Genomic DNA, 72089 nt, shown 5'->3' with positions numbered 1-72089 from the left:
AAACCCTTCCTATTGGAGGTTGATGCCTCCTCAGTGGGAGCTGGAGCTGTTCTTCTACAAAAAAATTCTTCCGGGCATGCTGTCACTTGTGGTTTTTTCTCTAGGACCTTCTCTCCAGCGGAGAGGAACTACTCCATCGGGGATCGAGAGCTTCTAGCCATTAAATTAGCACTTGAGGAATGGAGGCATCTGCTGGAGGGATCAAGATTTCCTGTTATTATCTACACCGACCACAAGAACCTCTCCTACCTCCAGTCTGCCCAACGGCTGAATCCTCGCCAGGCCCGGTGGTCTCTGTTCTTTGCCCGATTTAATTTTGAGATTCACTTTCGTCCTGCCGATAAGAACATTAGGGCCGATGCTCTCTCTCGTTCCTCGGATGCCTCAGAAGTTGATCTCCCTCCGCAACACATCATTCCACCTGACTGCCTGATCTCCACTTCTCCTGCCTCCATCAGGCAGACTCCTCCAGGAAAGACCTTTGTTTCTCCACGCCAACGCCTCGGAATCCTCAAATGGGGTCACTCCTCCCATCTCGCAGGTCATGCGGGCATCAAGAAATCTGTGCAACTCATCTCCCGCTTCTATTGGTGGCCGACTCTGGAGACGGATGTTGGGGACTTTGTGCGAGCCTGCACTATCTGTGCCCGGGATAAGACTCCTCGCCAGAAGCCCGCTGGTTTTCTTCATCCTCTGCCTGTCCCCGAACAGCCTTGGTCTCTGATTGGTATGGATTTTATTACTGATTTACCCCCTTCCCGTGGCAACACTGTTATTTGGGTGGTCGTTGATCGATTCTCCAAAATGGCACATTTCATCCCTCTTCCTGGTCTTCCTTCTGCGCCTCAGTTGGCTAAACAATTTTTTGTACACATTTTTCGTCTTCACGGGTTGCCTACGCAGATTGTCTCGGATAGAGGTGTCCAATTCGTGTCTAAATTCTGGAGGGCTCTCTGTAAACAACTCAAGATTAAATTAAATTTTTCCTCTGCATATCATCCCCAGTCCAATGGACAAGTAGAAAGAATTAACCAGATCTTGGGTGATTATTTGCGACATTTTGTTTCCTCCCGCCAGGATGACTGGGCAGATCTCCTTCCATGGGCCGAATTCTCGTATAACTTCAGGGTCTCTGAATCTTCCTCCAAATCCCCATTTTTCGTGGTGTACGGCCGTCACCCTCTTCCCCCCCTCCCTACCCCCTTGCCCTCTGGTCTGCCCGCTGTGGATGAAATTTCTCGTGACCTTTCCATTATATGGAGAGAGACCCAAAATTCTCTCTTACAGGCTTCTTCACGCATGAAGAGGTTCGCGGATAAGAAAAGAAGAGCTCCCCCCGTTTTTTCCCCTGGAGACAAGGTATGGCTCTCCGCTAAATATGTCCGCTTCCGTGTCCCTAGCTACAAGTTGGGACCACGCTATCTTGGTCCTTTCAAAATTTTGTGTCAAATTAATCCTGTCTCTTATAAACTTCTTCTTCCTCCTTCTCTTCGTATCCCTAATGCCTTTCACGTCTCTCTTCTCAAACCACTCATCCTCAACCGTTTTTCTCCCAAATCTGTTCCTCCCACTCCTGTTTCCGGCTCCTCGGACGTCTTCTCGGTCAAGGAAATTTTGGCTGCCAAAAAGGTCAGAGGGAAAAATTTTTTTTTAGTAGACTGGGAGGGTTGTGGTCCTGAAGAGAGATCCTGGGAACCTGAGGACAACATCCTTGACAAAAGTCTGCTCCTCAGGTTCTCAGGCTCCAAGAAGAGGGGGAGACCCAAGGGGGGGGGTACTGTTACGCCGAGCGCTCCGGGTCCCCGCTCCTCCCCGGAGCGCTCGCTTCACTCTCTCCGCTGCAGCGCTCCGGTCACGTCCTCTGACCCGGGGCGCTGCGATCCCGCTGCCAGCCGGGATGCGATTCGCGATGCGGGTAGCGCCCGCTCGCGATGCGCACCCCGGCTCCCCTACCTGACTCGCTCCCCGTCTGTTCTGTCCCGGCGCGCGCGGCCCCGCTCCCTAGGGCGCGCGCGCGCCGGGTCTCTGCGATTTAAAGGGCCACTGCGCCGCTGATTGGCGCAGTGGTTCCAATTAGGGTAATCACCTGTGCACTTCCCTATATTACCTCACTTCCCTTGCACTCCCTTGCCGGATCTTGTTGCCTTAGTGCCAGTGAAAGCGTTCCTTGTGTGTTCCTTGCCTGTGTTTCCAGACCTTCTGCCGTTGCCCCTGACTACGATCCTTGCTGCCTGCCCCGACCTTCTGCTACGTCCGACCTTGCTTCTGCCTACTCCCTTGTACCGCGCCTATCTTCAGCAGCCAGAGAGGTGAGCCGTTGCTAGTGGATACGACCTGGTCACTACCGCCGCAGCAAGACCATCCCGCTTTGCGGCGGGCTCTGGTGAAAACCAGTAGTGGCTTAGAACCGGTCCACTAGCACGGTCCACGCCAATCCCTCTCTGGCACAGAGGATCCACTACCTGCCAGCCGGCATCGTGACAGTGTGTGTGTGTTTTTTTTTTTTTTTTTTTTTTTGGGGGGGGGGGGGGATATGGTTGTACTATAATCAGTACAAAACAAAAATAAAAAATACTTCTCAAGGGTGCCTATTGCTTTTAATTGTAGAGGTGAGACATTGTTGGAGATCATACACAGTCCTCTAAAACATGATCACATGATCCTCAGCTCTTAATATGTGGCTTATTGATGAAGGTTTAAAATGGCCATATTCATGAGCTGTTATAGTGGGGTGTATGGCCATTGTATGGTTAAGAAAAAATTATTAATAACAATAAAGCATGTCAGACAATGGAAAGTTGCCCTGATCTATCTCCTGTACTTATTTTACAATAGGTTGTCACAGTTGATACATTTATCATCATGGGCCTTTTTTTTTTAACAACAGTATTATTAAATCTGCCTTGTTGTAAAATTCTGACCCAATACAGGTTCTTTAAATTATAAAGAAAATATAGCAAATGACTTTGTCATTCCTAGACAATGACAATTGTGTAAAAACTGACACACACCTGTTACTCACAGTACCGTATGTGATGTTTCTGTATATAGCATTGGCAATGAATCACTGTGCTACATATATATCTAAAGTGATACTGGTAATGTTGTCAGTAAAAGGCTTTTTGTTTCATAAGGTTTTGACTATACACAAATTAGAATCTTTTTTTTTTCTTACTCTATCTCCACCCTTTATGTCTCATTTTAATGTCTTGCACAAATTAAAACTAGCTCATCTTAGTATTTTAGGTATGCTTGCCCGCATCTACATACTACTCATTCTTTATGTATGCATAGTGCCTCAACTTACTACAATTAGCATCATTATATGCATAATAAATATAACAAATACCATGCCATCTTCAGACAAATATAGAGCCATATTTTTATATTTTTCCATTGACAAAGCTATTTAAGGGTATGTTTTTTATGGAATGAGATACATTTTAATGTAACTTTTGGAGCATAGATCATGTATTGAAAAACTTGTAATATTTAGAAAAAAAATGTGGATGGGAAAAAACAGCAATTTCACAGTTGTCTAGGTTTCAATTTTTTTTAGGTTTGATTTTACTGTTTGGTGTAAATGACATGTTAATGTTATTATTTGGATCATTATGTTTATAATGATACTAAATCTATTAGGTTTTTTATGTTTTACTACTTTTGCAAAAAAAAAAAAAAAACAATTTGGCAATGCTTTTTTATTTTTAATTTATGGTGTTCTCCATGAGGTTTAAAGTGAACCTGTCTTTTCAAAAAACTTTTAACACATGCCAAAATCGGGCATGGCACATGACACATCAGTGCAGTGAACCCCATCTATCAGGAACATGAGAAGGAAGGAGAATGCAGTAGTGCACTTTATCACTGGTTGTCAGCGACTTTGCACAATCGAATTTCATGAAGCAACATAAAACATGGGCCATGTGACACATTAGTAAATGCAACATGTGTAGCATTTGATGGCTTGTAATTAGTGAAAAAATAAGATTGTTTCAAGCATATGATGCTCCTTTAAACTCACCTGGGGCAAGTAACAGGTGTGGGCAATATAAAAATTACACATGAAAGCAGATAAAAAGGAGAAAAGTTAGCTTAGTCTTTGCATTGTGTGTCTGGGTGTGCCACACCAAGCATGGACAACAGAAAGAGGAGAAGAGAACTGTCTGAGAACCAAAATTGTTGAAAAATAGGTTACAAGTCCATCTCCAGAGATCTTGATTTGCCTTTGTCCACAGTGTGCAACATTATAAAGAAGTTTGCAACCCATGGCAGTGTAGCCAATCTCCCTGGGCATGGACAGAAGAGAAAAATTGATGAAAAGTGTCAACGCAGGATAGTCTGGATGGTGTATAAGCAGCCCCAAACAAGTTCCAAAGATATTCAAGCTGTCCTGCAGGCTCAGGGAGCATCAGTGTCAGCGCAAACTATCTTTCGACATTTAAATGAAATGAAACGCTATGGAAGGAGACCCAGGAGGACCCCACTGCTGACACAGAGACATAAAAAAGCAAGACTACATTTTGACAAAATGAACTTGAGTAAGCCAAAATCCTTCTGGGAAAACATCTTGTGGACAGATGAGACCAGATAGAGCTTTTTGGTAAAGCACATCATTCTACTGTTTACCGAAAACAGAATGAGGCCTACAAAGAAAAGAACACAGTACCTACAGTGAAATATGGTGGAGGTTCAATCGTGTTTTGGGGTTGTTTTGCTGCCCCTGGCACTGGGTGCCTTGAATGTGTGCAAGGCATCATGAAATCTGAGGATCACCAATGGATTTTGGGTCGCACTGTACAGCCCAGTGTCAGAAAGCTGGGTTTGCGTCCGAGATCTTGGGTCTTCCAGCAAGACAATGACCCCAAACTTACGTCAAAAATAACCCAGAAATGGATGGTAACAAAGCGCTGGAGATTTCTGAAGTGATCAGCAATGAGTCCAGATCCAGATTCCATTGAACATCTGTGGAGAGAACTTAAAATTGCTGTTGTGAAAAGGTGCCTTCCAATAAGAGAGACCTGGAGCAATTTGCAAAGGAAGAGTGGTCCAACATTCTGGCTGAGAGGTGTAAGAAGCTTATTGATGGTTATTGACTGATTTCAGTTATTTTTTCCAAAGGGTGTGCAACTAAATATTAAGTTAAGGATGCCAATAATTTTCTCCAGACCATTTTTGGACACTATGTCCAATTTTCTTTTTTTCCTCCCTTTTTTGGTTTAGTTCAAATACACACAAGGGAAATAAACATGTATATAGCAAAACATGTGTTACTGCAATCCTTTTCTATGAGAAATACTTCATTTTCTTGAAAAATTTCAGGGGTGCTAACATTTACGGCAATGACTGTATATACAACTATTCATATTTCCTGAAGAGAGCTGTGATTGGCCAGATGGCCCCAGCCAATCACAACTCTCTGTGGAAAATATGAATAGGTTATGTATACATCAGTGCAGGGGACCATGGAAGAGCGGCCAGTTGCATCTATACATTATACAGGAGGATCACAGTGGGTGTCAGGAGTGATACCCACTGTGATCTGTTCTTAAGTGCAGGTACTGCTACTCCCAACATGCAGCACACTCTGCTCCATGCTGGGAACTGTAGTACCTGCATTAATAGACAGATCGCAACAGGTGTCAGAAGTTACAATCGCTGCGATCTGTCTATTAATGCAGGTACTCCAGCTCCCAGCATGTAGCAGAGTGTGCGATTGCACCCGATGCGATCATCCATAATAGCAGAGATGTGGAGAAGCTCTATACAGCGCTCGCATCTCTGCACTATACTCCGGCCAGTGATGTGAATAGAACATAACTCATTCATATTTCGCTGAGAGCAAGGAATGGCTGCCACCATCCGGCCAATCCCCACTCTGGGTGAAAAATATGAATGAGTGATGTTCTATTCACATTACTGGCTAGAGTATAGTGCAGAGATGCGAGCACTGTATAGAGCCGCTCCGCATCTCTGCTATATTATGGTCGATTGCATCGGGTGTCACGACTGACACCTGGGGTGATATGTCTATTAGTACAGGTACTACTACTCCCATCATGGAACAGTCTGGGAGTAGTAGTACTGCTACTAAAAAAAATGTAAAAATAAATAGAGAAAAAAAAGTGAAACACACACACACTTTATTAAAAATGTATAAAAATTCCATTATAAAAAATTAAAATGTTGTTAAATAAAAAAAAAAGCATTTCCATTACTACTGCCTCCTTTTTTTTTTTTTTTTTGGTAGCCAAGAAACAGGAAAATACTGTGGCGGGAGGCCGGATGAAGGACACCTGAACGAAACAAACCGGTTAGTCGCCTCTGAGCCTCCCGTTTCATCCACCTGTCCACCTGCTTCCTCGCTGTGCCTCCATTTTTTCGGTCATCTTGGCGGTGAGTTGCTGGATTTTTTTCCTTGATTATTGCATATTTGTTCTCATTCCTTGGATCCCGGCACTACCACTAGACTACAATTTATTACATTGGTTGGACTGCTTTGTTTTACCTTTGATACGTGGACTCCTATTGTTGTTTGTACACGTTACTTCCACTCGTATTTTGTACACACGTGTTTTTGGTATGTGCCTCCCTTCACTACTTCTTCATTTGTCATATAATTTACAAATCTGTTTAACTTTATGGAACCAGTTGATTTGAAAAAAAATTTTTTCCACCGGAGTTCCCCTTCAAGAAGATGTGAGGAGGCCCAAAGCCCTAAAGCAAACTAGATAGTGACCCTGGGATGAGCAAATAAATACTCCACTTTTTGATTGAGTGTGAAAGTAAATTATCCCTGATGCTAGAGTTACCCACTGTATGGACTAACGTGCAAAACTGGAACCTAAATCTGCTGTAAAGTATATATGGACTGCATAAACAAGCAATTTTAAATATCAGTCGCTATATCTCTCAACTGATGGACTTTGTGTTGGTGTAAATGTGTTTTCTGCACAAGAGGTGGATTATTTATTAATAATCAATAAAAAAAAAAATTTGCATCCTTCATTCTCTCGGGCATTACTAAATCATTTCTGTTTAGACCAGGACTACACTGCAAACTTTTTTTTTGTTACTATTTGCAAAGTCATAGTGCAAAGCTATACACTGTGTTGCTCTACAAGAAGTCGCAGTGTAACCCTAGCCTCAGAAGGTTAGCAGTTCGAGTAATAGGAGTATATTAGGGAATTGCAAAATATTCAATTAACTAATATACAAGCTAAGTAGCTGAAAATGAACCACATAGCATTATGTGTATAAACCGTTTTCCATGCAGAGTTATGTGTGCCTGGTTCTATTAGTAAGAAAACCCCAATTAATAAATTCATTACTAATCCATTATTTGCCTGCACTTTACATTTGTAAAGTAATATTTAATACTAATCGTGGTGCCCAGCTTGGAGATAAACTGTGTAGCCTGATACCAAATGAAAGCTATTAAGAGCTTAAAACAAAGGGATATTATTTGTAATAAGAGGAGCGTGCTCTCCTATTCATTATTACTGTAGAAGTATTTGACTTTGTGACTAAATAAATCAGCATTTATGTTCACGGCTGGTGTTTGCTAAAACTGAAACATAATCCAGGTTAATTACAGTTGCCAGAGGTAACTTGTGCAATGCTATAATGAAATTAAAACCTGTCAAATAGGAGTGACATAGACACACACTGTACTTGAAATGTAGAATAATGCATTAACACCTTGAACACTATTGTCTAGTGTGAATGACAGTGTTGGCAGATATGCCCTTAAGAATATTTTAGTGGTATTAATAATAATGTTATAGAAGTTGTAATGTTTTCTACACACAGTTAAACATCCTTTTAGGGGAGATTTTTTTTTCATTTGTCTTAATTTTCTTGAGTTGGCGTATTACAACTAAGCACATCTTTTGTTAGTAGATTTAGTTATAGGGGTATTCCAGGCCAAAACTTTTTTTTATATATCAACTGGCTCCGGAAAGTTAAACAGATTTGTAAATCACTTCTATTAAAAAATCTTAATCCTTCCAATAGTTATTAGCTTCTGAAGTTGAGTTGTTGTTTTCTGTCTAACTGCTCTCTGATGACTCACGTCCCGGGAGCTGTGCAGTTCCTATGGGGATATTCTCCCATCATGCAAAGCTCTCGGGACGTGACATCATCATTGAGCAGTTAGACAGAAAACTTCAGAAGCTAATAACTATTGGAAGGATTAAGATTTTTTAATAGAAGTAATTTACAATTCTGTTTAACTTTCTGGAGCCAGTTGATATATATAAAAAAAAGGTTTTGCCTGGAATACCCCTTTAACTTTGTATTCTCCTGGAGGGCCTATTTGTTATATGTAGACCAGAGAAAAGCTCTTTCCAGTTATTAGCAATGATTTATTTGCAGTGTTTTTCTTTACTTTGGTTGTGTCTTTTTTATAGTGGCATACTTTCCAAAAGCCATTATAAATTAAGTATGGTGTTTGACTCCCCCATGACCTCTATTGTGTTTGAGTTAGGGTCTGTTCACTCACCATTTAGCCATCCCGTTGATTAATGCATTTTTGTTTTTTTAAACGAATTCATAGATTTTCAATGAAGCTTCAGTTATAGTAAAAGTGTCTGTTTGTGTCCATTTGACAAGTTTCTCTCCAGTTCTTACCAGTTAACATAAACAGAATCTTAAAGGGGTTCCCCACTGCTCTGCCTTCCTGAGCTCCGTTTATTACTCTGAACGCTGTGTGCGGGCTTCCGTGTTCAAGGCCGCCCCTCATGATGTCACGCCCGCCCCCTCAACGAAAGTCTATGGGAAAGGGGCATGACAGCGGTCGCGCCCCCTTCTCATAGACTTTCGTTGTGGGGGCGGGCGTGACATCACGAGGGGGCGGCCTCGAACGTGGAAGCCCGCACACAGAGTTAGGAGTAATAAACTTCTGGACGTTGCTAGCGGAGCTCCGGAAGGCAGAGCAACGGAGAACCCCTTTAAAAGATCACTCTCATTAAAACTAATTTTTGCTATTGCACTCCTTATGGTAAATAAAAAATATTTCTAATATACTTTGTTTAAAAAAATGAAGTTTTCTATGTTTTATTTGTGCTTAACCCCTTCCCACAGAATGTCATATATAAACGCCAGGTTGTGCAGTTCGTTCGCGCATCCCGACGTTTATAAATGACATTCAGTTAACCCGGCGATGCGCAGCATCGCACGGGTAAACCAGCAGAAGTCCCGCTGTTTCCAGCAGGGGACAACTTCTGCTTCACCCCCCAGGACCATCCATTGATGGTCCTGGTCAGCGATCACTGTGATTGGTCACAGTGACCTGGGGTGAAAGTTCAGATCCCCCGCACTGCCCGCCCCTGGAAGTCGGGCAGAACGGGGGACGGTGGCTGCGGGGGCTCGAGGGGACCTGCGGCATAGGCGGGGAACACGTGGGGACCGCGGCCTTACCTGGAGCAGCGGCGGGACCGGCCACGTGGACGAGCAGTGACGGGACCGGCAGGTAAGTATATGGTTCTCAGAGGCAGCAGTGAAGATCTTCACTGCTGCTTCTAGGAGTCTGAAAACTACAACTCCCAGCATGCCTAGACAGCCTTTGGCTGTCTGGGCATGCTGGGAGTTGTAGTTTTGCAACATCTGGAGGGCCCCAGTTTGGAGACCATTGTATAATGGTCTCCAATCTGTGCTCTTCCAGCTGTTGCAAAACTACAACTCCCAGCACGCACTGACTGTCCAGGCATGCTGGGAGTTTTAGTTCAGCAACATCTGGCCCTTCAGATGTTGCCGAACTACAACTCCCAGCATGCCCTTCAGCTGTCTGGGCATGCTGGGAGTTGTAGTTTTGCAACAACTGGAGACACACTGGTTGGGAAACATTGTCTGTTTCTAACTCAGTGTTTCCTAACCTGTGTGCCTCCAGCTGTTGCAAAACTATAACTCCCAGCATGCACTAACAGACCATGCATGCTGGGAGTTGTGGTTTTGCAACAGCTGGTGCACCCCCCCTGTGAATGTACAGGGTACAATCACATGGACGAGGGTTTTACAGTGGGTTTCTCGCTGCAAGTTTGAGATGCAGCAAATTTTGCGCTGGGAAACTCGCTGTAATCCCCCGCCCGTGTGACTGTACCCTAAAAACACTACACTACATTACACTAACACAAAATAAAATAAAAAGTTAAAAACACTACATATACACATACCCCTACACAGCCCCCCTCCCCCAATAAGAACGTCCGGTACACTACTGTTTCCAAAGCAGAGCCTCCAGCTGTTGAAAAACAACAACTCCCAGTATTGCCAGACAGCCGTTGACTGTCCACGCATGCTGGGAGTTTTGCAACAGCTGGAGGCACCCTGTTTGGGAATCACTGGCGTGGAATACCCCTATGTCCACCCCTATGCAAATCCCTAATTTAGGCCTCAAATGCACATGGCGCTCTCTCACTTTGGAGCCCTGCCGTATTTCAGGGCAACAGATTAGGGCCACATATGGGGTATCGCCGTACTCGGGAGAAATTCTGTTACAAGGTTTGGGGGTCTTTTTCTTCTTTAACCCTTCATGATAAGGAAATGTTGGGGTCTACACCAGAATGTTAGTGTAAAAATTTTGTTTTTTTTACACTAACATGCACATGTTGCCCTATACTTTACATTTTCACAAGAGGTAAAAGGGAAAAAAGCCCCCCAAAATTTGTAACGCAATTTCTCCCGACTACGGAGATACCCCATATGTGGGCGCAAAGTGCTCTGGGGGCGCACAACAAGGCCCAGAAGGGAGAGTGCACCATGTACATTTGAGGTGATTTGCACAGGGGTGGCTGATTGTTACAGCGGTTTTGACAAACGCAATAAAAACAAAACCCCACATGTGACCCCATTTCGGAAACGACACCCCTCACGGAATGTAATGAGGGGTGCAGTGAGAATTTGTCCCCCACAGGTGTCTGACGGATCTTTGGAACAGTGGTCCGTGAAAATGAAAACTTGTACAGCCCACTGTTCCAAAGATCTGTCAGACACCAGTGGGGGGCAAATGCTCACTATACCCCTTGTTACGTTCCTCAAGGGGTCTAGTTTCCAAAATAGTATGCCATGTGTTTTTTTTTTTTTTGCTGTTCTGGCACCATAGGGGCTTCCTAAATGCGACATGCCCCCCGAGCAAAATTTGCTCTCAAAAAGCCAAATATGACTCCTTCTCTTCTGAGCATTGTAGTTTGCCCATAGTGCACTTCAGGTCAATTTATGGGGTACCTCCATACTCAGAAGAGAAGAGGTTACAAATATTGGGGGGGTATTTCCTGCTATTAACCCTTGGAAAAATTTGAAATTTGGGGGGACACACACATTTTAGTGAAAAATTTGTTTTTTTTTTTTACATATGCAAAAGTCGTGAAACACCTGTGGGGTATTAAGGCTCACTTTATTCCTTGTTACATTCCTCAAGGGGTCTAGTTTCCAAAATGGTATGCCATGTGTTTTTTTTTGCTGTTCTGGCACCATAGGGGCTTCTTAAATGCAACATGCCCCCCAAAAACCATTTCAGAAAAACGTACTCTACAAAATCCCCTCGTCGCTCCTTCGCTTCTGAGCCCTCTACTGCGCCCGCCGAACACTTTACATAGACATATGAGGTATGTGCTTACTCGAGAGAAATTGGGCTACAAACATAAGTATACATTTTTCCTTTTACCCCTTGTAAAAATTCAAAAATTGGGTCTACAAGAACATGCGAGTGTAAAAAATGAAGATTGTGAATTTTCTCCTTCACTTTCTTGCTATTCCTGTGAAACATCTAAAGAGTTAAAATGCTGACTGAATGTCATTTTGAATACTTTGGGGGTGCAGTTTTTATAATGGGGTCATTTGTGGGGTATTTCTAATATGAAGGCCCTTCAAATCCACTTCAAACCTGAACTGGTCCCTGAAAAATAGTGAGTTTGAAAATTTTGTGAAAAATTGGAAAATTGCTGCTGAACTTTGAAGCCCTCTGGTGTCTTCCAAAAGTAAAAACTTGTCAATTTTATGATGCAAACATAAAGTAGACATATTGTATATGTGAATAAAAAATTTTTTTATTTGTAATATACATTTTCCTTACAAGCAGAGAGCTTCAAAGTTAGAAAAATTCCAAATTTTCACATTTTTCATCAAATTTTAGGATTTTTCACAAGGAAAGGATGCAAGTTACCACAAAAATGTACCCCCATGTTAAAGTAGAATATGTCACGAAAAAACAATCTCGGAATCAGAATGATAACTAAAAGCATTCCAGAGTTATTAATGTTTAAAGTGACAGTGGTCAGATGTGCAAAAAACGCTCTGGTCCTTAAGGCCAAAATGGGCTTGGTCCTGAAGGGGTTAAAAACACTCAAGAGCACATTTTCCCCCAAATCATAAACAGACTTTGGACCAAAGTCCAAACACAGGAAGTGCAGCCTGGAGTGCTGAGGGGGGGGGGTTCCAGCCTCATCCAATCATAGCTCCTCCCACACATAACTGCCATATGCTGTACGTTGGACACCCCCCCCCCCTCAGCACTCCGGGCGGCACTTCCTGTGTTTGGACTTTGGTCCAAAGTCTGTGTATGAGCTGGGGGAAAATGTGTTCTTGAGCTTTTTTAAGCACAAATAAAACATAGAAAACTTCATTTTTTTAAACAAAGTATATTAGAAATATTTTTCATTTACCATAAGGAGTGCAATAGCAAAAATTAATGAGAGTGCCCATTTAACAACTGTTTTTGTCTTGTACAATGCAAGTCTATAGCAACAGGATGTTAAAGGATCGCCACCCAGTTGCATCATGCCATTTAGTATCTGGTGTTTTTTCCTATATTGTTTTAAAATAAAACCAACATTTATTGAGGGTCTCCATTGCAGGTTCCATCCAAAACAACGAAAAGAATAGCACAGCATGTTGCTCTATTTTGTCTGACAAAATGCTAGACACTATGCAGGAAACCTAACAGATTGCAAAGAAGGAAGTAGTCATTAGGCTAGGATTCCACTGAGGTTTTTCATGCAAAAATTCTGATAAAAATGCCCATTCTGCCACACAGCGTTTTTTCTACAAAAAAACCCACGGCCAGATGTTAGCTGTAAGTCAATAGTGAACTGCAAAATGCCAGATCCACTTGGCATTTTTCAGTTTGGAATTTTTTTAATCCTTTTGGCGTTTTTCAGCTCTTTTTGGCCCCTTGGCAGTTTTAAAAAAAATGACCTCTTGTTGAGACTTTGGCGTTTTTTTCGGGAAAATCTGGGCAGTTTTCTCCCATAGAAATCTATGGGACTAAAAAAAAGTCAAGAAAAATGCCATGTGGGTTTTAACTTTGGCGTTTTTACCTTTGGTTTTTATTCTTTTTTGGACTTTAGCGATCCAAAAAAGTGATGGAGATGCCTTTTTTTTAATAAAATGTCATAGAGTAACCATTAAAAATAATAATAAAGATACAGTAGTAATGGGGAGAAATTGTATTTAATTAAATTTATCTTTTTCTAATTAAATTTTTATTAATTTTTAAACAGTGATCAATTTATGTGGGTAGGCAGGGAACTAAAAATGTAGCAACAATAATAAAAATTTAGAAAAGGGCCATTTAAATGTAAGAAAAAAATATATTTTTTCATTTAATAGTGTTTAATAATTTTCTTACAAACATACATATACAATGTACAAAACATAACAACAAATAAGAGTAACAACAACTACTCCTACACACCCGCCCTACCCAACCCTTAAACCCCCCTGCACGAGATAGAGAAGGCCACTAATTCAGTAGCCAAAATGATTAACCCAAGGTAACAGAGGTGAAAGAACAACAGAGATAGAAAGCTAAACAAGAATAACAATAGGAAAAATGAGAGAAAAAAAGAGAAAGACTACAAAGTGCCTTTCTCTAAATTAGGAGTCTAACCTTGACTCATCTCCTCACATATTAACCCCTTAAGGACTCAGCCCATTTTGGCCTTAAGGACTCAGACAATTTAATTTTTAAGTTTTCATTTTTTCCTCCTCGCCTTCTAAAAATCATAACTCTTTTATATTTTCATCCACAGACTAGTATGAGGGCTTGTTTTTTGCGCGACCAGTTGTCCTTTGTAATGACATCACTCGTTATATCATAAAATGTATGGCGCAACCAAAAAATACTATTTTTGTGGGGAAATTAAAACGAAAAACGCAATTTTGCTAATTTTGGAAGGTTTCGTTTTCACGCCGTACAATTTATGGTAAAAATGACATGGGTTCTTTATTCTGAGGGTCAATATGATTAAAATGATACCCATTATTATATACTTTTATATTATTGTTGCGCTTAAAAAAAATCACAAACTTTTTAACCAAATTAGTACGTTTATAATCCCTTTAATTTGATGACCTCTAACCTTTTTATTTTTCCATATAAGCGGCGGTATGGGGGCTAATTTTTTGCGCCATGATCTGTACTTTTTTTTGATACCACATTTGCATATAAAAAACTTTTAATACATTTTTTATAATTTTTTTTAAATAAAATGTATTAAAAAAGTAGGAATTTTGGACTTTTTTTTTTTTTTCGTTCACGCCGTTCACCGAACAGGATCATTAACATTTTATTTTAATAGTTCGGACATTTACGCACGCGGTGATACCAAATATGTCTATAAAAAATGTTTGGTTTTTTTTACGCTTTTTGGGGGTAAAATAGGAAAAAACGGACGTTTTACTTTTTTATTGGGGGAGGGGATTTTTCACTTTTTTTACTTTTACTTTTACATTTTTTTACACTTGAATAGTCCCCATGATTGCTAATACTGATCTGTTCTATGTATAGGACATAGAACAGATCAGTGTTTTCGGCTATCTTCTGCACTGGTCTGCTCGATCACAGACCAGAGCAGGAGACGCCGGGAGCCGGACGGAGGAAGGAGAGGGGACCTCCATGCGGCATTATGAATGATCGGATCCCCGCAGCAGCGCTGCGGGCGATCCGATCATTCATTCAAATCGCGCACTGCCGCAGATGCCGGGATCTGTATTGATCCCGGCACCTGAGGGGTTAATGGCGGACGCCCGCGAGATCGCGGGCGTCGGCCATTGCCGGCGGGTCCCTGGCTGCGATCAGCAGCCGGGATCAGCCGCGCATGACACGGGCATCGCTCCGATGCCCGCGGTTATGCACAGGACGTAAATGTACGTCCTGGTGCGTTAAGTACCACCTCACCAGGATGTACATTTACGTCCTGCGTCCTTAAGGGGTTAATTACAAAGAAAAATAGTTTAACCACTTCCGCCAAATAGCATAATATAAACCATTTTTTCCTGTTATAATATATTTGTTATAATTAATTTTGTTAAACTTTTTATTAATAATGCATTTTAATAATTTGTTGAAACTTCAGTTGCGATCCTCCTGTACAATGTATAGATGCGGCTGGCCGCTCTTCTATGGTCCCCTGCACTGCCGTATATATACACCTATTCATATTTCCCGCAGAGAGCTGTGATTGGCCTATGGATTCAGCCAATCACAACTCTCTGTGGGAAATATGAATAGGTGTATATATATATATATATATATATGTCAGTGCAGGGGACCATAGAAGAGCATCCGGCCGCCCGCATCTATACATTATGCATCAGGAGTGACACTTGCTGTGATCTGTCCTTAACTGCAGGTACTACTACTCCCAACATGGAGCACACTCTTCTCCATGCTGGGAGATGTAGTACCTGCATTAATAGACAGGTTGCAACAGGTGTCAGAAATGACACTCGCTGCGATCAATTAATGCAGGTACTACAGCTCCCAGTATGGAGCAGAGTGTGCTCCATGTTAGGAGTAGTAGTACCTGCAGTTAAGGACATATCACAGTAAGTGTCACTAATGAAACCCGATGCGATTGTCCTATCTATTGCAGAGATGCAGATTGGCTCTCTACAGCGCTCACATCTCCTCACTATACTCTGGCCAGCCAGTAATGTGAACAGAATTCATCTCACTCATTCATATTTCCCGCTGAGGGATTTGCTGCCAATCACCACTCTGGGCAGAAAATATGAATAAGTGAGGTGAATTTCTATTCACATCACTAGCCGATGTACAGAGCAGAGATGCGAGCGCTGTATAGAACTGCTCCGCATCTCTGCAATAGATAGGATGATCGCATCAGGTGTTAGGAGGGACACCCGCTGAGATCTGTCTATTAGTACAGGTACTACAACTCCCAACATGGAGCAGAGTGTGCTCCATGTTAGGTGCAGTAGTACCTGCAGTAAGGGACAGATCGCAAGTGTCACTCCTGACACACCTGTTGAGATTGTCCTGATGTGAAGTTCGGGACTTAGCTGTGCTCACGGCTACAGAGCCCAGAGAACAGCTGATGCTGAGCAGTAGATGTACATCATATATCTACTGCCCAGCAAGAACTTATAGTGAGCCTGCAATGTGTATACAGTATACATATTGCTGGGTCACTTAACACCTTGCTGAGGCTGTGCTCTATGAACCAGCCCAGTAAGGAAACAGTTAACTAACACTGCTGGACAGTGTAGGTTAACCCTTTGGGTGGTATACAGAATATACAGCTATCTATAGATAGCTGCATATATTGTATACAAAAGTGGAGATCCCCTTACCTCCCTCGCACCCTGTCCCTTATGGGTCAGTGTAGATCCATCCCCTAGTGATGACATCATTACAGATCTGTGTATGCAGAGGATTGGCGGATTCGGTGGATTACGATGATAAACTAGATTTTTTTTCTTTTAACAAAATGGCTAACGGGGGCTGTAGGGTAGTGTATTTTAAAATAAAATAAGTTTTCCAATATGTCATGTTTTTTTTTTTATTGAATTTTCAGGCTTAATAATGGAAGCGGAATCCATTACTAAGCCGGGGCTTAGTGCTCCCAAAAACAGCTAAAGCTAACCCTCAATTATAACCCCGTTACCCAACGCCACAGGGGTTCCGGGAAGAGCCGGTACCAACAGGCATGGAGCATCTAAAATGGTGCTCCTGGGCCTGGGCGGTATAAGGCTGGCATTATTTAGGCTGGGGAGGGCCAGTAAGAATGGTCCTCGCCCACCCTGATAACATCAGGCTGTTGCTGCTTGGCTGGTATCTGTCTGAGAATAAAAATATGGGGAACCCTATGCGTTTATTTTCATAAATAAATAAAAACACATAGGGTTCTACGTATTTTTATTCTAAGCCAGATACCAACCAAACAGCAGCAGCCTATATATATATATATAGAGAGAGAGAGAGAGAGAGAGAGAGAGAGAGAGAGAGAGAGAGCTATCTATAGATAGCTCTGTATATAGTGTATACCGCCCAAAAGGGGCTATAGGAGCAGGGAGTCTTGTCAGTCCAGTGAAGGGATTCCCGCCTCTTGTATATTATACACGGGTACACTATGCACCCCTGTATACTATACGGCCAGTGATGCTATTAATCACTCATCACCTTCTTACACTCTGTGGACCGGGCGCTCAGAATCCAACCCACATAATGGTACCCTGAAGGCAGTGAAAAACTGCCACAGGGTAAAAATTTGGCCACACACCAGAAAAAATGCAAGAAAAAAATGTCAAAAAAACTGCCAAAACGCAGGAAAAAGCTGTAGCAGTTTTCCTGGCAGTTTTTCCTGGCGTTTTTTGCTGTGGGAAAAAACCTCTGTTTAATCCTAGCCTTAAGGTATTTCTAATAAAAGTAATAGTTAATAAATAATCAATCAATATCTCTCTTAAATTAATAAAAAATTATACCTAGTTTAGAACAATTCATGTACTGTTTATTTGAACGAAAAATGTCTGAATACAGCTAAAAAGTGCTGTTCGAGCATTCTACAGGGCCCTTATGGGTGTTTGATTAAATAAAAATAAAAAACAAAATTTAAATAAAATAATGACCCACCTTATGGCTTAAGTGTGCAAATTTATGTAAGATACACACTCTTTATCAGTGATAAAGAGTGTTTCTGTACTAATTATCCAACTTCTAGCTTAAATGGGCACTGTCAGATCCAAAAACTTTTTATATATTTTAACTGATGAAAATTAAAGACCTTTTGTAGTATGGTTGTTTTGTAAAAAAAAAAAAAAAAAGCTTATCCATGAGTCATGGACAAGAGATGACTCATGGACAAGGCTGCATGAGCAGACACACCAATTACCTCCCACCACCACAAGGGAGGGACACGCCCCCTTCCCCTGAGTATATTTTCTAACACTGTGAGCTAATGAAAAGAGGTATTTTATAATAAATATAGGTGACAGAGGCATAAAAACTAGATGCGCTTGGTCAGGATTAGGTAGTGAGTAACATATTAATTCTTTTTTTGGGGATCCGACAGGTATGCTTTAAATCTTACTGGTGGGGAATAGGGTTACCATCAACATATATAAGGGCTCCTCCATATACTATTTTTGAATGTTTTAAAATAAGATCCATTCCTTATTTAAAACATTTAGTACAAGTTGCACATTTAATTTTGTTTTTATTTGCAACGTGTTACCTTGATGTGTTTTAAAGTATATCTTAAAGGCATTCTACAGAAAATGTTTGTTCTGCATTATTATGGTCTATAAAAAATGCCACAAAAATCTCCTTTTTTTTGTCCTTCACAATGCAATTTTTGTGGAATTTTTTCCCCAAATAGTGTGTATAATTTATTATATGCACTTATTTATGGTGTTTTCTCCCCCTGTGTTTTTCTTAAGATAAGTCATGTGATTATTTCATCACGTGAATCAAGGATATCTATTGAAGAATGTTGGGGAAAAAAACACCACACATTTTTAATGCCATTTCTTAAATTATAGAGGTCTTTGAAAGGAAACATGCCACAAAATCAATAAAAAGAAAGCAATGCAGCAAATCATATTTTCTATTGACTTCCTGCAAACATTTAGCTGTTTTTGCAAACAAAAAAAAAGCATGTGGCAAATACAGTATTTATTTAGGCTTTAACTGTAATCTGGTGTGTCTAATTTCCCCCTAAGGCAGCAATAACACATGGCAGTTTTTTGGAACACTGACAGTTTTGGATAAAAAAAAAACTAAGAGTGCATTCAAAAGGAATGGAAACTATAAAATAACTTAGACTATGGGGGAGATTTATCAAAAGGAAAGTTGCCCAGCTGCACATAGCAACCAATCAGATCACTTCTTTCATTTTTCAGAAGCCTCGTTAAAAATTAAAGAAGTGATCTGATTGGTTGCTATGGGCAACTGGGCAACTTTTCCTCTGGATGGGTTTTGTTGAATCTACCGCTACGTTCACAAGGCAGATATTTAGCAAGATCTCAGACTGGAACATTTCCGGCGGACATTTCACAGACAGTGGGCACCGGCAGGACAGGTGGGCACTGGCAGAACATGCTGGCTCTAGGACCGCTCTAAATGTGCTGTCTCAATTAGAGAAGAGAACATTTTTGAAATTTTTTTTCCTGTTGAATTGCTATTAAAAATTGCTATTTCTGGCCTACAGAGAATCTTAATAGTGGTGTGGAACACGCATAGGGTGTGTGCTGGGCTAGTGAAATAATACTGTTATTTAGTATGACATGCAGATCAGAGGTGTCACTATTAGAATCACTATCGCTGAATGACACAGCCCGGAGTTTGCGGCAGCATAAGGAGAACATATAGTGGCTGAATGACACAGCATGGAGGTGGCGGCAGCATGAGGAGACCATATAGTGGCTTAATGACACAGCCTGGAGTTGGCGGCAGAATGAGAATAACATATAGTGGCTGAATGACACAGCCTGGAGTTGGCGGCAGCATGAGGAGACTGTATAGTGGCTTAATGACACAGCCTGGAGGTGGCAGCAGCATGAGGAGAACATATGGTGGATGTATGAGACAGCTTGAAGCTGGAATCAGCATGAGGAGAGCATATGGTGGCAAAATGAGATAGACTGGAGGTGGCGGCAGCAGCAAAGTATTGGGCGTGAATATTCGCATTTCGAATTTTTGACACGAATAGCGCAAATTCGTGAATTCGCGAATATTGCGAATATATTCCATATATTCGAAAATTGCAAATATTAGCTTTTTTCCGCATATATGAATATTCGCATATGCGCATATTCGCATATGTGAATATTTGCATGTGCGAATATTTGCATATGTGAATATTCGCATATTCCTTCTTTTCACTTGTGGGCCAATTAGAATGATGCAAATACACTTGTCAGAGGTTATCAACAACATCCCTAGCAACCAATAGTAAAGTTGCCCACCCCCTCACTGTTTTCTTCCTACAATACGCGAATAAGCGAATATTCACATATGCGCATATTCTCATATGGGAATATAACAAATACGCTAAATTCGCGAATATAGGACAAATATTTGTCTATATATACGTGAAATATCATGAATTCAAATATGGGGAATGCCGCTCATCACTACAGCAGCATCAGGAGTCCAGAAAGTGACCCTGTGACAGAGTGGTGTGGTGGGTGGCAATACCAGTAACCTGTGTCGAAGGTGGGTAAAAAAAGGAGAACTTGGCATCAGATGTGTGGCATCAGGCGGGTGGCAGGATCAAAATAGTAGCTGAGGCAGGTGGGCCGAAGAAAACGGTCTCTTTTGCAAAAGTGTTAGTGTGCACAAGTAAGTATTGATGATAAAAACTTAACTTTTAATAATATTGTTAGGATAAAATATATGGACCCCTACTTGTTTTTTTTAAATCAAACAAAGGGAAAGGTGTGCAAAAAACACCATGTGCCACCTACACCACCAAGTACTGATGTGATACAAAGACCTCTAAAAGGGGGAAGGGAACAACGTATGGTCCATTGTAACTGGCGGGGGAAAAAACTTCCCCTGTAAGGCCCTACTCTTGCATTATTAATTCCCTTCTCTGCAAGTGTTACTCACCCTAAAAAGGACAGCCCCACACAGGAAACTCTCCCTATTTCCATCTACAAACACTGTCATTTCCCAGGATTTTTAGGTGAGAATACAGTGGGGATCAAAAGTTTGGTCACCCCAGGTAAAAATTTGTATTAATGTGCATAAAGAAGCCAAGGAAAGATGTAAAAATCTCCAAAAGGCTTCAAATTACAGATTAGACATTCTTATAATATGTCAACAAAAGTTAGATTTTATTTCCATCATTTACATTTTCAAAATAACAGAAAACAAAAAAATGGTGTCTGCAAAAGTTTGGGCACCCTGCAGAGTTAATATCTTGAACTGCCCAATTTGGCAAGTATCACAGCTTGTAAATGCTTTTTGTAGCCAGCCAAGAGTCTTTCAATTCTTGTTTGAGGTATCTTTGCCCATTCTTCCTGACAAAAGTCTTCCAATTCTTTGAAATTTCTAGGCTGTCTGTCACGCACTGCTCTTTTAAGGTATATCCATAGATTTTCAATTATGTTGAGGTCAGGAGATTGCAGGAGAAGGCTATGGCAAAACCTTCAGTTTACGCCTCTTGATGTAATCCCCCGTGGATTTTGAGGTGTGTTTAAGATCATTATCCATTTGTAGAAGCCATCCTCTCTTTAACTTCAGCCTTTTCACAGATGGCATCAAGTTAGCATCCAAAATTTGGTGAAATTTTATTGAATCCATTTTTCCTTCTACTCGTGAGATGTTCCTTGTGCCACTGGCTGCAATACAACCCCAAAGCATGATCGATCCACCCCCATGCTTAACAGTTGGACAGAGGTTCCTTTCATTAAATTCTGTTCCCCTTCTTCTTCAAACGTACCTTTGCTCATTCCGGCAAAAAAGTTCAATTTTAACTTTGTGAGCGTCAACTATTTTCAGTTTCAGATTTATAGACAACTGCTTAGAAGAACCCATTGTGCTGATTTTTGGGGCAAGGTCAGATGAATCTGGGCATTTAAAACCTTTGAGATTGAGATCACCTGGTGAGATGATGATTGAGAACAATCCATGACACTGTCTCAGGTTTGCAAAGGTAGGCAGTGCATGCTATAAATTCTGCAGGGTGCCCAAACTTTTGCAGATGCCATATTTTTTGTTTTCTGTTATTTTGAAAGTGTAAATGATGGAAATAAAATCTAACTTTTGTTGACATATTATAAGAATGTCTAATCTGTAATTTGATGCCTTTTGGAGATTTTTCCATCTTTCCTTGGCTTCTTTATGCACATTAATAACATTTTTTACCTGGGGTGCCCAAACTTTTGATCCCCACTGTAGGGATTGGTTCCTTTGTGGGGCCTTTTTTTAAGACAAGTAACACATTCCTCGAAAAGGGAACAACGTATTGTCCATTTTAGCAGGTGGGGGTAAAAACTTCCCCTCTAAGGCTCTACTTTCGCCCTATTAATTCCCTTCTTGGCAAGTATTACTTACCCTAAAAAGGGCAGCCCCACACAGGAGACTCTCTCTATTTCCACCTAAAAACCCTAGGAAATGGCAGCATTTGTAGGTGGAAATAGGGAGAGGTTCCTGAGTAACACTTGCCAAGAAGGGAATTACAGGGGAAGTTTTTACCCCCACCAGTTACAATGAACCACACGTTGTTCCTTTCCCCATTTTAGAGGTCTTTGCATCACATCTATACTTGGTGGTGTAGGTGGTACATGGTGTTTTTTGGACACCTTTCCTTTTGTTTGATTTAAAAAAAAATACATATATTTTATCCTAAGAATATTATTAAACTTTAAATTATATGAAATGCATATCCTCAATACTTACTTGTGGTCTGATGCAGAGGAATGTCTGTAACTGGGGAGCAGCAACCTAAATATGTTTAGGAACTGGATGATGCGTCACTGATGCGAAACCACGCTGTTGTTGTGCTGATGCGCTCCAGCTGCCGGCTGGTGGCTGCCTTCCTTCCCTGCACCCAGTTGAATATGCTTTGTATATGGACTATGCTTCAATAAAGTCTGAATTTTATTCATCTGACATGGTGAGTGCAGACATGTTTTTTTTTCCTATATTGGATATTTTTGCGGAATTGCTAGTTCTGCTATTGTCTAGCACCCTATGCTTTCATTACCTGTGCTGAATTCAGGCTGCATAATGACGAATGTTTTAAAGGGTTAATATTTTTCAGCTGTTTTACTTCTATTTAATCGCTCATGTTCCGGGCAGCCATTGCGCATGACTAAGGGGGCTTGCCCCTGAAACGTTGGGCCATGACTGAAGGGAGCACGGAGCTTGTATCCACCTTTGCTGCTTGCATATTATGCTGCTAACCTGATGTCCTGCGAGACAATACCCGAATATACTTGAATAAACAAGAAAGAAATTTTCCACTAAACCGTGAGTCAGAACATTCATGTGTATACTCACCTAAAATCCTGTTGCCGGCGTGTCAGCTGGAGTTGCGCCCTATACCTGTGTGTCTAATCATGAATCATTGAACAGAGAGGCTGGAGCTCTGTCGTATAGGAGTTGTATATACACTCTACACATTGAAATAACTCGGTTACTACTGTGTATACTAGATCATGTGTTGTAGTGCCCATCCCCCTTTTCTCCTTTCTCACTTGGAGTCTATTTAATATGTTTCGCACTATCCATATTTGTGAAGTGTTGGTGTCGCACCATGGTCAATCTACTCTGATACATTGGTGGGTGGAAATCTTGGCTTATCCATGTCTGATTCATCTTCACAAAGGTGAGTCTCTCCACATTTTTCGTGGACAGATGAGTTCTCCTTGGGACTACTATGGCCCCTGATGCACTAAACACCCGCTCTCATGGCACACTACTGGCTTTTCAGCTTTTCCAGGGCAAACTCTGCTAGTTGCAGCCACAAATCAAGTTTGGCTGCCCATAAGTCCAGCGGATATTCAAGGTGTGTTGGCATGGTCATGTCAAGGTATGCCATTACCTACTGGTTCAGGTCCTGCTCCAGGTCTACCTGCTGCTGATGAGTTGCTTCACTATGCGGGTGAAGAAAACTACTCATCAGCGACTGTAGACTCAGGCTGCTGCTGATGGAGCTGGTACTGCTCCTACCACCCCACCCCTCCCCACCAGCCATGGCAGTGGAAGGTGAGCGCAGAGGGCCCCCCGAGTCAGACCTGCAAGAGATGGACGATGGCGCAGAGAGGCATCGGCCAACTAAATACGTAGAATGTCTCTGTAGTAGTTTATCCTCCCTCTCAGTGGGTGTAAAGAAAGGCCCCCATTTTGTGCCGGGAGTGAGGGTCCAATAAGGTGGAGAGCCAGAAGTCATCCCGCTGTTTAATGGTGACAATTCAGTGGTCATAAAGCAAGAAAATGAGTGCCATTTGTGCAAGTTACTTGAAAGGATTCCCTGCCTCCATCTCCACTGCATACTGCCAGGTTGTGTCTGGGTCCTCTGTCTTGCCTTCCTCATAACCCTCTTGCTTCTCTAGCTGCTCCTCCTCTACAGTCAGATGACTATAAAAACCTCCCATCTCACAAAACCTAAATTGTGCTCCAGTGTGCCCCTCCTCCTCCAGTTCAGCCCCCACAGGGCTCATGTGGCCATAAGATGTAGGCGCTACGTCTCCAGTGCCATGACCAGCCATTATTTCCAACACGTGTTGTAGTAGATGAAGCAGTGGAATGATGTTGTTCATCCCGTAATCCTGGCGACTGACTAATAATGTGGCTTCCTCGAAGGGCCTGAGCAAACGGCAGGTGTCACGTATGAGCTTCCACTGATTGACATTGAATTTATACAGGGGAATCCCCCAATGGCTTTTTCTCTGTTCATATAGTCGGTCCAAAATATGGAGGGTGGAATTCCAATGCACTGAAACGTTGCAAATCAGACTATGTTGGGGGGATACTGTTCTGACGCTTCAGCTTAAGGAAGGTGTGCTTGGATGTGTACGAGTGGCTGAAGTGCATGCAAAGTTTCCTTCCCCTCACCTATGGCTGCCGTATTTTGGTTCCTGGTTTTATTTATCTGGCCAGGTAGGTTAGCTGATAGGTCCTGCACCATCTGAGAAACCTTGGCGTGGTGAGCGGGCTCAAGTGTGTCCTTCATATAAGGATATATTGGCTAATGTCTCAGTTTTACATTAGTTTTGAGGGTTAGCTAATGTCATTGTTTACATTTACCACAGTAGTGAAACCATATTGTGATTCATAGGTTCAGGTCCTCCACTCCAACGTAGGTGCACAACTGCACTTGGGGTTGAGCACCTTGCATCACCTTAGATCACGTCAATGTAATTGAAAGTTTCCTTCCCCTTGCTAGGATGACTTGCAGATGGGGGGGAACACTTCAGGAATTGCTTGACAACCAGATTGAACAAGTGTGCCATGCAGGGCGCATGTGTCAGGCTTCCTTGACACAATGCAGGCAAGAGGTTCCTCCCGATGTCGGTCACCATGGTTGCCATTTCCAGTTTTTGTGGAGTAAGCCATGATTCGATTTCTTGATGAATGATTTTCGCAGTTCCTCCCCTGTGTGCCAAGGCAAACCATGTGAAGAACAGCCTGACACCGCCATGCCCTGCACACATGCTATGCTTGAGGGGCACTGAGACTTGTCCATGCTGTGGAGGCTGAGGACACGGTGGAGGATGCAGAGTCAGAGTCGCATACTGTCACAGGACGAACAGCCTGAGAGCGTGGAAGCGGAAGTGGCAGTGACCTGTCCAAGTTGCTGTTGTGGCTGTGCAGGAACCACATTCACCCAGTGGGCCGTAAAGGTATGTATTGTATTGTAAAGGTATGTATTGTATTGTCCCTGACCATAGTTAGAGCTCCACACGTCGGTGCTGCTGTGCACTTTCGTACATACCGGCAGGCTCAAGGACTGGCCCACCTTCTGTTCCACAAAATTGTGCAGGGCTGGTACTGCCTTCTTCACAAAGAAATGACGGCTTGGGACTCTCCACCTCAGCTCAGCACAAGCCATGAGTTCTGTAAAAGGTGCAGAGTCCACCACATGAAAATGGAGGGACTGCAGCACCAGCAATTGGACAGGAGCACATTCACCTTCTGCGCCGTTGGATGAGTGGGCACATACTGTTGTCTCTTGGACATGGCTTCGCCGATGGATGGCTGGCGGAATAACTGAGTTGAAGTAGAAGGAGCAGGATCATCTGGATCGACAGAAGATGGGTATGACACACAGCTCCCTATGGCTGAGGTGGCTGGCTGAAACAGGGAGCCGCATGCCACTGGGTGATGCAGCAGGCTGGACCACCACATAGGAGCCGCTTTATGGTGATGCTGCATATGTTGACGCAGGGCCGTGGAGCATTTTTTGCTATTCTGACCACTGTCACTTTAAGCATTAATAACTCTGGGATGCTTTTACTTTTTAATTTGATTTGGAGATAGTTTTTTCATAATATATTCTACTTTATGTTAGTGTTAAATATTTGTTCATTCTTGCAACATTTCTTGATTTCATGAAAATTTAGAAAATGTTGCATTTTTCTACCTTTGAAACTCTCTGCTTATAAGGAAAATAGATATTCCAAATAAATATATATTAATTCACATATACAATATGTCTACTTTATGTTGACATAATAAAATTAACATGTTTTTACTTTTTAAAGACATTAGAGGGCTTCAAAGTAAAGCAGCAATTTTCAAAATTTTTATGAAAAATTCAAAATATGATTTTTTCAGGGCCCAATTTCTCCCGATTAAGAAAATGCCCCATATGTGGACATTAAGTGCTCTACTGGTGCATGGCAATGCTCAGTAGAGAAGGAGCAAAATTTGGCTTTTTGAAAGAGAACTTTGCTGGAATGGTTTTTGGGGGGCATGTGGCATTTAGCAAGTCCCCAGGGTGCCAGAACACACTATTCGGGAAATTACACCCCTCAAGGAATGTAACAAGGGGTATTGTGAGCCTTAACACCTCACAGGTGTTTGACGACTTTGTGTTGAAGTTGGACATGAAAATGGAAAATTTAATTTTTAACACTAAAATGATTTTTCTTTTTCACAAGGGGTAATAGGAGAAAAATCCCCCCAAAATTTGTAGCCCAATTTCTCATGAATAAGTAAATACCTTTATATGTAAAAACTGCTCTACGAGTGCACTACAGGTCTCAGAAAAGAAGGAGCGCTGTTTGGCTGTAGGAGAGAGAATTAAGCTGTAATTTAAGTTGAGGGCAATGTGCATTTAAAAAGCCCCCATGGTGCCAGAACAGCAGAAACCCACCACATGTGACACCATTTTGGAATCTACACCCCTCAAGTAACGTAATAAGCATTACAGTAAGAACGTACACCTCCCAGGTTTATTGAACAGTGGGTTGTAAAAGGGAAAAATTTGATTTTCAACACAAAAATTCTTGTGTTACCCCAAATTTTTCATTTTAACAAGGTGTAATTGAACAAAAATCCCCCAAAAAAAGTGTAGCCCAATTTCTCATGAATAGATAAATACCTTTATATGTGGACGTAAATTGCTCTGCGAGCACACTACAGGTCTCAGAAGAGAAGGAGCACTGTTTTGGCTGGAATTGTATTCGGGGGCCATGTGCATTTTCATAGCCCCCATGGTGGCAGAACAGAGGATCCTCCAACTGTGCCATCTTTTTGGAAAATACACCCCTCAAGGAACACAACAAGAGGTACAGTGAGTATTTACAACTAACAAGTTTTTTGAACAGTGGGCCATCATAATAAAAAATCAGATTTTTAACACTGAATTGCTAGTGTTAGACAATTTTTTTTAACAGGGATTATAGGGAAAAAAGTCCCAAAAATCTTAGCCCAATTTCGTTAGAGTAAGGAAATATCACATATGTAGATGTAAAGTGCTGTGTGGGAGCACAACAGGGCTAAGGAGTGAAAGAGCACGAGGCACTTTTGAGGCCTAAGAGTTTTTGACATAAAATCTAAAAAAAAATAAAAAACAGCAGGTGACCTCAATTTTTAAACTACACCCCTCAAGGAATGTTACAAGGGGGACAGTGAGTATTTACACCGGTTTTTGAAACAGTTGCCAGTAAAATTGAAAAAATAGATTTTTTATTTAAATGCTTGTGTTAAAATGTTGCTAATTTGCAAGGGCTAATAGGAGAAAAAGCCCCAAAGAAGTTTAGCTCAATTTCTCAAGAGTAAAAAAAATACCCCATATGTGGATGTAACTTGCTGTGTGGGCAAATAACAGGACTCAAGACTCATAGAGCTATGTTCGCATGTGAGGGCTATGACATTTCATTACCTGATGATTACATATCTTCAGAGGAAGATTAAAAAAAAAAAAGAAACACGCACAAGTGACACCATTATAGAAAGTAAACCACCTGGGGAATATTGATAGGGGTGAAGTGGACATTTGGAACAGATGGGTGTTTCTTATATTTATTTTCCAGGAATGGATAAAGTGTAGTTTAGGAAAAAGGAAAATTGCAATTTTCCAACTGATATGCTATCTGTGTACTGAGTATGATGACCCAGAGCATAGCCAAAAGTAAAATGTGTGCCCGCCACAAACCCTATGCTCTGCTTCATCATTATGGGAATGTGTTTTTGAGTGGCCATCCCTAAACTGTTACCTGAAAATGCGCACACCGCTCAGTGGAGGAGAGAGCACTGTGCATTTGAGGCCTGTGTTTCTAACTGACATATCAGTAACTGACAGTTACATATATTCAGATGAAAGTAAAAAAAACAGCCACATGTGACCATATTTTGAATGGACAGGCGTTTCCTAGATTTATTTTTCAGAAATGGATGAAGGGTAGTTTTTTGAAAAAAGAAAATTGCTATTTTCCTAATAACATACCAATTGGGTACCCAGAATGATGACCCAGAGTATAGACAAAAGTAAAAATTATGCCTGCCCCAAGCCCTATGATCTGAATCATCATTCTGGGAATGTGATGTGTGTGGCCACCCCAATTCTGTTACCTCAAATGCGCTCTCTGTTCAGGTGTAGAGAGAGCGCTGCGCATTTGAGGCAACCTGAAAACCTCTGATGCAAATGACTCTGACACATGACCCAATATCACCAGAGGTGATTGTTTTTTTTTTTGGGGGGGGGGGGTTAAAAATTTGGAAGACAATGTACTGTGGACAGATACGTTGGGGTCAAATCAAGGGGAATTAAAATAGGGAGAGGAGAACTTAGTGCTCCATGGAAGTGTGATACTCCCTGAAGCAGTTTTTAATGCAGTGGCCCGGATGATCGGGGCAAGTGTCGCATTGAGTGGCGGTGTCCTTCCGTATCCCTCTCCTGCGACACACTCTGCATTTTTTCTGGTGCATACAGTTCCAGAAGTGCTCAGGGCCACTCCAGCCTGATAGTCAAAGATCAGGGCCTTTATGAGCACCTCCTGGAACTGTATAAATCTCTCAGTATTTCCAGCTCTCCGGTATAGTTCATATGCGTTGTACATGGCAACCTGGATCATGTAGATCGAAACATTTTTGTACCATGTCCGGGTTTTGCGCATGGCCATATATGGCTTGAGGACTTGAAAAGACAGATCAACTCCCCCCCATATACTGATTGTAGTCCACAATACAATCAGGCTTGAGGACCGGTGCCACAGTATTTCGGACACTGACAGGGGTGATGCCATTACCATGAATTGTATTGAGCATAAGGACATCCCTCTTGTCCTTATACCTGACCAGCAACAGGTTTTCATGGGTAAGGGCACGGGACTCACCCCTGGGGTTTGGCACCTGGAGGGGATAGGTCGGGAGGCCTCTCTGATTTTTACTGCACGGTCCTACAAGCGGACGTAGATCTGGTGGCGAGGGATTTGAAGAGATGGATACTAGTATAAAAGTTATACACGTAAAGGTGGTAACTCTTATTTAGTAGTGGGTTCAAAAGGTACCACACGATCTTCCCGCTGACACCCAGGATGGAGGGACATTCTGGGGGTTCAATATGGGAATCTCAAGCCTCGTATATTCCAAACTTGTAAGTGTACCTGGAGGTACTCACAAAGTTTATGCAGCTTCACGCCATATCTCGCCCGCTTAGATGGGATATATTGACGAAAAATGAGTCTCCCCTTAAAACTGCTAAGAGACTCATCTACAGAGAGCTCCCTTTTGGCCCCAAAGTGATCTATGATCGGCCGTATCTTGTACAGCCCGTCATAGGCAGGATAATGCGACATTTTTGTATATACAACTGATCAAAAAAATGTATATTTAAAAATATCCATAGAGAAAAAAACGTCTATAGAGCGAGTGGCGCATCATTCTCCAATAAATTCTTCTCACAAATCTACACAAAGCCATGAATTTTGTTTCTCTCTCTGTATGTTTAAATTCAACACAATGTTTAGAGACTGGTAAATACAGCTTGCCCTTTCTAATAGTATATCTATGATTGTTTACTCTTGTCTTTAAACTCCACGTGGTTTGACCTATCTATAATGGACCATCAGGCTTAGATACATTTTTTTTTCAACTAGTAAAGGGGTACTCTGCCCCTAGACATCTTATCCCCTAAAGCATAGGGGATAAGATGTCAGATCGTCAGGGTCCCGCTGCTGGGGACCCCCTGGATCTACCTTGCAGCACCCACCTGTAGCGGCTTCCGGAACCGCTGGAGGTCCTCAGGCTGAGTCCATCTCAACCACCGGGATGGAAGATTGTGACATCATGACTCCGCCCCGTGTGACGTCACACCCTGCCCCTCAATTCAAGTCTATGGGAAGGGGCGTGACGTCACACGGGGGCGGAGTCGTGACGTCACAATCTTCCGTCCCGGTGGTCGAGATGGACTCAGCCTGAGGACTTCCAGAGGTTTCGGAAGCTGCTACAGGTGGGTGCTGCATGGTAGATCCAGGGGGTCCCCAGCAGCGGGATCCTGGCGATCTGACATCTTATCCCCTATCCTTTGGATAGGGGATAAGATGTCTAGGGGCGGAGTACCCCTTTAAAGTTTTTCTTATTATTTTCTATTTTTATTATTTTGTCTTATCATTTTTCATTTAGTGCATTGCATTATTAAATTGATATTTTTATTATTTATATTTATTTTCATTTATTTTTATTGTCAGTATTATACTGTATTTATTTTCAGTATTATACAATATTATTTACATTATTATTAAAGTACAGTATTACAGTATTATTTACAGTATTATTTACATATTTTTGTCTTGTTTCTGCCAGTTTCATTTATTTATGGAGCAAGCGCTGCTGAAATAAGGGGCGTCCCCCATAGTTCTAGGTGAGGGTGGATCTGGGATGGCTTGAGACTCAAGGAGCTTAGCCTCCGCGATCCAACATGACATTGATCCTCTCCAACCATTAATATGGGGAGAATGATTTAGTGTCCTTCAGTGGATCGGGGGTGAACTCTCTTTATGTACAATATTGTAAGTTGGGCTGATATACCCTATTGGCTTAGGGAGCACATATTTATTTATTATTTCTAACAGTATAAATTATTCTTTTTATTTTATTTTTTTTCATCAATATTTATTATTATTTATTAGTTCCCCAATATTATTTTTGTATATATGACAATTTTGATTATTTAAATGTCCCTCTTTTTTTTTTTTCTTTGTTCTTTTTTATTTTGCGGATGGCACAGCATCGCGAGAATTCGCCCACTACACCTGATCACATGATCATACACAGATGATTTCACATGTACACACGTGCGCACTGGATTTCACTACACGCTAGTGGCGCCATGTTAGGCTTACAGAGCAGGTAAGCGGCATCTTCCCCCATTTGTTTATGTATACATATATATTTTAATCATGTGTAAATAATCAGCAATTATGATTGATTAATGATGGAAGTTTTATATATCCTGTGGAAGCATTATTATTGTATGCACAGTGGCACTATTGTATGCACTTCATGATATGACACAGAAATATGAACTTATTAGAATAACACATCGTTTTTTTATATTTTTTTCTTTAATTATATATTGATGGAGATTGGATTTACTTGTTTAATCATGATTGCGCTATGCACTTTTGTTGGGTGTATATATACCCCTTATGATTTATGCATCACTAAGCTTGAAAATGGCTCCATAGGAGCAGAAACGTTGCTGTGTAGAGACATGTTTGAATAAATGCACCATACTTACTGGAGTGCTGCGCCATTGGAATTTCTCCTCTGGAAAAAACCCTGATCAAGTTTGGGGGCGCTGGCACCACATTTATTTTTTGGCTGAGCAGTGCTGTGACTTTTTTCAATTTTTTGAAAGATATATATATAGATATATATATATATATATATATATATATATAAAAAACAAATATATATTATTATAATTTTTCGCTCCCACAGCAGACAGATGAATGAAGAATAGGAAATGGGAGGGAAAGACCTTAATTAAATAATTAAACCACAGCCAATTAAGATCAAAGCACTTTGATGTTCTACATTCTTTGATGTTCTATATTACCTATTTGACCTTAATTGGTGGTGGTCTCATTATTCAATTAACCTTAATTTGCTCCAATTAGAGCAGCTACTGTATATTTCAAGGCAACAAAAAATCTCCCGGAGGTCCCGAGGTAACACAAACCTAAGAGTAAATCCCTCAGGGATAACCCCAAACTAAAGATCCCCCACTAATAAATTTTAAGTTTATTAAACTTCGTAGAGCATCTGACCCAATAATATGCAAACTTATTTAAAAGCACTGTGTGCCTCCAATATTGTGCTTGCGCACTATTGTATTAATTATGTGTACGTATAGAGTACGTATATTTGTTCGTATATTTGCTCGCTACTTGGCGTCTGTCCCTATGTAGGTAACGGAGAGAACACTGCTAGTTAAAATGAAATAGTTAGCCTCCCCCGATGTTTCGCCGATTGAATCGGCTTTGTCAAGGGCACAGAGGCATTAGTTGTCCCCCCTGCAACCACTGTGATTGCAAGCAGGGACAAATAGAATTCAAGAATTACAACTCCCATCATCCCCTACATAAAAAATAAAAGATTTTTGGATATAGAAAAAGGTAATCCACATCCCACATCAATGGTAACGTATTCCCTTCTACATCTTACAACAACAAAAAATTCCTTTCCATCCTACTGAAATTAAAGCTCCCATCCATGTCTTCCTGCATTTGCAGAGACATTTGAATTACAAGAAGAGTTTTGCAGTAATTTGTCATTTAAAACCATCTCATGCTGTATAATTACAATGACATCGTCCTTCACAATTACATTAAATACATACATACATTATTGTCCCGGCCCTCTGCCTCTGCAAATTACAATTTGAAGTATCTTTAATTTCTGATAGAAGACCTTTGTAAATTTATGGATTTTTGGTAAATTAGGGAAACTCAGCCTTTTTTTTGCCTACTGTATTATACATATTACTGATGTCCCTGTCCTCGTCTCATCTCTGACTCCTGCAATTATTCATGGCAGCACATCTAAATGCCCAAAAGGAAAGTGAAAATAAAATAAAATTATGATCTAGCACAAAAACTAGAAAAAAAATTATAAAATGCACTCCTCATTATTTTTAATATTGAGCGCTGAATTTTCTGGTCCCTGCCCGCTTCCAAAAATTGAAAGACAAAAAAAAATCTTAATGTTCATTTTTAAACAGGGATCAATTTATGTGGGTGAGCAGGGAACTAAAAATGTAGCCGACAATAACAAATATGTAGAAAGGGGCCATTTAAATGTAAAAATAACATATTTTTTAAAATAATTTTTACATTTTTTTAAATTAGTAATGTATTTTAACCCCTTAAGGACCAAGCCCATTTTCACCTTAAGGACCAGAGCATTTTGTGCACATGTGACCACTGTCACTTGAAGCATTGATAACTCTGGGATGCTTTTACTTTTGAATTTGATTCCAAGATTGTTTTTTTGTGAAATATTCTACTTTAACATAGTGGTAAATTTTTGTTGATACTTGCATCATTACTTGGTGGAAAAGTCCACACTTTCATGATAAATTAGAACATTTAGCATTTTTCGAACATTGAAGCTCTCTGCTTGTAAGGAAAATAGACATAAAAAATAAATGATATATTGATTCACATATACAATATGTCTACTTTATGTTTGCATCATAAAGGTGACATGTTTTTACTTGTGGAAGACATCAGAGGGCTTCAAAGTTCAGCAACAATTTTCCAATTTTTCACAACATTTTCAAAATCTGTATTTTTAAGGGACCAGTTCAGTTTTGAAGTGGATTTGGGGGGCCTTTATATTAGAAATACCCCATAAATTACCCCGTTGTAGTTTGTTAACCCTTTAGGTGTTTCATAGGAATAGCAGCAAAGTGAAGGAGAAAATTCAAAATCTCCATTTTTTACATTAACATGTTCTTGTAGACCCAGTTTTTGAATTTTTACAAAAGTTAAAAGGAGCAAAAGCCCCCCAAAATGTGAAACCCAATTTCTATTGAGTACGGAAATACCTCACATGTGAATGTAAAGTGCTCCGTGAGTGCACTAGAGGGTTCAGAAGCGAAGGAGCGACTGGGATTTTGGAAAGGGAATTTTGCTGAAATGGTTTTTGGGGTGCATGTCACATTTAGGAAGCCCTTATGGTGCCATTACAGCAAAAAAAAAAAAACACATGGCATACTATCTTGGAAACTACACCCCTCATGGCACGATTAAAAAACATATTGACAAAGAGGAATGGCAGCTGAAACAGAGGATATCTCCTGAATAGAGTGCATAATAATGCTACAATGGCAAGTGCCACACTCTATATTGCTATATAGTGAAGTAGGTATATACAGGTTGCACACAACACGTAATATATATGCACCAGTACAAATGGATCTGGACAATACTATGCTGAAAGTGCAAGTTAATATTAGGTATTAAACAACCTATCAAAAGTGCATTAGTACAAAAGGTGCAAACTGCAAAAATACCCACACATACAATGTAAAATGTACAGCCAGGAGACGTCCACCCCCACGACTGTTTCAGACAGGAGTCCTTCTTCCTCTTCTGAGCATTGTAGTTCACCCCCAGAGCACTTTACATCCAGATATGGGGTGTTTATATACTCAGAAGAAATGGTGTTACAAATTTTGGGGTTCTCTTTTCCTGTTACCCCTTGTGAAAATGAAAACTTTGGGATAACTCCAGCATTTTAGTGAAACAATAAAAAATGTTCACGTCTAACTTTAACGAAAATTCGTCAAACACCTGTGGGGTGCCAAGGCTCATTATACCCCTTGTTATGTTCCGTGAGGGGTGTAGCTTTCAAAATGGGGTCACATGTGGGTGTTTGAATTTTTTGCGTTTATGTCAGAACCGCTGTAACGATCAGATGCCCCTGTACAAATTACCTCAAATGTACATGGTGCTCTCACTTCTGAGCCTTGTTGTGCACCCACAGAGCATTTTATGTCCACATATGGGGTATGTTCATACTCAGAGGAAATTGCGTTACAATTTTTTTTTTCCTTTTACCTCTTTTGAAAATGAAAAGTATGTTAGTACAAAAATTAGATTTTTTTTTATGATAGCATGCTGGAGAAGATCCCAACTTTACCTTTTCATTAGGAGTAAAAGGAGAAAAAGTCCCCCCAAATTTGTTAGGCAATTTCTCCCGGGTACAGAAATATCCGATATGTGGTCCTATCCTGTTGTCTTGAAATACGACAGGGCTCCGAAGTGAGAGAGCGCCATGCTCATTTGAGGCCTAAATTAGGGATTTGCATAGGGACAGACCCGGATGCATGAATTAGACTTGCTTCCGATACCAAAATTACCCTACCAGCTGTTGTAAAACACCCAGCATGTCTGGACAGTCATTGGCTGTCTGGCAATACTGGGAGTTGTTTTGCTACAGCTGGAGGCTCCGTTTTGGAAACAGTGTCATACGAGACTTTATTTTATTTGGGGGGGGGGGGGGGTAACTGTGTAGGGGTATATGCATATGTAGTGTTTTACCCTTTATTTTGTGTTATATTATGGTGTAGTGAGGTGTTTTTAGAGTACATTTACATGGGTTTACAGCGAGTTTCCCACTGGGAGTTTGAGCTGCAGCGGAAAGTTTGCTGCATCTCAAACATGCGGCGAGAAACTCGCTGTAAACCCCTGCCCATGTGAATGTAGCCTGTACATTCACATGAGGGGGGGGGGGCAAACCTCCAGCTGTTGCAAAACTACCAGCATGTCCTTTGGCTGTCCGTGCATGCTGGGGGTTGTAGTTATGCAGCAACTGGAGACACACTGGTTGCAAAACACAAAGTTTGTTACTTAACTCAGTGTTTTGCAACCAGTGTGCCTCCAGCTGTTGCAAAACTAAGTCTCCCAGCATGTATGGTCTATCAGTGCATGCTTAGAGTTGTAGTTTGCAACAGCTGCAGGCACACTGGCTGCGAAACACTGAGTCAGGTAACAAACTCTGTGTTCCGCAACCAGTATGCTAGGCATGCTGGGACTTGTAGTTATGCAACAGCTGGATGCATACTACTAACATTCCCAGCATGCCCTTTGGCTGTCTGTGCATGCTGGGGGTTGTAGTTATGCAATAGCTGGAGGCACACTGGTTGCAAAACACTGAGAGTTTGTTACTTAACACTGTGTTTCCCAACCAGTGTGCCTCCAGTTGTTGCAAAACTACAACTCCCAGCATGCCCAGACAGCCAAAGGACATGTTGAGAGTTGTAGTTATGCAACAACTGGAGGAGAGCAGTTTGGAGACCACTGTGTAGTGTCCAAACTGTAGCCCTCCACATGTAGCAAAACTTCAACTCCAAGCATGCCCAGACTGTCCAGGCATGCTGGGAGTTGTAGTTCTTCAACATCTGAAGGGCCAGATGTTAGAGAACTACAACTCCCAACATGCCTGGACTGTCTGGGCATGCTGGGAGTTGTAGTTTTGCAACATCTGGAAGGGCTACAGTTTGAAAGGGCTACAGTCTCTAAACTGTGGCCCTCCAGATGTTGCAAAACTACAACTCCCAGCATACCCAGACAGCCTTTAGCTGTCTGGGCATGCTGGGAGTTGTAGTTTGGCAACTCCTAAAAGGCAGCAGTGAAGATCACTTACCACTGATCACTGCTGCCTCCACCGCTGCCTCCTCTGCCTCCTTACTGCCACGGGTCCTGCAGATGCCTGCCGACGGTCCAGCCGTGATTATCGGTCCCTCGCTATCCTGAAGTTCTCCGGCACCCGCCGCCATCTTCCCCCCGCTCTGCTCGGACATCAAAGGGCCGGCAGTGCAGGGATTTCAACTTTAAACCCCCCCGCCCCCAACTGCCAATGGTCCGTCAGTCCTGACCGACCAATGACAGGGGATAGGAGGAGGTGGAACCCCTGTCACCTCACTCTTATTCCTCAGGATGGTTGGAGCTGTCTCTGACGGCTCCGATCATCCCTATTTGCCGGCAATCGGATCACCACAGACACGATCAGCCCGGAATCACCGCAAATCGCCTTTCTGAATTGATATGCCGATATGGGGGGTCTCAGGATCCCCCCCAGGGGTTTGCACAGGCTGCCGGCTGAATGATTTCAGCAGGCATCCCGGTCCAGTCCTTGCTCGTCAAGCGGTGCAGACCAGTGTCCTTAAGTACCAGGATGTCAGGGAGTACTGGTACGCCCTGTGTCCTTAACGGGTAAATATTTAATGAAGTGTGTGGGTTTCACTTTTTTTCACTATCTTTTACATTTTTTAGGTAGTACTACTACTACCAGCATGGAACAGACTGTTCCATGATGGGAGCTGTAGTACCTGTACTAATAGACAGATCGCCCCAGGTGTCACTCCTGACACCCGATGCGATCATCCTATTTATTGCAGCGATGGAGCAGCTTTCTCCTGCGCTCGCATCTCGGCACTATACTCCTGCGGGCCAGTGATGTGAATAGAATTCACATCACTTATTCATATTTCATGCACAGAGCTGTGATTGGCCAGATGGTTCCAGCCAATCACTGCTCTCTACAGGAAATAGGAATAATGGATATATATATGGCATATATTCATACTACAGTGGGACCAGAGAAGAGTGGCTGGCCGTCCACATCTATACATTATACAACATGATCGCAGCGGGTGTCAGGAGTGACACCCACTGTGATCTTTCCTTCCCACAGGTACTATTGCTCCCAACATGGAGCACACTCTGCTCCATTCTGGGAGCTGTAGTACCTGCATTAATAGACAATTCGCAACAGGTGTCAAAAGTGGCATCCGCTGAGATCTGTCTATTAATGCAGGTACTACAGCTCCCAGCTTGGAGCAGAGTGTGCTCTCTCTTGGGAGCAGTTAAGGAGAGATCACAACGGGTGTCACTCCTGACACCCGCTATTGCAGAGATGCGAGTGCAGGAGAAAGCAGCTCACATCTATACATTATACAGGATGATCGCAGCGGGTGTCACTAATGAAGAAATTTGTTATTTCGAATCGAGTCGAAGTTCAGATACGGTCCGAATCGAATTTTTCATGAAATTCAAATTGAATTCGACTTTGTCCAATTTGATTCTCTCATCTCTAGGGGACTTGCACATTATTTATCATAATACGATAATATATGCGCGTGTTTGTGAAAAAATTGCAAAAAAAAAAGCCATGTGGGTCTGATGTTTTATATTTCCCTATTAACTTCCAGCTAATATCTGACTGCAGCCTTTTAGACACCAACAAATCCCCACAGCAGGTTTTGCATTTTAGGGGAAATTTTTTCACAAAAATGCTAAGTAATACTAGCCTATCTCATGCTTTTTTTAATTTATTTTTTTACTGCAGATATGTGACCAATCTATATGAAACAATTCTGATATTTGTGGAATCACCCTAATATGGTGTTTTAATTTCAAGTGAGTATGGAAGTATAAGTTGTAGATACAACCCTGACAGTATGTGTTTTACTTCTTGAACTAAACTGGGATCATTTTTGTGTTTTTTTTTTTTTGCCTGAAGCTCAGGACTTAGAAACTGCATGCCACATGTCAGGTTTAGGTGCTTCTAAGGACTTAGTTCATTCATGTGATAAACCTACATAAGCTAGGTTTACAATTATTTGAACCCTAGAAAATCCTGGGAATTGAGCAGTAGGATTAGGTGGAACACTTTGGATCTGTTTTTCTAAAATAAAACTCAATGAATGTAATTGCAGAAAAAGTTAGAACATTTATCAATATTTATTGTATGGTTTGTGTTAATATGTTACATCTAGTTCACAGAAAAATTAATGAAGGTACATTGTATCATCTGATATTTCTATAGGTACTACACATCAAAATGTCAAACAGATCCAATAAATTATATATTAGAATACATGACTGGTAACACCAAAATTCAAAAATATTTACTACACATTAGCAATCTTACACTAAACCACATGACAAGTTGTATGTATGCTTAATTCTGTAATAATATAGAAAAACAACTAGCAAGCAAAAATATTTATCAATGTCCAATAAAATTTGAAGCTCAATTTATCACATACTTTTTGTGCCATTTTTGTAGCTTATTTTAGATTCTACATAATTGTTCATTTTTTTTATTTTTTATTTTTTTTTTGCTTTTTTATTGAGGAGTTTTTAGTACACCATATTCTTGGTGGCATTTCTTCTCTGTTATATTTTTCCCTTTACAAAGCATTTGATACATGCATCATGTGATTCAATGATTTCTCTTTAATAACATGATTTGTAATTTGAAAAAAATCCACAAATAAAAGAAAACATGCTATTCACAAATAGGCTAGGTTTATATCACATTTTTGTGTTTTATTGAAATGCCCTGTTTTTCATCTTAAAAAAAAAAAAAAAAACTTTTAAAAGGAAACAACAGTAGGGTTGGGACCAGCTGCATAGTTAATCTCTATTATTCTAACTCTGGCATTGGAGTAGACGAGCAGAAAAAATTGTAGCAAGATATCTAGTGCACATTGTACACTAACAGGTGCCTGATAGACCCCATGGCTTTAATGGGGTAAGTTAGGTTTCCAGAAAGAAGAAGAAAATAGTGCAGCTCAATATCTCTAGGTAAAACGAGGTAAACTACAAAAAAATCAAGATAAAATAATGACCATCATATGGCCTAACTGTGCAAATATATTCAAGATACAAGTGCTTTCTCAGTGATAACATTCTGGCAACTGCCACTTCAAGCCTACTGTACGCGTGAGCCCCTTTGTGAGTGATGTAACAACACAGGAGGCCTCCCGGTTGATCCCTCGGAGGATAAGTAGTTAACCCCCATAAGGACCAAAGGTTTTCTCATTTTTGCACTTTCATTTTTTCCTCCTCACCTTCTAAAACTCATATCAATCTTTCAATTTCCCCCCTACAGACCCATATGAGGACTTGTTTTTTGCGCCACCAATTTTACTTTGTAAAACCATCAATCATTTCACCACAAAATATACGGCAAAACTAGAAAGAAAATATTTGTGGAGCAAAACTTTTGGGGGCTTCTGATTCTATGCAGTGCACTTTTTGGTAAAAATGACACCTTATCTTTATTCTGTAGGTCCATACGGTCACAAGGATACCTAATTTATAAAGGTTTTATTTTATTTTACTTCTTAAAAAAAATAACTACATGCACCAAAATTAGCATGTTGAAAATTGTCATCTTCTGAGCCCTTTAACTTTTTTGTTTTTCCACATATGGTACTGTATGAGGGCTCATTTTTTGCGCTTTGATCTGAAGTTTTATCATGTTGTTTTGATGGGACTTTTCTATCACTTTTTATTCGTTTTTTTAGGGTATACAAAATGACCAAAAATATTCAATTTTGGACTTTGGAATTTTTTACGTATTCTCCATTGACCGTGCGGTTTAATTAACATGATATTTTTACAGTTCGGACATTTACACACATGACAATACCACATATGTTTATTTTTATTATGATTACATATTTTTCCCCATGGCAGACCCGAACAGCCCGACTGAGCTGCCGGGAATAGTTTACTTTCACTTAAGACACAGCAACCACGATTTGTCATGTCCGGCATTAGACACAGGTCCTGGCCGTCGATGGCCGCCTGGACCACCCAGGTTTGACGTTGGGTCAGCCCGTGACCCCACATCATAGAAGGGGAGCGGGACCAGGGCATACAGGTACACCTTTGGTCCACAAGGTGTTAATAGTTATTTATGTAAATGTCAAACAAGATGGACAATAGATAAATGAAATATAATAGCATGAAATATTATTCAGTGATAATGATAGTGCTTTTAAAAAAAAAATCAAAAAAACATATTACTCTCATTTTCCATATTTTTTCTTTTCATATATATATTTTTCTTTATTTCCCATCCCTTATAAGCAGTCCCTTCCTAAGGCTTTTAAACTTAAATGGGCACTGTCAATAAAACCCATTTTTGCTATAGTACTCCTTATGGTAAATAAAAAATATTTCTAATGTACTTTTTAGTACTTTTTGGTTTAAAAAAAGTAAGTTTTCTATGTTTAATTTGTGTCTCGCTACTTGTCTAGAGCACATCCCCCCCATCTCTTGCACAGACTTTGGACTCCTGCAGGCTTAAGTCCAAAATCAGGAAATTCTGCCTGGAGTGGTTGCAACCTTTGCCAATCATAGATCATCTAACACTGAACTGCTCTGGGCTGTGTGTAGCAGAGTGAGGGAGGAAGTTCTCCCATCCTAGTCTGTAAATCGGACTGAGATTAAGCAGAAAATACTGCGAAATATCAAGGTAGAAAACTAAAAAATGATAAAAAATAAAGGCAGGGGTTGGGTTATCATGATTGGGGCAGTGAAGGGGAGGATTATAAAATTTAACAAGATCATGAGAGGTACTCTTTAATAGTTTCTTCACTATTCAGCAACTTGCAAAAAAAAAAAAATTTAAGCCCCAGTTTAAAACCTAGTTTCTAGAAAACTTCACGCTGTATAAACTATGTCATAACATAATATTCTAGCAAGTACCTCCTGCATGATACTTCTCAGAAATGCATAGTCACACACAATTTTAGGTAATACCAGGGCAACTTGGAATCTATTAATTGTCAAAAGCATTACTATCTCCTTGTGTCGGTTTCTAGTACTCCCTCTGAAAACCAGATATGTAGGTTTATTTTACCAGCTAATTGTATAATGTGTTATAAAGGTCACATATGTGTCATCACATTTATGAATCTCAAATTTTATATAATTGTTCAGAATTGAATTTACATATCATCACATAAGTGTAGACTATATTAGTCAGTTAGGCTGAAACTGTGTTACAGCTCAATGAACAAGCTGTATTTTTCCTAATTTATCGTTTGGAATCCAAAGGTACAATGGCTGTTGGTTAGCACACTCACACATTAATTTTACATTTGTAAAGAGGTTTTCTCAGACTCTAATGGATGCTGAGCTTCTGTTACCCACTTGCCATCACTACACAATGAATGCTACAATGCTTCTGGCCCCATTCACTGTATACAGTAGGGCTCTGAACAGGAGTGACAGCTGTTGGCACCTCACCAATCAGTGATTGATGGCTTTTCCTGTGGACAGGACATAAAGAACAACTTTTTCGTCTGTTTGCATATTTTGGGACTTATTTTGGTTTGTAAATTGCTTAGTATTTGTCCCAAAGTAGGCTTTTTGGGGGAGATATATCAAAAACTGTGCAGAGGAAGAATGGTCAAGTTGCCAATGGCAACCAATCAGATTGCTCCTTTCTTTTTTAAAGAGACCTGTGAAAAATGAAATAAGAGATCTGATTGGTTGCCATGGACAACTGCACCATTCTTCCTTTGCACATGTTTTGATAAATCTGCCCCTTAGTGCTGTAGCTTTTGCTTCGGCAAAAAAAAAAAAAAAAAATATGGGCAAAAATAGTCCTCAAAAATAGTTTGAATACCATTAACCATTTCAAGACCAAGCTTGTTACCCCCTTTCTGATCAGACATATTTTCATATTTTTTAGTACATGCAATATTGAAAGTTATAAAGCGTCTTTTCATTCGGATAAAATATATATATATATATATATATATATTTTTTTTTTTTGTTACCTTTTATTCTGTTATACATCAGGCTTTATTTTTATATTATTTTTATCATAGTAAATTTCCATTTATCTACCAGAAATGTAGTGACACTGTATTGTAGTGAATAGGGTGACACTTACTGTCCGCAACAGATTGCCATGGATATGAAGCACCAATTCTGGTGGAGGATGTTGTAAGAGAAATCCGACAAGAAATGAGTGACAAAAGTACACAAGAAATGCAATCACTCTAAAATAAAATAAAAAACTGTCTTATTTACTCATAACAACTAATCACAGCTCAGATTTTATTTCTGTACAATTTGTGGTAAAATAAACCTAAGCAAATTGAACAGGTTTTGTGTAATCCCCTTGTTTGTTTTTGGTGTTACTTTCATGGCCCAAACTGGTAGCCCAACTTAAGAACACAAACTAATGGAAAAATTATGCATTTTGTATCGTAAAAGAAATAAACTAGACAAAAAAACACAATTTCACATGGTTTTGGTTTTATAACAAAACATAAGTGCAGGATCTTTTATTAGGCATTGTTCGCACATTGCATTAAAACCACAGGGAAAAAAAAGCTTGTCAAAAACAGTTTTGCTATGATTTTGAGGTTTTGTTGATTTTGACATATGTTAATGAAAGAAATCGTTTTTGGCAGTGTTCTTAGAAGGGTTTCTATAGAAAACACATGGGTCTATTTATTGTGTGCATTTTGTCCATTGAAGACAGCAGTAATTTGTTCATATTCATACGTTCCATAAACTATTATGAAGAAGCTACGCAACCTAATAATATAGTAAAAAAAAAAAAACACTGCCTCCAGTCCCAATGGAATAAAGAAGCATTTTTACCAATGTATACATGTTGCATGTTACAGGTAAGCAAACCGAACTCATAGAACACAAGTTTTGTTTCAGCTAGAACTTTGTTAAAAGCTCGGTTCCAGCTAGAACTCGAAATTCAGGCTGTTGAGGGAATCCCATGATGCCTTTCAAATAGCTCTCCCAGCCAATCAGAAGGCAATAAAGAAGTGATGTCCCTATGCACATAGCCTATGCAAGGCAGTTCTAAAGGCATATTTTCTTTGTCTTATAATTTCCTATGACAAGGTCACTGTGACAGCTCAGAGTAAAGCTAAATGGGTGACGAGCAAACGGGTTGACGGCGAGCTAGACAAGGACAACTAGGAAGGTATCTTAGCCACCCATAAAAAGCTCCTGCCACATTATCTCAAAACTGCCACATTACGTCAAAAGAGGTACCAATTATATCTGTTGCATCAGAAGTTATTTGCTTCATAGCCACCACACTTCCTGAATATGTTCCCTGTAAACCATCCTGCCAGATATTCATAGTTCCTGTGGCCCCTGTTGTCTTCTCTGGCTGCTTGATATTCTTTGCCATCCTTCTCTCCCCTTGCCTACATTTCCCAGCAATCATTGCAGATCTGCTCTGCCAGCCCCACCCTCCTGCTCTGAGCGACAGAGAGGTTCAGTGTCTGATTGGCTGAGGCTGCACACGCTGTACTAAAATGAGCATGACTCATCAATGCAGGTTAGGGAAGGATTAGAACAGAGACAGAGTGGATGGCTGGATGATGTCATTTGCTCACTTCATGCATGTAACTGACAACCAAAGAGGGGAAACTGCTCTATATAGCTAATGAATGATATTTAGAAAGATTAATGAGGGAAAGGATGGGCTATAGGTTTAGTTCCTAAGAGTACCGTTTTAATGATGTCACAAATTCCTCCATCTCTCTGACCCTGGAAGTGTGTTTGTTAGGTGCTCATTAATTCTAACAGTTGCTCTCCCCCCCCCCCCCCCCACAAACAATGCTCCACAAAGCTTTCCACCAGGTGCAAAAATGTATATCATATAATTGGATGAATAATGTTGGGCCATATCCCAATGGGTTGCCTGTGTAAATGGTTTTCTACCATGTTAATAGCTCATCTACCTGCATCGGGTTGACTCGTATGATAGCATTTCGTCCCACTGAACAAATTTTCCACATGAAGCCAAATATATGTAAGCCCCAGTTCAACTGCCTGTTCTGTCTCTTGGTACCTTGGTGTGTCAGGTTGTCCCCCACTGACTTCTCTCCCCAAATTATCTATTATCAATTGGGCCTCCATGTTGTTAGAGGTTTTCCCATAGTCACCCTTGACTATATTTGCCATTGTAATAATTCACACAATCTGACCCAGATGGATTTATTGGTATGTGCCAGGGTTTATGTACTCAAATAAGGTCCAATCTAGTAGCTTTCATTTTATTTGTATATTCAGTACATCTGTAATGTTAAATGTATCTTCATTACACATAGCAACTTTACTTACAATTTTTCCTACTTTGTGTATTTCTGAGTTTAACTGAAATTTTCTTTAATAAAAAAAAAGTGTGTATATATATATATATATATATATATATATATATATATATATATGTTAACTGTTTTCCTTAAACATGCCATTTGTACAGTGTAAATTATGCCCCTGCACCAATTCACTTTCTACAGCAATATGTCATGAGCATGGCAGAGAGAAGTAAGTGCCGTGACTGGCCATAGAAATAAGGGAGGAAGTAACTGTGTATGAACCACTAAAATCACCTTGTAACCTCTCTGAAAGGTTAATGTAACTAAACTACGTAGGTTTATATAAATCTTGAAATGACAGGCAAACTTTTATAGTTTTGATATTATTTTTTAATACAAAAACGCATGTTCACTTCAGTATATATCTATATATCTTGACCCAACCAAACTTAGCTGTGATTGGTTACTCCAGGCAAAGCAGGCACATTTATGTCTCAGATTGACAAATCTGGATATATATTAGAGTCATTTAAAGCTTGATGAGTAAGACTAGTCACAAGAACAGTCATTGGGCCATAGCATAGATAAAGAACCCCAATTACCAGTTGGGCTGAAAAGGCTGCATACAGTACAATTTGTAGTTCCATTATAATCATAGATAACACAATGAAGGCGTTAGGGAAGAGATATTATGAGAAAAGGAGTGGTCTTAGTTTATTTAACTTGAACATTATCAGTGCGTTGTTTTCTCAGGGTAATGTTGTAATGCAAGCTTTATATGATTATAGAACTTGATAACATCAGGATTGAAACTGTTATCTTGCAACACCCAGTGGGTTTAGTCACTGTATTTTTAATGCTTAATGACTATGAAATGCTGACTGTCGTGCTGTATAAAACCTTCATTACAGCATTTATTTGTAGGTAGGATTGGGTGGTTTACAGTTTTAAGACAATTAGGTGGTAATTTGAGAAAAGCTGATATTTCCAGTGTGGATTATTAATGTACTATTTAAGAACATAATTCCATAGCTGACCTGCCTCACAATATTAGCTGAAATAAAGCAAAGTGTGTCACTATTAAAATCCTATATATAGTTTATAGGGAGCGGCCGGAAAGCATTCTACACCTGGAAGAGATCATACAGGAAAAGTCACATGATATATAATACTGTAAACTATTCAGGATCCAAAATTGTTATGCAAGGTTAAACACAAGAGCCTTCAACACTAATGTAACAAGCAGATAATTGCACCAGAGAGATTCAAGACAATCTAAAGTAACCTTCCATGAACCCAGGCCAAAAAGACCTGGTTCAAAACTTGCAGTCTAAATAGCAGTGGCCTTAGTAAACAGTGATGCCAGTATTATGGCATGTGACCACCAAGCCACTTGTATAACCCCTTAAGGACAGGACCAATTTTTTTAGTTGGGGTGGCGTAAAAGCCATAACACTTTCAATTTGTCACATACAGACCCATATGAAGGCTTGTTGTCTGTGCCACAAATTATACTTTGCAATAACATCACTCATTTTACCATAAAAATAATATGGCAAATCGAGAAAAAAAAATTTTGTGGGGAGAAATTGAAAAGAAAAAAAGCAATTCAGCAATTTCTGAGGCTTCAATTGCTATGGAGTGCCCTTTTCGTACAAATTACATGTTCTCTTTATTCTGTAGGTCCATATGACTACAATCATGTTCAATGTCTAAAGGTTTTGTTTTACTTTACTACTTTAAAAAAATTATACCTTTTTGTACAAAAAAAGTAGTATACTGTACTTAAAATTGTGCTTTTCTGACCCCTATAACTTTTTTATTTTTCCGTATACAGGGATGTATAAGGAATAATTTTTTGCACCATAATCTGTAGTTTTTTTCGGTACTATTTTTGCTTTGATGGGACTTTTTGATAGCTCTTTATCAATTTCTTATGGTTTCTAAAGTGACAAAAAATAAGCAATTTTTTTTTTACATGTACCCGTTGAGCATGCAGTTTAATTAACATTACAATTTAATAGTTCTGGCATTTACGCATGCAGTGACACCACACATGTTTATGATTTTTATTTTTTTTTTACATTATTTTATTTACAAAATGGAGGTAATTCAAACTTTTATTAAGGAAGTGGTTAATTCCCATTTATAAATTTTTTTTACATTTTTTTCCCACAATTGTCTAGTCCCCATAAGGGACTATTAGATGCAATCTTTAGACACTGAACAATGCTGTCCATAGAACAGCATTGATCAGTGTTATTTGTCCTCCATTGCTCAAGCCTACCATGGCTGACTGGAGCATTGGAGCACAAATCAGACAGCGAGGAGGAAGGTAAGGGCCATCCAACCGTCCTCTCAGCTAATCAGAACCTCACTATTTCACTGCAGCATGCACATTTTGTCAGTGATTGCTGGGAGTTGTAGTTTTGCAACATCTGGAGGATCACAGTTTGGAGACCATGCATGTTAGGAGTTGTAGTTCTGCAACATCTGGCCCTTCAGATGTTGCAGAATTACAACTCCCTGCATGCCTGTCTGGGCATGCTGGGAGTTGTAATTTTGCAACTGTCACGATGCCGGCTGGCAGGTAGTGGATCCTCTGTGCCAGAGAGGGATGGCGAGGACCGCGCTAGTGGACCGGTTCTAAGCCACTACAGGTTTTCACCAGAGCCCGCCGCAAAGCGGGATGGTCTTGCTGCTGCGGTAGTGACCAGGTCGTATCCACTAGCAACGGCTCACCTCTCAGGCTGCTGAAGATAGGCGAGGTACAAGGGAGTAGGCAGAAGCAAGGTCGGACGTAGCAGAAGGTCGGGGGCAGGCGGCAAGGATCGTAGTCAGGGGCAACGGCAGGAGGTCAGGAACACGGGCTAGGAACAAACAAGGGAACGCTTTCACTAGGCACAAGTGCAACAAGATCCGGCAAGGAAGTGCAGGGGAAGTGAGGTGATATAGGGAAGTGCACAGGTGGAAACTAATTAAGCTAATTGGAAGATTGGGCCAGGCACCATCATAGGTGCACTGGCCCTTTAAATCGCAGAGACCCGGCGCGCGCGCGCCCTAGGGAGCGGGGCCGCGCGCGCCGGGACAGGACCGACGGAGAGCGAGTCAGGTACGGGGACCGGGGTGCGCATCGCGAGCGGGCGCCACCCGCATCGCGAATCGCATCCCGGCTGGAGGCGGAACCGCAGCGCACCCGGTCAGTGGATCTGACCGGGGCGCTGCAGCAACGAGGATGAGGCGAGCGCTCCGGGGAGGAACGGGGACCCGGAGCGCTCGGCGTAACAGTACCCCCCCCCCTTGGGTCTCCCCCTCTTCTTGGGGCCAAAGAACCTGAGGAAAAAAAAGTCAATTTTTCCGTGATGAGGTCCGATGCACATTAGGAGGGGTTCTGTGCGGAAACGCATGAGACAGTCCAATCTTTCATTGTTAATACAATAGATGTAGAGGGGTCTGGCGAGACTGGTCACAGGGACGTAGAACCTGTTGATAAGAGAGGCCAAAAAAAATTTTCCTGCAGATCCGGAATCCAAGAAGACCATAGTAGAGAAGGAGAAGGTAGAGGCAGATATCCGCACAGGCACAGTAAGGCGTGGAGAAGCAGAGTTGACATCAAGAACTGTCTCACCTTTGTGCGGAGTCAGCGTACGTCTTTCCAGGCGGGGAGGACGGATAGGACAATCCTTCAGGAAGTGTTCGGTACCGGCATAGTACAGGCAAAGATTCTCCATGCGGCGTCGTGTCCTCTCTTGAGGTGTCAAGCGAGACCGGTCAACTTGCATAGCCTCCGCGGCGGGAAGCACAGGAACGGATTGCAGAGGACCAGAGGAGAGAGGAGCCGGGGAGAAGAAACGCCTCGTGCGAACAAAGTCCATATCCAGGCGGAGCTCCAGACGCCATCCGGAAGAACGCATGTCAATGCGAGTGGCAAGATGAATGAGTTCATGCAGGTTAGCAGGAGTTTCTCGTGCGGCCAGAACATCTTTAATGTTGCTGGATAGGCCTTTTTTAAAGGTCGCGCAGAGAATCTCACTATTCCAGGACAACTCGGAAGCAAGAGCACGGAACTGAATGGCGTACTCGCCAACGGAAGAAACACCCTGGACCAGGTTCAGCAGGGCAGTCTTGGCAGAAGAGGCTCGGGCAGGCTCCTCGAAGACACCACGGACCTCAGCGAAGTAGGACTGGACTGTGGCTGGATCATTGCGGACCCCATCAAATTTGTCCGGCAGGGACAAGCAGGGGTTAGGAGCGGCCGGTTGCTGCGGAGGAGTTGCAGGAGCCGGCGGAGGAGATGGTTGTTGCAGCTGTAGCTGTGACTGAATTTGCTGTATCTGTGACTGAAGATGCAGTGTCACGGAGGTCAAGTATGCCAGCTGTTGATTTCGTTGGGCGATCTTTAGGGCTTGCTGGGCGACCAGTGTAGGGAGGTCGGTGACAACTGGCAGAGGAACTTCAGCGGGATCCATGGCCGGATCTACTGTCACGATGCCGGCTGGCAGGTAGTGGATCCTCTGTGCCAGAGAGGGATGGCGAGGACCGCGCTAGTGGACCGGTTCTAAGCCACTACAGGTTTTCACCAGAGCCCGCCGCAAAGCGGGATGGTCTTGCTGCTGCGGTAGTGACCAGGTCGTATCCACTAGCAACGGCTCACCTCTCAGGCTGCTGAAGATAGGCGAGGTACAAGGGAGTAGGCAGAAGCAAGGTCGGACGTAGCAGAAGGTCGGGGGCAGGCGGCAAGGATCGTAGTCAGGGGCAACGGCAGGAGGTCAGGAACACGGGCTAGGAACAAACAAGGGAACGCTTTCACTAGGCACAAGTGCAACAAGATCCGGCAAGGAAGTGCAGGGGAAGTGAGGTGATATAGGGAAGTGCACAGGTGGAAACTAATTAAGCTAATTGGAAGATTGGGCCAGGCACCATCATAGGTGCACTGGCCCTTTAAATCGCAGAGACCCGGCGCGCGCGCGCCCTAGGGAGCGGGGCCGCGCGCGCCGGGACAGGACCGACGGAGAGCGAGTCAGGTACGGGGACCGGGGTGCGCATCGCGAGCGGGCGCCACCCGCATCGCGAATCGCATCCCGGCTGGAGGCGGAACCGCAGCGCACCCGGTCAGTGGATCTGACCGGGGCGCTGCAGCAACGAGGATGAGGCGAGCGCTCCGGGGAGGAACGGGGACCCGGAGCGCTCGGCGTAACAGCAACATTTGGAGAGCCAAAGTTTGAAGACTACTACACAATGGTCTACACACTGTGCCCCTCCAGATGGTGCAAAACAACAATTCCCAGCATGCACTGACAGACCGTGCATGCTGGGAGTTGAAGTTTTGCAACAGCTGGAGGCACACCTGTGGGGAAACACTGAGTTAGTCTGTTACCTGACTTATTGTTTACCCACCCGTGTGCCTCCAGCTGTGTCAAAACTACAACTTCCAGCATGTACAGTGTGTAAGTGCATGCTGGGAGTTGTAGTTTTGAAAGGGCTGGAGGTTTGCTCCTCTTGCAGACGCAAAGAATTCTGCGAGCACATAGCATGGCTCAGGAGTGAAAGCGCACCATGTACTTTGAGGCTTAAATTGGAGATTTGCACAAAAAAACACCCACATGTGGCCCCATTTTGGAAATGACACCGCTCAAGAAACATAACAAGGGATGCAGTAAGCATTTACACCTCACAGGTGTCTGACAGATATTTAAAACAGGGATCCGAGAAAATGAAAAATAAAATGTTTCATATGCACAGTCCATTGTTACAACAATTTATCAAACACTAGTGGGGTGTAAATGCATACTGCACCACTTGTTACATACTGTGAGGGGTGTAGTTTCCAAAATGGGGGTCACATGTGGGGGGTCCACTGTTCTGGCAGCATGGGGGCTTTGCAAACGCACATGGCCTTCAATTCCAGCCAAATTTTCTCTCCCCAAAAAAAATGTTGCTCCCTCTCTTCTGAGCATTGTAGTGCCCCCGCAGAGAACTTCATGTCAACGTATGGGGTATTTCCAAACTCAGAAGAAATGGGGTTACACATTTTGTCGGGCTTTTTCTCCTATTACCATTTGTGAAAATAAAAAAAATTGGGGTAACACCAGCATTCAAGTGGAAAAAAAACTATTTTTTTTATTTTCATGCCCAACTTTAAAGAAAATTTTTCAAACACCCATGGGGTGTTAAGGCTCACTGTACCCCTTGTTACATTCCTTGAGGGGTGAAGTTTACAAAATAGTATGCCATGTGGTTTTTAGTTTTTTTCCCGCTTTTCTGGGATCATGGGGGCTTCCTAGATGCGACATGCCCCCCAAAATGCAAAATTTGCTCTCCAAATTCCCATAGTCACTCCTTCCATTCCGATCCCTCTATTGCGCTCACAGGGCACTTAACATCCACATATGAGGTATTTCCTTACTCGAGAGAGAGATTGAGTTACAAACTTTGGGGGGCTTTTTCTATTTTTACCCCTTGTAAAAATAAAAAAAATGAAATGGGTCTACAAGAGCATGTTAATGTAAAAAATTGAGATTTTGAGTTTTCTCCTCCACTTTGCTGCTATACCTGTGAAACACCTAAAGGGTTAATAAACATTCTGAATGTCATTTTGAATACTTTGAGGGGTGCAGTTTCTATAATGGGGTCATTTATGGGGGATATCTTACAGAAAGGCCCCTCAAATCCACTTCAAACTGGTCTCTGAAAAATTCAGATTTTGAATTTTACGTGAAAATTTGGAAAATTGCTGCTATAATTGGAAGCCCTCTAATATCTTAAAAAGGTAAAAACATGCAAACATAAAGAAGACATATTGCATATGTGAATCAATATATCATTTATTTGAAATGTCTATTTTCCTTACAAGCAGAGTTTCAAAGTAAAAAAAAATGCATCATTTTTAAAATTTTCATGAAATTTGGAAATTTTTCACAAAGAAATGAAGCAAGTATCGACCACTAGCATAAAGTAGAATATGTTACAAAAAAAAACTATCTCAGAATCAATATGATAACTAAAAGCATCTCTGAGCTATTAATGCATAAAGTGACACAGGTCAGATTTGCAAAAAAAAGTTCCTTAAAGGGGTGCTCCAGTGGAAAATATTTTTTTAAATCAACTGGTGCCAGAAAGTTAAACAGATTTGTAAATGACTTCTATTGAAAAATCTTTACTCTTCCTATACTTTTTAGCAGCTGTATTTCACAGAGGAAATTCTTTTCTTTTTGAATTTCTATTTTGTCTTGTCCACAGTGCTCTCTGCTGACACCTCTGTCTGGACTGTACCTGGTACGGGCATCAGGTGTCAGCAGAGAGCACTGTGGAGAAGACAAAAAGGAAATTCAAAAATAAAAGAATTTCCTCTGTAGCATACAGCGGCTAAAAAGTACTGGAAGGGTAAATATTTTTTTAATAGAAGTCATTTACAAATCTGTTTAACTTTCTGGCACCAGTTGGTTAAAAAAAAAATGTTTTCCACCGGAGTACCCCTTTAAGGTTAAAATGAGTCCTTAAGGTGTTAAACAGCAGTGGACGAAAGCTTTAGAATATAAAAACAACATTAATGCAGCTGGCATCTTTAAAAAGGTATCACAAGTTATTATAACATATTAAAACAGACAAGATCACACACCCCAAAGTCTGGCAAAGTATACCATTGTTGGCATACATACAATTCATCCTTTCAATTAAAATATGTTAATGATGTTATTCCACCTCTGGTTAAAAGAACATTTACCACCTAAATTAATTATTCCCGATTGTCTAAGCTATATTAGTTAATATGTTTGGGCCAATTAAATAAAAAATTAATCTGACACATTATAGATTCAAAAGACTTCAGCTTCTTTGGCAGAAAAAGAAATGGTACATAACCAAATATTTGTTTGCACCTACAAAACTGAATTAAAGGTTGCAAATAATGAATAGAACATCCTAAGTAATTTTGTAGGGGAATTCATCATTGGTTTGAGATATTTTTTTTTCACTGACAAAAAGTAAAAAAAAAATTGCACAATTGATCAAAAAGTAAAGTAAAAAGTTTTTATGTGCAAGGCAGTCAGACTTAATCTACTATTTAAATGTAGTGGGGCACAGTTAGCTTTCTGCTTAGGTTGGGGAATTTTCACCATTGACTTTTTAAAAAAATGGCACAAATGTTTGCGCAATCAGACATTGCGTAGTTTTTTGGTGTATGGAGAAAAATCTAAAATTTTTGAACAATGAAATAGAGTCACAACATTTTAAGCAACAAGTAAACCATAGAAAATGGTGTACTGAAGTGAAATTTCAGGAAATGTGTAGCCTGCTCAAAAATTTTAATTTTGCTAATGTATACATTAGCACCCCAAAAAATAAAGTTGGACAAAATTAATTTACCTTACACCAACAATGATAAATTGTTGCCAAAGTCTTTAAATCATTACAGCTAATAAAAAGAATAATAAAATTCCTTTTGTATACAGTATGTATACAAGGTAATATGATAACTGCTTGTCAAAGGTAGAACGATGATCCAGCTTGTCTAAACAAAGATTTCAGCTTTATTGACAAACTCAACAGCACATCACACAGGTAAACTATCAGTACATCAAACATGTTTCAAGCACATGCGCAGTGATCACCAATGAAGAGTGTGCATGCGCTTGAAACATGTTTGATGTACTGGTAGCTGATTTTACCGTGCTGTGACGTGCTGTTGAGTTTGTCAATAATGTTGGGTCATCATTATTCCTTTGGCAAGTTGTTGCTGTGCACTGGGCTGGGTGCAGGTCCATGCACGTCTACTTCAGAAGGTGAGCTGGACATTTTTTCTGCAATAGAATCCGGACAGGACTGGTAGCAGGTAGCGGGAACTGGTGCATGATTCGCTGTACCAGAGAGGTGATTACTTGGGCCGTACCGGGGGAACGGAGTCTAATGGATTATTGGTTTTAACCAGAGCCCGCCGCAAAGCAGGATGGACTTGCTGTGGCGGTAACCCCCAGGTCGTTCCACCCGGTAGCGACTCAACCTCTCTGGTAGCTGAGATAGGCACGGTACCAAAGGGACAGGCAGAGGCTTAGTCAGACGTAGCAAAGGTCAGGGCTGGCAGCAACGGTTCACAGGCGGTAGTTGTTAGCAACGGGTTCGGCAACAGGCAGGGAATACACTATAAATGCTTTCTCAAGGGCACTATGGCAACAAAGATCCGGCAAGGGCAGGAAGGGGTTGGACGGATTTATATTTGGCGTTTAATTAACACTTTGGGCCAGGCACCAATCATTTGTGCGCTGGCCCTTTAAACTTGATGCAGCCGGCGGGCTCGCGTCCTAGAGAGCAGGGACGCGCGCGCCGGGACACATGGCCGACGTACATCAGAGCGGGGAGAGGTAAGTGAGACTGGGATGTGGATCGCGAGCGGGGACGAGCCGCCACGCGACCCGTATCCCCTGCACAGGACCCAGGAACACTGCGCCCCCGGTCAGGGTGAAGGACCGGGGCGCGCAAGGGAGCAGCAAAGGGCGAGCGCTCCTGTCCAGAGGCAGAGACCGGAGCGCTCGTCACGACATTTATGGCATTATTACATAATATTTCCTCTTAGTATACAATATAAACAATACATTAATATGTTAATGTTTAGGTACTGTATTTTGATACACTTTTATGTGATGATTTTAGCTTTTTTCCTTGATGTTTAACTATTAACCTTTTATTTGATTTACAATATTTTCAGTGAAAATTTGAGCTATAATCTGACCACCTTCTGGGCACTTGAGCTGATGAATAGTTTGGAGACAAGATTAGTGGTCATGCCACAACAATTTGGTCCTATTGTTCATTATGACATTAGTACCATTTATTTAAAATATGTTGGTCTTAAAGTGGTATTCCAGGAAAAAACTTTTATATATATATATATATATATATATATATATATATCAACTGGCTCCAGAAAGTTAAACAGATTTGTAAATCTTAATCTTTTCAGTACTTATGAGCTTCTGAAGTTAAGGTTGTTCTTTTCTGTCTAAATCCTCTCTGATGACACCTGTCTCGGGAAACGCCCAGTTTAGAAGAGGTTTGCTATGGGGATTTGCTTCTAAACTTGGCGTTTCCCGAGACAGGTGTCATCAGAGAGGATTTAGACAGAAAAGAACAACCTTAACTTCAGAAGCTCATAAGTACTGAAAGGATTAAGATTTTTTGATAGAAGTAATTTACAAATCTGTTTAACTTTCTGGAGCCAGTTGATATATAAAAAAAAGTTTTTTTCCTGGTATACCCCTTTAAAGCATACCTGTCAGATCCCACACAAAAAAATTAATGAATGTTACCCAGTACCTAATCCTGACCATGTACATTTGTATTCCTTCAACACTTATATTTATTATAAAAATATCTCTCTTTTTTTCTTTAGCTCACAGTGTTAGAAATCCTCTCAGGCGAAGGGGGCCTGTCCCTCCCCTGTGGTGGTGGAAGGTGATTGCTGTCTGCTCATGCAGCCTTCTCCATGAGTACTCTCTTGTCCATGACTCATGTACAAGCCTGATGCTGCTGCAGGACCGATTAGTGTCCCAGTAGGTATGAGGACCCCTAGTGGTGGGATTTTTAGGAGCTGTTTTCTTTATTAAATATTCAAAAAACTAAAATAAAACAGCCATATTACAAAAGGTCTTTAATTTTCATCAGTAACAACATATAAAATGTTTTTGGATCTGACAATGACCATTTAGCTTTAACCCCATATGGGTATGGGGGAAGCAGCTATGGAGCAGGAGTGTGATGTCATCCTGCTCTGTACTTCACGGCCCCAGGCTGGAATCAACAGCCAGGGGCTGCAACTAATAGCCTGAAGTGGCTGTAAGGCTATTGAACCTTTAGATCCTGCGATCAAAGCCGATTGGGGGACCTAAAGCGGACATCTCAATGTTGATGTTTTGTTGCTATGGGTGATTGGGACCCTACCTGCCTCAGTGCCACCCGAGTCTGATCTTCATTCTGTGGCTCCAGCCAGCTATGTAATAGCATAGCATTAATCAGTGTTATAAATCAAGATATTTCATGTTATAGTCCCCTAATAATAAAATAATAATAAAAAAAATATGTATATAACCCCTCCCCTAATGAAAGTTTGAATCACCCCCTTTTGCCATTTTCTAAATGAAATAATGTAAAAAAAAAAAAATGAACATATGTGGTATCGCCATATCCGTTAATGTCTGAATTATTAACATATAATGTTAATTAAACCGCACGGTCAATGGCGTAAACGGAAAAAATACCAAAGTCTAGATTTACACATATAGCACAAAAAAATTCATAAAAAGTAATCAAAAAGTCCATTAAAACCACAAGATCACAGCGCAAAAAATGAGCCCTCATACAGACCTGTATACAGAAATATTAAAGAAAAGTTATTGATCAGAAAAGGACAATTTTCCTACAAAAAGTTATTTTTTTGTTTTTACTAGCAAACTAAAACAAAACCTATATAAATTGGGTATCGTTGTAATTGTGTGGACCTACAGAATAAAAATAATGTAGGATTTTTTTGAAAAGTGCATTATGTAGAAATGAAACCTAAAAGTTAAGAAATTGTATTTTTTTGTGTTTGTTTTTTTATTGTTTTGTTTTTTCAATTTTGCCCCAAAATAATTCACCATACAATTTGTGGTAAAATTATTGATATAATTGTAATTGAACAAAGTACAATACATCCCACAAACAACAAGCCCTATAGATGAAAAATTTATGAAAAATTGGAAGAGTTATGGATTTTAAAATGCGAGGAGAAAAAGTGAAAAATCGCTGCATCACTAAGGAGTAAAAGTAAAACTCTATCTTTAAGTTAGATTGGTTATATAGCCTGCATTGCTTTTTTTTTTTTTGGTGTTTCCCCCTTCGTGTTTCCATATGAGGGCTGTGAAACCAAAAAACACTGCACTTTATGATAAAAATGACACATTCTATTTATACTGTAGGTCAATGTGATTAAAATGATACCCAATTTATATAGTTTTTCTATTATTGTACTACTTAAAAAAATTCTAACTTAAAAAAAATATTGGTATAATTAAAATTGTCCTTTTCTTACACCTATAACACTTTTATTTTTTTGAATATGGGGATGAATAAAGGCTTGTTTATTTTGCTACGTGATCTGTAGTTTTTCTCAACACGATATTTGTTTTATGGGACTTTCTGATTACTTTTTTTCTGATAAATGATGTTATTAAAAAATCTGTATTTTTGGTGCTTCATACTGTTTACCATGTGGGATAATAAACATTATATTTTAAAGGGGTATTCATGGATTTTTTTTATTTGAATATACTACAGGGGCTGTAAAGTTAGTGTAGTTCATAATATAGTGTCTGTACCTGTGTGACGGTTTTCTAACAATTCTTCTGTGATTTTCACTCCAAAATTTATTTTCCCAGCATACAAAATTACTGTTGTCTTAGATTTTTCCCAGCTTGTAATGCTGCCGAGACCTGACTCACTAGTCAGCTGATGACAGGGAGCCTGTCTCCTTCAATGGGTGGAGGGATCTGTTACGCCGAGCGCTCCGGGTCCCTGCTCCTCCCCGGAGCGCTCACGGCGTCTCTCTCCCTGCAGCGCCCCGGTCAGACCCGCTGACCGGGAGCGCTGCACTGACAATGCCGGCGGGGATGCGATTCGCACAGCGGGACGCGCCCGCTCGCGAATCGCATCCCAAGTCACTTACCCGTCCTGGTCCCCGGCTGTCATGTGCTGGCGCGCGCGGCTCCGCTCTCTAGGGCGCGCGCGCGCGCCAGCTCTCTGAGACTTAAAGGGCCAGTGCACCAATGATTGGTGCCTGGCCCAATTAGCTTAATTGGCTTCCACCTGCTCCCTGGCTATATCTGCTCACTACCCCTGCACTCCCTTGCCGGATCTTGTTGCCTTGTGCCAGTGAAAGCGTTTAGTGTTGTCCAAGCCTGTGTTTCCTGATCTCCTGCTATCCATATTGACTACGAACCTTGCCGCCTGCCCCGACCTTCTGCTACGTCTGACCTTGCCTCTGCCTAGTCCTTCTGTCCCACGCCTTCTCAGCAGTCCGCGAGGTTGAGCCGTTGCTAGTGGATACGACCTGGTTGCTACTGCCGCAGCAAGACCATCCCGCTTTGCGGCGGGCTCTGGTGAACACCAGTAGCCTCTTAGAACCGGTCCACCAGCACGGTCCACGCCAATCCCTCGCTGACACAGAGGATCCACTACCTGTAAGCCGAATCGTGACAGGATCGCTTGGTGGGAGAGGGATCAATCTGCAACAAACCACACTGATTTGAATCAACGCAGCTCATTTATGTTTCAATGGGTGGGGTAGCTGATGTGTGGGAGGAAGGAAGATGGAATTGTGGGATTTGCAGTCAAAAAAAGAAAATTCAAACAGCAAATACCAGTTCACAAACAGCTAGCCACAGTGTTAAGGTAATCTCACAACATAGCCATTTAGCTCCAAGACAAGCGCAGATCCTTCCTAAGCATGTCCATTACTATCTGCCAGGTACGTATTAAAATCTCCTTATGGTGGATAACCCCTCTAATAGTTTGGACAATTATGCATGCAGTGATACCAAATATGTAAAAAATGTGTTTTTTATTTTTTGTGAAAATTGGAAAATATGGGTAATTTTATTTTTCATTAGGGGAGGGGGGTTTAAATAATTTTAGAGACTTCTTTATTTTTATTGTACCTTTTTAAGTCCCTATGCAATCATTGCATGGCATTAACTTTATAATGCTATGCCTATGGCATAGCATTATGCAGTAAGATCGGCGATCCACTATATAGCGTGGCAATCGACAGCAGGAGGCAGGTAAAGGGACCCTCTTCTGCCATTTAAGCGACATGATAGCTTGTGTACGATAAGCTCCACTGAGCGACCTTCAAGCAGTACTTTCACTTTAGACTCCATGATCGGCATTGATCATGTCTTTTAAAGAGTTAAATGTCAGGCAGTGTCGAGATCACTGCTGCCTTTTATTAGCAGTGGGTGCCTGGCAACTGAAGGTTGCCAACACTTATTGCTCTAAAGCTATGTGGTCACTTAACTCCTTAAGGACTATGGGTCACAGGCTGACCCAATGTCATAGCCGGGTGGTCCCAGTGGCTATCAGCCACCAGGAACCATGTTTAATGCCGGACATCACGCATCGCACTGATACCCGGCATTAACCCCTTAGACGAGGCAATCAAAGTAAAATAAAAAACATTCTCGGCAGCTCAGTCGAGCTGAAATCGTGGCATCCCAAACAGCTGAGAGGACGGGCAGAGGGCCCTTATCTGCCTCCTCACCGTTGCTCCACCGATTGTTGCTAGTAAAGATGAGCACATTTTTGAAAAATTCGATTTGGCCGGTTCGCCAAAAAATCCAAAGAAATTTGGTAAGGTCTGAATTTATTTGCGACTAATCGATATAAAAAATGGCTATTTCTGGTCTACAGAGAGTCTCAATAGGGGTGTAGAATATTTTGCCTTGCTGTAACACGCATAGGGTGTGTGCTCGGTTAGTGTAATAATACTGTTATTCAGAATGACATGCAGATTACCGGCATCACTTTTAGAATCATTGCTGCAGAGTGGCACATTGACAGAGCCTGGAGGTGGCAAAAGTTTGAGGAGACCATAAAATGGCTTAATGACACAGCCTTGAGGTGGTGGAAGCATGAGGAATCCATATAGTGGCTGAATGACACAACGTGGAGGTGACGGCAGCATGAGGAGACTACATAGTGGCTGAATGACACAGCCTGGAGTTTGTGGCAGCATGAGGAGAACATATAATGGCTGAATGACACAGCGTGGAGGTGGCGGCAGCATGAGGAGAACGTGTAGTGGCTGAATGGAGGTGGCGGAAGCATGAGGAGACCATCTAGCCTCAATAGAGGAGTAGAACACTTTGCCTTGTCCTAACACGCATAGGGAGTGTGCTTTGTTAGTGAAATAATACTGTTATTCAGTATGACATGCAGATTACATGCATCGCAATTAGAATTGCCGCAGAGCGTCTGGATGTGGCAGCAGAGAGACCATAAGCCGTCAAAATTGAAAAGAGTAAAGAGATTTTTAATGTATTTTTCATTAAATTTTATTTCAATTTTTTGAGCACTCATTTTGGTGAGCATCGAGCTGGCGTTCCTCCGCCAGGCGAGATACCACCTGTTCCAGCCCCTGCCTCTCAGCGCCCCCCTGACTGTGAAAGTGCAAATGTTTCATTTAATCAGTTATGGTTCATTGTTATCGCTCCAAGCTGTTTCATTGGATTCTTGTGATAATTCCATAGGTAATATAGGATGTTGATGACAATATGGCCTCAGTCTTGAAAAGATGACATTGATTTTTTCAAATTAAAATTTAAGATTTATATTAGATTCCCAAGTTTAATGTCCCGGTGTTTACTTTGAACTAATGCTGTATGACCACAAAACCCAATATAACAAGGATCATAGAAACACAGAAGCATAGAATGTATCAGCAGATAAGAACCATGTGGCCCATCTAGACTGCCCAATAATCTGAATCCTATCAATAGTCCCTGGCCCTATCTTATATGAAGGATATTCTTATGTTTATCCCATGCATGTTTAAACTCCTTCAATATATTTGCAGCACAATGACAGAGCCTAGAGGTGGCAACAGCCCGACAAGGCCATAGGGCCTCACAATAGAAAAGATTAAAGATGTTTTGTAAATTTTAAATTGAAGATTTTTAGAAACATGAAAAATTTTCAAGCTTAATCTAAGGTGACTACAGCATAAGGAGACCATATGGTGACACAATGACCCAGCCTGGATGTGGCAGCAACTTGAGGGGACCATAGGGCCTCACAATTCCATAGATTAAAAGATACATTTTTCAAATTGTAATTGAAGATTTTTGATAGCTAGTGCTGCCATAAAAATTTTTTAGGTAATGTCCCAGCAGCACGATGAGACCATATAGTGCCTAAATGACACAGTGTGGTGTTGGCTGCAGCATATAGTGGCTTAATGACACAGCCTTGAGTTGGCAGCAGCATAATAAGACCACATAGTGGCTGAATGACACGGCCTGGAGTTTGCAGCAGCATATAGTGGCTGAATGAAACAGCCTGGATGTGTCTGCAGCATATAGTGGCTGGATGACACATCCTGGAGTTTGCAGCAGCATGAGGAGACCATATAGTGGCTGAATGACACAGTCTGGAGGTAATGGCAGCATGAGGAGACCAGGTAAAGGCTGAATGACACAGCGTGGAGGTGGCAGCAGCATGGGGAGAACACACAGTGGCTGACTGACACAGCCTGGAAGTGGCGGCAGCATGACAAGAACATATAGTGGATGAATGACACAACCTGGAGGTGGTGGAAGCATGAGGAGAACATACAGTGGCTTAATGAGACAGCATGGAGGTGGCGGCAGCATGAGAATACCACATAGTGGCTGAATGACACAGCCTGGAGTTGGCGGCAGCATATAGTGGCTGAATGACACAGCATGGAGGTGGCGGCAGCATTGGGAGAACATATAGTGGCTGAATGACACAGCCTGGAGGTGCGGCAGCATGAGGAGAACATATAGTGGCTGAATGACACATCATGGAGGTGGCGGCAGCATGAGGAGAACATACAGTGGCTGACTGACACAGCGCTGAGGTGGCAACGGAATGAGGAGACCATATAGTGGCTGAATGACACAGCCTGAAGTTTGTAGCAGCATGAGGAGAACATATAGTGGCTGAATGACACATCATGGAGGTGGCGGCAGCATGAGGAGAACATACAGTGGCTGACTGACACAGCGTTGAGGTGGCAACGAAATGAGAAGATCATACAGTGGCTGACTGACACAGCGTTGAGGTGGCGACAGCATGAGGAGACCATATAGTGGCTGAATGACACAGTGTGGAGGTGGCAGCAGCATGAGAACATATGGTGGCAGTATGAGACAGCTTGGAGCTGGCATGAGCATGAGGAGAACATATGGTGGCAGAATGAGACAGCCTGGAGGTAGCAACAGCATCCTGATAGTAACCCGGTGACAGAGTGGTGCGGTGGGTGGCAATACCAGTGACGAAGGTGGGTGAAAAAAGGGGGAACTTGGCATCAGATGTGTGGCATCAGGTGGGTGGCAGGATCAGAATAGCAGCTGAGACAGATAGGCAGAAGAAAATGGTCTCTTTTGTAAAAGTATTAGTGTGCACAAGTAAGTATTGAGGATATGCATTACTTAAAACTTAACTTTTATTAATATGCTTAGGATAAAATATATGGGCCAAAATTTTTTTTTTAAATCAAACCAAAGGAAAGGTGTGCAAAAAACACCATGTTTCACCTACACCACCAAGTATTGATGTGATGCAAAGACCTCTGAAAGGTGGAAGGGAACAGCGTATTGTCCAAAGATGAGCGAATCGAAGTTGACGAACCCGAATTCGTTACGAATTTCATGAAAAATTTGATTTGCAACGAATGCGCATATATCGCCGCAAATCACTTCATTAAACCTCATTTTACAGCATACCAGGCTATTGGAGACCTAAAATGGCGGATCCACGTGTGAGTACATGGGGCAGGGGATTATGGGAGGGCGGGAAACAGCGGCGGGAATGAAGGTAGGCGGGATCACCCTAAATCACGTGAGAAGCAGCCTATCAGCATTCATTGACCCCTGTGATGTCACAGCCCTGTATAATCGGCAGCCATCTTGCCTCTCTTCATTTCCTCTATGCACTCAGAGATAGAGAGAACGGGACTGCGTGTGTCTGACTAGCTTATACCACAGCGTTACACTGCAACTGCTAGTCACATCAGCATTAGGGAAAGACAGGAGTGCAGAGTGCTTTGCTGTTCACACTGAGAAGGATCATTGATAGCTAAACCTCCTATTCACGTTATTGAGCATTGCAGCAGAGAGGGGCAGATAGCTGTTAGCTGCCTAATACAGATTAACAAGCTGCCTGAACTTTATCAACCATCTTACCACCTCATTTTTCAGCGCAATTCATATTATTTTTTTTTGCTCCACAAATCATCTGCTGCTCAGAATTGTATGACAGAGTGCAATTTAGGGTTTAATCCCTGTATATTTTTTTTATTGTGTTGCTGCACTGTTGGGTCCTGCTGCTGTTCACCAATATGTTATTTTTCAGCGGACTGTAGTGTATTTGTCCGCCCTCATACGTGCATAACACATAACTACATCAAAGCAGTCTACTATTCTGTATCTGTAACAAGTCTAGATACAGGGAAAGTCCTGGCTCCTGGCAAAAGTAATCACCTGCTGGTGTTTTTAAAAAATACTTATTTTTTCTGCGTATAGTTGCGCATATTATTGCCCTCATCAGTGCACACCGCATAGGTACATCCAAGTATTGTACCATTTAGTACCTGTTAATCTGTCAAGGTTCTCCATACCGTCAAAGTCAAAACAATAGTATTCACCGGCTGGTGTTTTTAAAAAATACAGAGTTTTTTCTGCGTATAGTTGCACATATTACTGCCCTCATCAGTGCATACCGCATAGGTACATCCAAGTATTGTACCATTTAGTACATATTAATCTGTCAACTTGCTCCATACAGTCAAAGTCCAAACAATAGTATTCACCGGCTGGTGTTTTTTTTTTTTTTAAATAATTTTTTTCTCCCTTTAGTTGTGAATATTACTGCCCTCATCAGTGCATACCGCATACGTACATCCAAGTAGTGTGCCATCTTGTATCTGTTAATCTGTAAAGGGCCTACATACTGTGAAAGGACAGCCACAAGTAATCACCTGCTGCTGTCCTAGACAAATACTATTTAAAGAGTAGTGTAGCGTATTGTAATACCCTCATAAACGCACTAAGTATGTCAGGAAGTGCCAGGACGTGCACAGAGGAGTGGCAGAGGCCTAAATACTTCAGGCAGAGTTGGCAGCAGACTTGGGGCGAGTGGCAGCAGGAGTCGCAGCGAGAGGCCTGAGCTCCCGTTATCAGCCAGCGGTCGTGTCTCGACCAGCAACCCATCTGCCGTCGTCGATTGGTTAACACGCTCATCCACATCATCACAAGTGACATCTGAAACCCCCAGTAAACAGGCGGTGGGTTCCTCAGACACAACCCTCAGTTGGCACGGCCCGGGAGCAGTCCCTGTCCTCCCATTGCCTTTGTCCTATGCTGTTCCCTCTCCTAAAGAAGTATCTTATGCTGTGGGTCCAGCTCCAGTATTTACTGAGGACGATCTAATATAGGACAGTCAGCAGCTATTGGCCAGCCAAGAAAGGGAGGAGACATGCGCCGCTTGCTCCACTAGGTGGCCAAGTAGTGATGCGGAGAGTGACGTGGGAGGCGGTGTTGCAAGTGTTCAGGGTCCTGAAGCAGACACTGTTGGGAACCTGAGGAGGACATCAGGGACGTGCACACACCTGTTGATGATGATAAAGCCGGGGTGCAGAAGGGGCTTCATCATCATCAGGAGAAGAGAATTGCAGGTTGCCCTTGAGGCAGCAAGGCGGTAGCACGGTTGGCAGTCAGCGTGGTGGCAAGAGTGGAAATTCAGGAGCCAAACGTGACCAGGGGAGACCACCTGTTTCGCAGCAGCCTACCTTTTTGGGAGGTAGTGGAACAGGGGTTCCTGGAGACGGCGCCAGTAGCAGTCAATTAGTGCAGACTGCGGGTGGGAAAATCAGCTACTCAGCGGTGTGGAAGTTTTTCATAAGGCATCCGGAGGAGGTTCACGTAGCCACATGCAAGATCTGTCGGCAGAAGGTGAAGCGTGGCCAGGGTCCCAATGTCGGCACCACGGCCCTGCATCAACACATGCTAAACACCATAAAGCAGCCTGGGAGAACCGTGTCTCCGATGTAGTGGTCCAGCCAGCTACATCACCCAGTGGCCATCCGCTCCTCCTTCATCCAGCCAAGGTTCCACCACCTCATCTCGTTCCTGCTTCTCCCACTTTTAGTCAGCCATTCCGCCAACAATCCATCGGCGAAACCATGTCCAAGAGACAACAGTATGCGCCCACTCATCCAACGGTGCAGAAGCTGAATGTGCTCCTGTCCAAGTTGCTGGTGTTGCAGTCCCTTCCTTTTCAAGTGGTGGACTCTGCACCTTTCAGAGAATTGATGGCTTGTGCCGAGCCATGGTGGAGAGTCCCAAGCCGTCATTTCTTTGCGAAGAAGGCAGTACCAGCCCTGCATAAGTATGTACAAGAGAAGGTGGGCCAGTCCTTGAGCCTGACGGTTTGTTCAAAGTGCACGGCAGCACCGACGTGTGGAGCTGTAACTACGGGCAGGGACAATACTTGTCTTTTATGGCCCACTGGGCAAATGTGGTTCCTGCACAGCCACAACAGCAACTTGGACAGGTCACACCACTTCCTCCTCCACGCTCTCGCTCTCAGGCAGTTGGTCCTGTTACAGTGTGCGACGCTGCCTCCTCATCCTTCACCGTGTCCTCGGCCTCCACTGCACGTCCAAATCTCGGTGGCCCTTCATCCTACCATGTGTGTAGGGCACGGCGGTGTCAAGCTGTTGTTCACATGGTTTGCCTTGGCAAACAGAGTCACACAGGGGAGGAACTGATAAAGTTCATTCGTAAAGAAATCCGAGTATGGCTTACTCCACGAAATCTGGAAATGGGAACCATGGTGACCGACAACGGGAAGAACATTATGTCCGCTCTGCGACAAGGAAGTGTGAAACTTGTGTCTGCATCGCACACGTGTTGAATCTGGTTGTCAAGCACTTCCTCAAGTCTTCACCCCATTTGTAAAACATCCCGAAAATGGCAAGGAAACTGTGCATGCACTTTAGCCACTCATACACTGCCAAGCACACCTTCCTTGAGCTGCAGCGTCAGAACGGTATGCCACGACATATTCTTATTTGTGACGTTGCCACACGTTGGAATTCCACCCTCCATATGTTGGACAGACTATACGAACAAAGAAAAGCCATCACCGATTTCTTGATGATTAAAGCAGATAGGAGCACTCCCCTGTGTAACTTCAATGGGAACCAGTGGCAGCTCATACGTGACACCTGCCGTTTGCTGAGGCCCTTTGAGGAAGGCACATCATTTGTAAGTCGCTTGGATTACGCCATGAACAACGTAATTCCACTACTACATTTCCTACAACAAATGATTGAAACCATGGCTGGTCACGGCAATGGAGACGTTGTGCCTACATCTCAAGGCTACATGAGCCCTGTGGGGGCTGAACTGGAGGGGGAGGATGATGAGGGGCAGAGCGGAGCACAGTTTAGGTTGGATGAGCTGGCCGGTGTTTCTAGTCTTCGGACAGGAGAGGAGGAGCAGGAGCAGCCAGAGGAGCTGGAGGGTTATGAGGAAGGCGAGACAGAGGACCCAGACACACCGTGGCAGTATGCAGTGGAGATGGAGGCAGGTAGTCCCTCCGAGTCACTGGCACAAATGGCACGATGCATGCTCAGTTGCTTGCATAGTGACCCCCGAATTGTCAAAATTCGTCAGCTGGATGACTTCTGGATCTCCACCTTATTAGACCCTCGCTACCGTCCCAAAATGGGGGCCTTTGTTACGCCCACTGAGAGGGAGGACAAACTGACCTACTACAGAGAGTTTCTACGGAGTCAGTTGGCTGATGCCTATCGGCCACATGGTCCATCCACTCGCAGGTCTGACTCGGGGGGCCCTCTGCGCTCAACTTCCACTGCCATGGCTGCTGGGGAGGGGAGGGGTGGCAGGAGCAGTACCAGCTCAATCAGCAGCAGCCTGAGTCTACAGTCGCTGATGAGTAGCTTTCTTCACCCGCATAGTGAAGCAACTCATCAGCAGCAGGTAGACATGGAGCAGGACCTGAACCAGCAGGTGGTGGCATACCTTGACATGGCCATGCCAACAACCATTGAAGATCCGCTGGACTTCTGGGCAGCCAAACTTGATTTATGGCCGCAACTAGCAGAGTTTGCCCTGGAAAAGCTGTCCTGCCCGGCCAGTAGGGTGCCATCAGAGCGGGTGTTTAGTGCGGCCGGGGCCATAGTCACCCCAAGGCGAACTCATCTGTCCACTTAAAATATGGAGAGACTGACATTTGTCAAGATGAATCGGGGATGGATCAGCCAGGATTTCCAGCCACCAATGCCAGATGACCATGCTGCTACACCAACATTTCCCAATTATGGTTGGTTATGACACCCTCTTGGGTTATCAATTAGGGTTATGAAACCCTCTTTGGTACTGCGATTGCCTGCTTCTGGCTCATACTGTGTCTTTCAGGAACTACTTGCCTCCCTGATGCTTCTGGCCTTGGGCCTATAATTTTTGGAAGTTTAGCAATAGCTAAATACATGCCTAATGCAAATTTCAACATTGATCTTTAAATGTTAGGGGTTATGAAACCCTCTTGGGTACTGCGAATGATTACTCCTGACTCTTTCTGTGTCTTTCAGGAACTACTTGCCTCCCTGATGCCTCAGGGCTTGGGCCTTTCATTTTTGAATGTTTAGCAGTAGCTAAATACATTCTTAATGCAAAATTCAACATTGATCTTTAAATGTAAGGGGGTATGAAACCCCCTTGGGTACTGCAAATGACTGCTCCTGACTAATTCTGTGTCTTTCAGGAACTACTTGCCTCCCTGATGCCTCAGGCCTAGGCCCTTTAATTTTTGGATGTTTTGCAGTAGCTAAATACATGCTTAATGTAAATTTTAACATTGATCTTTAAATGTGAGGGGTTATGAAACCCTCTTGGGTACTGCGAATGACTGCTCCGGACTCATTCTGTGTCTTTCAGGAACTACTTGCCTCACTGATGCCTCAGGCCTTGGGCCTTTAATTTTTGGATGTTTAGCAGTAGCTAAATACATTCTTAATGCAAAATTCAACATTGATCTTTAAATGTAAGGGGGTATGAAACCCCCTTGGGTACTGCAAATGACTGCTCCTGACTAATTCTGTGTCTTTCAGGAACTACTTGCCTCCCTGATGCCTCAGGCCTAGGCCCTTTAATTTTTGGATGTTTTGCAGTAGCTAAATACATGCTTAATGCAAATTTCAACATTGATCTTTAAATGTAAGAGGTTATGAAACCCTCTTGGGTACAGCGAATGCCTGCTCCTGGCTCATCCTGTGTCTTTCAGGAACTTCCTGCCTCACTGATGCTTCTTGCCTTGGGCCTTTAATTTTTGGATGTTCAGCAGTAGCTAAATACATGCTTAATGCAAATTTCAACATTGATCTTTAACCCCTTAAGGACACATGACGTACTGGAACGTCATGTGTCCGCTCCCGATCTATAACGCGGGGTCACGGCTAATAGCGCACGGCATTGATCACGGTGCCACGCGCTATTAACTCTTTAGACGCGGCGTTCAAAGTTGAACGCCGCGTCTAAAGTGAAAGTGGAACCATGCCGGTTAGCTCAGTGGGCTGTTCGGGATAGCCGCGGAGAAATCACGGCATCTCAAACAGCTTACAGGACAGCAGGAGGGTCCCTACCTGCCTCCTTGCTGTCCGATCGCCGAATGACTGCTCAGTGCCTGAGATCCAGGCATGAGCAGTCAAGCGGCAGAATTATCGATTACTGGTTTCCTATGAGAAACCAGTGATCAATGTAAAATATCAGTGTGTGCAGTGTTATAGGTCCCTATGGGAGCTATAACACTGCAAAAAAAAAGTGAAAAAAAAGTGAATAAAGATCATTTAACCCCTATTAACAGTTTGAATCACCCCCCTTTTCCCATAAAAAAAACACAGTGTAAATAAAAATAAACATATATGGTATTGCCGCGTGCGGAAATGTCTGAATTATAAAAATATATTGTTAATTAAAACGCACGGTCAATGGCGTACCCGCAAAAAAATTCCAAAGTGCAAAATAGTGCATTTTTGGTCACTTTTTTGGTCACGATCAATAAGTCCTATCAATGCAAAAATGGTACCCTCAAAAATGGTGCCCCATACGCGGAAAAATAAAAAAGTTATAGGGGTCAGAAGATGACAATTTTAAACGTATTAATTTTCCTGCATGTAGTTATGATTTTTTCCAGAAGTACAACAAAATAAAACCTATATAAGTAGGGTATAATTTTAATCGTATGAACCTACAGAATAAAGATAAGGTGTTTTTTTTACTGAAAAATGTACTATGCAGAAACGGAAGCCCCCAAAAGTTACAAAACAGCGGGGGTTTTTTCAATTTTGTCTCACAATGATTTTTTTTTCAGTTTCACCGTAGATTTTTGGGCAAAATTACTGACGTCATTACAAAGTAGAATTTGTGACGCAAAAAATAAGCAATCATATGGATTTTTAGGTGCAAAATTGAAAGAGTTATGATTTTTTAAAGGCAAGGAGCAAAGAACGAAAATGCAAAAATGGAAAACCCTCTTGGGTACAGCGAATGCCTGCTGCTGACTCATCCTGTGCCTTACTGATGCTTTTGGCCTTGGGCCTTTAATTTTTGGAAGTTTAGCAGTAGCTAATCTTTGCTTAATGCAAATTTCAACAATGATGTTTAAATTCTCGGCGCTCTGCCAGGGCCTTCTCCTACACCGCCGGGGCCGATCCGAGGACCTCACTAAACCATCCAATCGGTAGTAGAGACATACGGTGTGCACAAAGGCAGGGACTTAATGAACCCCAGCTTATGACCCGCACTTTGTTGGGATTCTTCTTTCCTGGCAAATAATTGCAATCCCTGATCCCTATCACGAACGGGGTTCAGTGGGTTACCCGCACCTGTCAGTGAAGGATAGACACACGCTGGCCCGTTCAGTGTAGTGCGCGTGCAGCCCCGGACATCTGAGGGCATAACACACCTGTTATTGCTCGATCTCGCGATTGATCGTGCAATGTAAGGGGTTATGAAAGCCTCTTGGGTAGTGCTGATGCCTACTCCTGACTGCTCCTGTGTCTTTCAGGAACTACTTGACTTCATGATGCTTCTGGGCTTGGGCCTTTAATTTTAAGATTTTTGAAATACATACATACATGCTTAATTTAAAATTCAACATTTATGGTGCAATGTATGGGGTTATTAAACACTCTTGGGTAGTGTTTTTTTCAAATTTTCTGATAATAATCACAGTAACAAACTTGAATTTTCCAGAATAATAACCATTACACCATTGAACGCTTGTTGCGTGTGACTTTTTAAGTAAAATTGTGAAAAAAAAATAGGTCAGGGCTATGGAGATGTTGCGCCTACATCTTACGGCCACATGAGCCCTGTGGGGCCTGGGTCTGGGAATTTCAAATATTCTCATAGGTAGCACCCGCTATCCAAAATCTTTTTCTAAAAATTTCTAAAATTTTGTTTTTTTCGGGGGGACTGTGAAGCCCTGCTGTGTACTCGTGCATCAGCCAACTCCAGGCTGTGTCATTCAGGCAATATATGGTTTACTGATGCCGCTGTGGGGCCTGGGTCTGGGAATTTCAAATTTTCTCATAGGTAGCACCCACTATCCAAAATCTTTTTCAAAAATTTCTAAAATTGTGGTGTTTTTTGGGGGGGATTGTGAAGCCCTGCTGTGTACTCGTGCATCAGTCAATTCCAGGCTGTGTCATTCAGGCAATATATGGTTTACTGATGCCGCTGCTGGGCCTGGGTCTGGGAAATTCAAATTTTCTCATAGGTAGCACCTGCTATCCAAAATCTTCTGCTTAAATTTCATCTTTTAATCTTAGGGATTGTGAAGGCCTAGTGCCTACTCATGCTGCTGCCAACTCCAGGCTGTGCCATTCATCCACTATATGGTCTCCTCATGCTGCCAACACCTCCATGCTGTGTCATTCAGCCACTATATGGTCTCCTCATGCTACCAACATGTCCACACTGTGTCATTCAGCCACTATATGGTGCCCTCATGCTGCCAACACCTCCATGCTGTGCCATTCAGCCACTATATTGTCTCCTCATGCTGCCAACACCTCCACTCTGTGTCATTCAGCCACTATATGGTGTCCTCATGCTTCAGCCTCATCCAAGCTATGTCATTCAGCCACTATATGGTGTCCTCATGCTGCCAACACCTCCACGCTGTGCCATTCAGCCGCTATATGGTCTCCTCATGCTGCCAACACCTCCCGCTATGTCATTCAGTCACTATATGGTCACCTGACACTGATGCCACCACCAGGCTCTGTCATTGTGCTGCTGTGCGGCAGTGATTCTAAAAGCGATGCCGGTAATCTGCATGTTATTCTGAATAACAGTATTATTTCACTACCTCAGCATACTCCATATGCGTTTTAGAACACAGCAAAGTGTTCTATACCTCTATAGAGGCTGTGTGTAGGCTAGAAATAGCCTTTTTTAATATAGATTCGCCGCAAAAAAATTCAGATCGAAACAAACTTTTTTGGAAAATTCGGTGAATCAGCCGAATCGAATTTTTGAAAAGTTTGCTCATCTCTAGTATTGTCCATTGTAGTAGGTGGGGGTAAAAACTTCCCCTGTAAGGAACGATGGCGTCGATAGGCATTGGCCAAATTACTACGTAGGATGTCTCTGTAGTAGGTCAGTTTGTCCTCCATGCAGGGCACATGTGTGAGGCTTCCTAGTCCCAGCGCAGACAAGATGTTCTTCCCTTTGTCGGTCACCATGGTTCTCATTTCCAGTTTTTTCTTGATGAATGACTTTTAGCAGTTCCTCCCATGTGTGACTCTGTTCGCCAAGGCAAACCATGTAAAGAACTGTGTGACCACGCCATGCCATGCACACATAGTATGCTGGAAGGGCACTGAGACTTGTCCGTGCAGTGGAGGCTAAGGACAGGGTGGAGGATGAGAAGGTAGAGTTGCACACTGTTACAGGACCAACTGCCTGAGAGTGTGGATGCAGAAGCAGCGTGCCCTGTCTAAGTTGTTGTTGTGGCTGTGCAGGAACCACATTCACCCAGTGGCTGTAAAGGACGTGTATTGTCCCTGACCGTAGTTACAGCTCCACACATCGGCGTTGCCATGCACTTTGGTATACACAGACAGGCTCAAGGATTGGCCCACCTTCTGTTCCGCAAAATTGTACAAGGCTGGTACTGCCTTCTTCGCAAAGA

The sequence above is a fragment of the Hyla sarda genome, chromosome 4, assembly GCF_029499605.1.
Source record: "Hyla sarda isolate aHylSar1 chromosome 4, aHylSar1.hap1, whole genome shotgun sequence".
Taxonomy (NCBI): Eukaryota; Metazoa; Chordata; class Amphibia; order Anura; family Hylidae; genus Hyla; species Hyla sarda.
The sequence above is the reverse complement of the archived record's forward strand: the minus strand, read 5'-3'. Positions refer to the sequence as shown.